General features: G+C 50.3%; 4 protein-coding genes across 11 annotated transcripts; 1 reads left to right on the top strand and 3 right to left on the bottom strand.

Annotated features, from left to right (window-relative positions):
• Positions 1-3652: 3652 nt before the first annotated feature.
• RPS19 (ribosomal protein S19) lies at positions 3653-11693 on the bottom strand. 2 transcript variants are annotated; one of them, XM_030297163.1, is made up of 6 exons: positions 11599-11688; positions 11057-11127; positions 10666-10766; positions 5254-5437; positions 4668-4722; positions 3653-3715 (listed from the first exon to the last, which is right to left on the bottom strand). In XM_030297163.1, exons 2-6 carry the CDS (start codon positions 11125-11127, stop codon positions 3689-3691), a joined length of 438 nt encoding a protein of 145 aa, XP_030153023.1. In that variant the 5' UTR covers positions 11599-11688; the 3' UTR covers positions 3653-3688. The 2 variants fall into 2 exon arrangements, with proteins under 2 accessions (XP_030153023.1, XP_030153021.1); XM_030297161.1 differs by lacking the exons at positions 3653-3715; positions 4668-4722 and adding an exon at positions 5042-5148 and having other exon boundaries at positions 11599-11693.
• Positions 11694-18381: 6688 nt separating this feature from the next.
• DMRTC2 (DMRT like family C2) lies at positions 18382-29149 on the bottom strand. 5 transcript variants are annotated; one of them, XR_003965008.1, is made up of 10 exons: positions 27877-27960; positions 22466-22693; positions 22222-22379; positions 21872-21948; positions 21412-21595; positions 21144-21270; positions 20313-20373; positions 19983-20157; positions 19182-19321; positions 18857-18948 (listed from the first exon to the last, which is right to left on the bottom strand). XR_003965008.1 is itself a non-coding variant. In XM_030297157.1 (10 exons), exons 2-9 carry the CDS (start codon positions 22687-22689, stop codon positions 19275-19277), a joined length of 1053 nt encoding a protein of 350 aa, XP_030153017.1. In that variant the 5' UTR covers positions 22690-22693; positions 27877-27960; the 3' UTR covers positions 18857-18948; positions 19240-19274. The 5 variants fall into 5 exon arrangements, 4 of the variants coding, with proteins under 4 accessions (XP_030153015.1, XP_030153014.1, XP_030153017.1 ...); XM_030297157.1 differs by having other exon boundaries at positions 19240-19321; XM_030297155.1 differs by lacking the exons at positions 19182-19321; positions 27877-27960 and adding an exon at positions 29060-29149 and having other exon boundaries at positions 18382-18948.
• On the top strand, positions 28231-29817 carry LYPD4 (LY6/PLAUR domain containing 4). 2 transcript variants are annotated; one of them, XM_030297158.1, is made up of 4 exons: positions 28231-28315; positions 28513-28662; positions 28989-29315; positions 29553-29817. In XM_030297158.1, exons 1-4 carry the CDS (start codon positions 28249-28251, stop codon positions 29753-29755), a joined length of 747 nt encoding a protein of 248 aa, XP_030153018.1. In that variant the 5' UTR covers positions 28231-28248; the 3' UTR covers positions 29756-29817. The 2 variants fall into 2 exon arrangements, with proteins under 2 accessions (XP_030153018.1, XP_030153019.1); XM_030297159.1 differs by lacking the exon at positions 28513-28662 and having other exon boundaries at positions 28233-28315.
• A 6731-nt stretch (positions 29818-36548) lies between these two features.
• LOC115502241 (carcinoembryonic antigen-related cell adhesion molecule 6-like) lies at positions 36549-48552 on the bottom strand. 2 transcript variants are annotated; one of them, XM_030297417.1, is made up of 10 exons: positions 48387-48552; positions 47178-47537; positions 44885-45163; positions 44394-44648; positions 41338-41616; positions 39512-39632; positions 38482-38534; positions 38155-38186; positions 37686-37727; positions 36549-37427 (listed from the first exon to the last, which is right to left on the bottom strand). In XM_030297417.1, the coding sequence occupies exons 1-10, from the start codon at positions 48448-48450 to the stop codon at positions 37362-37364; spliced, it is 1551 nt and encodes a 516-aa protein (XP_030153277.1). In that variant the 5' UTR covers positions 48451-48552; the 3' UTR covers positions 36549-37361. The 2 variants fall into 2 exon arrangements, with proteins under 2 accessions (XP_030153277.1, XP_030153278.1); XM_030297418.1 differs by lacking the exon at positions 41338-41616.
• Between the last annotated feature and the right edge of the window lie 9723 nt (positions 48553-58275).

Raw genomic sequence — 58275 nt, forward strand, 5'->3', positions numbered from 1 at the left:
GGAGTCAGAGTTTGAGGTGCCTGCTGCGTGCAGGCGGTCTGTCCTGTCGGGGTGGTGGTTCTGAGCCCGGTCTCCGTTCAGTCACTGGCCTTAGGCAAAGCTGAGCCTCTCTCTGAGCCTCCACGTCTTCACCTCTTGAGGTTGGAATCCAGGATTTAAAGGGGCTGTGCATGCACAGCTCCGAACATAGGGCCTAGCCCATAGCAGGTGCTCAGTAGATGTTGGTTGCTCTTAATGTTCATGAAAATAAATGGGGGCAGGCTGATCGGCTCTACGACTAGGTGGTGGCTTTCTAAGCCTTGGCATTAAAAGCAAAAAAAAAATTTTTTAATGGTTATTTATTTTTGAGAGAGAGAGAGAGTCAGAGCTCGAGCAGGGGAGAGGCAGAGAGAGAGGGAGGCACAGAATACGAAGCAGGCTCCAGGCTCTGAGCTGTCAGCACAGAGCCCGATGTGGGGCCCCAACCCACAAACTACAAGATAATGACCTGAGCTGAAGTCGGATGCTTAACCGACTGAGCCAGCCAGGTGCCCCCTGGGCCTTGGCATTTAAAACAATTTTTTTTTTTTAAAGTAATCTCTACATCCAACTTGATGGGGCTCGAACTCACAACCCTGAGATCAAGAGTTGCATGCTCTATTGACAGAGCCAGCCGACAGCCCCAGCCTTGGCGTTTTTAATCTCAGCAATGAGAACAAGAATATCTCCCTGCTGTTGTGAGATGAGCTGATGTCCCCAGCACCCAAGGAGTTAGAGCCATGATGGGCTCTCGACATGAGTCAGCCTCCCCACAAGTAGGTAAGGTAGGTCACCCCCCCCCCCATTTTACAGAGGAGAAAACTGAGGCCCAGAGAGGAGATGCCATCACTTACCCTGTGTAGTACAATTTGGGAGTAGTGGAGCAGAGATTCAAAGTCACTTACGTGGGCCCATGTACCTTTGAGCATCATTTTAGGTCACGTGGAAGGAAAAGGAGGTCTGAGGAGTGGGGGTGGGGAATTACAGGAGGTTGTTGAGATGTTTGTGAGCCGTTAGGGGACAGTCACACATGCACCTAAGGAGACACATAGGGAAAACATTTATTGCAGGGAGATTTTTGGTAGCAGAAGCTGGGAAACAGCCCATTTACAGGAGAACGGGACGCGTACATTGTGGTGTAGGCAGCCGGTAGGGTAATACTCAGCAGGAGAAAAGGCAGAGCTCTGCTTGTCAACACGGCTGCGTCTCAGAAATGACATGAAAATGACAACGTGTAGCATGAAACAGTTGACTTGTTTTCAAAAGCACCCTAACTGGGTGCTGTTAGGGACACGTGCATCTGTAGTCAGTTAGGGAACCCATGCAGGTGAGTGACACCCAGTTCCTGAGAGGGGGTTCCCTTTGGGGCAAGCGAGGAGGGCTGTGACCTCAGAGGGCTGGTACAGAGGCTTGGTCTGTCCCAGTTTTAGGTCTTGTGTTACTTCTTAAGCTGGGTAGGAGGTACGTGGGTCTTTCTTACACTAATAGGTATACTGTTTTGATTGCTTGAAGCATTTCATAACTTATAAATGAAAATGGAATTGTCACCCACACAGAGCATGGGCCTCCGGAGTTCATGTTTGAATCTCAGTTCTGTTTCAATCTCAGCTCTGCCAACTGACTGGTGGTCTGAACCTCAGTTTCTTCTCCTGTAATCACCCCACTTGTCCCCCTTGTGAGGCTACAAGAATACTACAGTGAGCTTATCACAGTTCCTAGGACACAGTTCCGCTTCTCTGGCCTGGGGCCCTCCCCCTTCCCTCCAGGGACCCAGGTGTTCTGCTGTGACCCTCCGTGTGTAGCAGGTCACCAGCCCCTCTCTTTAGCTCCTCCTTATGATCCTCGCCCCCCCCGCCCCCCCTCAAGAAACCTGGACAGACGCTGCAGCCCTGTAATTCACCTCCTGCATCTGCTGAGGCAGTTTCCAGGCCCTCGACTGCCCCCCAGCGGCTGGAGGCGCAGCTGCTGGATTGCAGGCCTTTGAGGCCAAACTGGACTGTTTGGGCACGTCCACACCCCGCTTACCTCGTTGCCCCATTTCCTGTACTTCTGAGGCGGGCAATGCACCGTAGTGGCTGGAGCCCAGCTGCCCGGGTTCAAATTCCGGCTTTGCCACCCCCCTATAGTACATAGGCAAATTACCCACCCTGCGACTCTCACTAGATCTAAAATGTGGGGGCTTTTGGGCACCTTCAGCAGGTTGCCTTGTGTGTTAGGTGATACAAAGTGCCTTTGCATGTGGTAGGCTGTTTATTCAGTACAAGTCTTCCAGCACTTTTTTTTTTAAACGTTTATTATTGAAAGAGACAGAGCGTGAGCAGAGGAGGGACAGAGAGAGAGGGAGACACAGAATCTGAAGCAGGCTCCAGGCCCTGAGCTGTCAGCACAGAGCCCTCGAACTCACAGACCGTGAGATCATGACCTGAGCTGAAATCGGACGCTTAACCGAGCCCTCCAGGCACCCCCAGCACTGACTTCTAAGCTGGGAGGGAGGCCAGCTTCATTTCCCACCCGGTGAGAGACTCTGCTTTGCTGTTCTCTGGTAACTGGTTGCTTGGTGTGATGTTCTGAGCCATGGCACAATCTACCTATATGGTACCTCCCCAGATCCCTCAAGAATAAGAAACTAAGTTGGGGCACCGGGGTGGCTCAGTCTGTTGGGCGTCCGACTTCGACTCAGGTCATGAACTTGTGGCCTTTGAGTTGGAGCCCGCATTGGGCTCTGTGTTGACAGCTTGGAGCCTGCTTCTAATGGTCTCCCTCTCTCTGCCCCTTCCCCATTCGCACTATGTCTCTTCCAAAGCCAGCTCAGGCTCAGCATCTTAGCACTCCCCAGGTAGGAGGTGGGTTTGGTCCCACGGGGGCCACTTTTCCAGGCTGTTTTCTGGGGCCTGGCACATACCCACTTGGTGCCCTTCGTATCCCCTGCCCCTACCAGGGGCCCAATCATAGGCAGGCTCCTGCCCCATTCATGCCTGAGAGCCAATCACCTTGCAGGACTGAAGAGGCAGTGCCCCTCTACCTCTGCTCAGGTGCCTCTCGCACCTCTCCACTAGGAGGATGGTGGGTGTGGGTGGGAAAGGGCACTGGGTCCCAACTCTGGGGCAGGTACGACCAACTCCAGAAGGGCCCAAGGCAATGGATCTCTAGAGAGCAAAGGTTCAGGCAGGGTCAGTGGTCTGTTTGCCAACGAATGGTGCACACCAAGTCACCTTGGTCTGGAGGCACTCAAGGAGTCACCAGGAATGAAGGCCGGCTGCCCCAGCCCTGCTTTGTTGCAGGAAGGGACAGAATGCAGTCTCTGTAGCCCAGGCCCCAGCTGGGGCCACTGCCTGAAAGCCACTCCTTTTCAGTTTCTCATCTTACTGAGAATTGCAAAGGCAGGATGTGGGGGAGGTGCAAGGGCCTCTAGTCCTGGCCCCACCCAACCACCAGTCCAGCTAGGGCACCAGGCCCACCGGGGGTGGAACTGCTTGAACCGGGAAGGCTGGGCCTTAGGCTTTAGTGGCTGTTGGTATCAGTCACTAGGGATCCCTAGTCCCCCTCTTTCACGAGGAAAGGGAAGCTCAATGTGCCTCCCTCATGCCCCCAAAGGGAAGAGCAACAGCAGCCAATCAAGAGACTCGGACCAGGATTACGAATGAGGCAATTTATTCACCCAGCATTTGTTCTAATGCTTCTTGTTGGCAGCTGCCACCTGTGGGAAAAGACAGGAGAGTAATTAAGATCGGCCGTGGGGTCTGTGTTCCGGCGCTTTGGAGCAGCTACCCCCCACCCGAGGGACGCCAGGCACCTGGATTTGTGGTCTGACAGGTGTTCATCCAATCTAATCCTTACAGCCTCGGGCATTTCCCCATTTTACAGAAGTGTCAACGGGGACTAAAAGAAAGGGAGTGGCGGGGCAGGATTCCAACACCTGCCCACTGCTCTGCTATCCACACTGTCTATGCCCTGCCCTGCGCAGAAAAGATCACCGGCTCCTTCCAGAAAACCCCCGGACTCCCAGGGGGCTGACACCTTCTACTCTTTTTTGACACTTGACTAAGTAATTGAGCCCTCCAAGGCTCCTAGGAGACCTGAGTCAATGACACAGAAAGAAAAAACCCAACAATGGGTTCATGCCTGGCCCTGGGGGCTCCCCCTGCTGTAGCCCACTGAGCCCTCACCACTACCCTATGGAGGCTGGCAAGAGTAGACCATTATACAGATGGGAATGGCTCCAGGCGAACAGACTCTGCCCCAAGGTGTCCAGCCAGTCAGGGATCTGGATGGAGACCCTCGTTCTGAGCTGGCTTGCCTCCCCCACTCTCTCCACAGCCATCCCGGCTGATGTCAGTGAGCATGAAGAATGAGGAAACATTGCAGCTAGAGTCCTGAGAAGGCTGACTGGGCAAAGGGGAGTTGTGTGCAGAAACCTGTCCTGCACGAGAAACAATTCCAGCTGCACGCCAGGCCTGGGGTCCTGACACCCACATTTCTAACCAGCTCTAGCAGGAAGTCAGTCAGAAACGTTCTTTCTCCTGCCCCTGACCCCACCAGCCTGGGCTGTGCCCTCTAGGGTAGAAAATTCTGACCTGACAAATCCCAGGCTCTGGAAACGCCCAGGCAGTGACTAAGAGACCCAGTCCCGGCCCACACCCAGACCTCACCTGTCCGGCGATTCTGTCCAGATCTCTCTGTCCCTGAGGTGTCAGTTTGCGTCCCCTGTGGGAGAAGGGTCATGCAGCCCCCCATGAGTGAAGGCTCTCAACCATGTCACTGCCAGGCCCACCCTGGATGTAAGCCAGGCTTCCCAAGAAGGCACCTGGCCATGGGACCACATGACACCAGCCAAGTCCCACTGAGGGCCCCAGTCAGCTGCATTCTAACGAGCTGGGGGCAGGGGTGGGAGCCCCCCTGGGAGCTGCCAGGGTGTCGTTTGTGCAAGCATTAGATCAAAAGCCCCGAAAAAATCAATTGGGAAAAGTTAACGAGCAGGCTAATGAAAGCGGACAGTCGCTAAATTACCTTCCTGGAGCTTGGGGTAGTCAGCCAGAGAGGTCGGGGTGAGGCCCCTCACTGTTCGCTTTTCTGCAGAATCCCCTGCCCGCCTGAGGGGCAGGTGCAGACGGCAGGACAGACCTGGCACCTCTCCACACGGGGGAAGGATGGCTCTAGACAACTTCATTACAGGTGATCTGACCCCAAGTCTCCTCCATCACCCCTGTCCCAGCCATTCCCCCCAACCCCGCTTACCCATCTTGGTCCTTTTCCACCATTTTCAGCCCCTCTAGGGCTTGGAGGACCCTGCGGGCCACGCTCTTGGAGCCTCTGCTAAAGTGGCTGGGCATGACCCCATTTCTCTGACGTCCTCCGTAGATCTTGGTCATGGAGCCGACTCCAGCGCCGCCCCGGAGGTACAGGTGCCGTGCTGTGGAAGCTGGGTGGGGTGTGCGTGAGATGTGAGGATCCTTCTCAAGCAAAGTAGAGTCCTCTCTACAGCGGAAGCAGGCTGAGGGAAGGGCCTCGCTCAAGGTCACACACATGAACTGTGTGCGTAGCAGCTAATTCCTCCCATTGTATAGCCCGGAAAACTGAGAATACACAGACTAAGGACTGGGCCCCCACCCCAGCTATCCCACAGCCAAGCTGCCCTACACCCCGGGCCCAGCTGAGGAGACTGGACGGCCTGCCACAGCTGAGATGCCGTGAGCCTGGGCCTAGGGTCCTATGGGCAGAGCCTGGCAAGTGCTTAAGCCGTGACTTTCCACCTCCAGACCCAGGCCTGAGGGGCAGGAGTACGAGCAGGGATATGTCGCCACCTGAACGCAGCTCCCTAAGCCCCTTGGCCCTGGAGAACTCAGGGTCAGAGCCGACACCCCATGCAGTGACGTTCCCAACCCTGAACGGGCATCACCCCTTCCGCAACCACAGGATTCTTATCCGGCTTGGACAAGTCCCCCATCCCTCACTGTTCTGTTCAACAGGGCCATTTGCCCACCAGGCCCCGTGCCATCTGCTTTTCATGCTCCCCCATGAGGCAGTAAGATGGCCTTACGACCTGGCCTGATGGTGTGTGGCCTCGGTAAGTCACCCACCCTCACCTGAGAGCTGCACGGGTGTCCAGTGCTATTCTCCTTCACAGAAAAGCAAACAGGCTCCAGAAGGTACTCACTGGCCTCATGTCACATAGCACGGAGGGACAGACTGTTCTGGCTTTCTATCTCAGGGGGCCACTGAAATTTGAGGGAACTAGGGCTTGAGATGCAAGGACTCCAGGTCATTCCAGGGCTGCCAGCAATCAGTACATAATGGTTTTGCCCAAGTGACTACTTTTAGTCCCTACAGATCAGAGGGAAAAATCAGGATTCCTTCCTCCAGGAACTACTTACTCCTAACAACCAGGTGCCAGGCCACATCCATGACTTTGTGGGGTTCTGAGCTGGGGGTGGGTGGAACTTACCACCTAAAGTGGGCTACTCCTCCCAAAGAAGTTCTTCCACACCACTTGTCCCCACCCAGACCCCTCCTGCCCTGTAAGATGGTCTTCAGATACAGTCATGGGCTTCTGGGGGCTCCGGCATGGCTGAAACCCTCACCATCTTTATCAGGACCACTGTACAACCTCTCCCTGGTTTCACTGCTTCCAGCTTTTGCTCACTTTAAAACTGTTCTCCTCGGGGGGCGCCTGGGTGACTCAGTCAGTTGAGCATCTGACTTCGGCTCAGGTCATGATCTCACAGCCTGTGAGTTCGAGCCCCGCATCGGGCTCTGTGGTGACAGCTCAGAGCCTGGAGGCTGCTTCGGATTCTGTGCCTCCCTCTCTCTGCCCCTCCCCCACTCATGCTCTCGCATGCTCTCTCAAAAATAAACAAACATTAAAAAAAATTTTTTTTAAACAGTTCTCCTTGGTTCTTCCTACCTCCACACCACCTCCAGGATCAAAACTCCCCTTCCAGTGATATCACCGGAAAAGTCCAGACTTCCAGACCAGCTCACATGCCCAACAGCTACCACCATTCCTCCTGTGCCTGTGCCAAGCCATGCTTTGGCCTGGGTGGAGATGTGCTCTCCCACCTGGGCACTACAGGGCTGAGGAAAGCAGAATAGCCTCAGGAAGGGGTCAGTGGAATACTCCCAAGCACACAGATGCCCAGGAGAAGCCTGGTCAGGCTAGGACCAATGCTCAGCCTAGTCCCAATCCGGGCTCTGTATAAAAAGAGATGGCCAACCCCTGAGCTGTCTGGCAACACAGGGTGTGAATCCCAACACTGCTCCTCTCAGCCGAGTCCACCCCCTATTTGGGCGGTCTGGGCCTGGGCCACGGGACTCAGGGGGAAGCCTACTCAAATCCTGAGGATTGAGTGGCAGAGAATAAGCTCCAGTAAAGTCCAACTATTAGTGTCTTCAAGGAGGAGGTGAAGGGGCTGCTGTAAATTTTTCCTTAAGCTGCAAAAAACTAACTGGTGTGGTGTCAGATAGAAGGTACCCCCCACCCCAGTTCTTGGTAATTATTTTCCTGACCTATTAAAAGGGAAAGAATATTAATGCTACAAGTCGGAAAGCATTACAGTCAAAATAACAGAATTCTACAAAATAATTGGCCTTTTCTCACCCCACCCTGCTGAGACCCAGGCCCCAATCCTTCTGAAGTGGAGCTGTAACATCACCAATCAGGCCATCCTAGGTGCTGCTTAGGAGGTGACAGCAAGCCAGGTGTGGTCACGAATGGCTTCTCAAGTCCCTCTAAGACTTTCTGTTCCTCTTGGAAATCCTGCCCCAAGTGTCCAGGAGTCACTCCCCACCTCAAAGTATAAAGGAGGGACCAGCAGCATCCTCCCACGCCAAGGGGCCACCAGGCGGAGAGGGTCACAATGCTCTTGAACACCTGGTATACCAAAGTTTCACAAATGTCTTTGCAGCGCAGCATCTTTTTTTTTTTTTTAAGTTTATTTATATTGTGGGGGGCAGAGGAGGGAGAGAGGGAGAGGGGGGGAGGGAGGGAGGGAGAGGGGGAGAGAGGGAGAGAGAGGGAGGGAGAGAGAGGGAGAGAGAGAGAGAATCCCAGGCAGGCTCTGCACTGTCAGCATGCAGGGCCTGAACTAACTGTGAGAACATGACCTGAGCTGAAGTTGGATGCTCAACTGAGCCACCCAGGTGCCCCTACAGCTCAGCATCTTAGTTAACTGTTCTTTGCCAAGCTTCTAAGGAAAGAATCCGGATATTGTCACCCCTTAACTTGTTCCTGCAATGTCTCCAAGGCCTTGATCTTTCCAATAACAGCATATGTGACTGCCCAGCCCTATGCACTGATCAGAGAAGACCAGGTCCCATCCACAATGATTTCACTTGACACATTCAGATGTCCCAATTCAGGAGTCACTCACTGCTGGACAAGACACAATGGACTCCCACCTCCCTCCCAAGCAAGACCTTCTGACAATGAAGAAACCAGGGGGCTTGTCCAAGGCCACAAGGCAACACCCCCTCCCCTCACAAAGCCCTACAGTGGTCTTTCCTTGACATCACAATGCAGGGAAGGAGAAAATGCAAATACAGCACAGACTCGGGTCTGCCAAGCTTGGAGTCAGCGTGTCATGCTCTCCTAGGGTCACTTCACCTGTCTGTACCTGTTTCCTCTTTGGTAATTGAGTATCTCCAGTGACTTGCCCAGAGTATGAGCTAACCTCAACTAGGTGGGAGCACTCTAGGCCGGTAAACTTCTCCAGTAAAGGGTCAGAATAAATATTTTTGGCTTTGGAGGCCACCAGTCCGTCACAATTGCAACTCTGCCTCTGGTGTACATGGAAACAAATGGGCGTGGCAGTGTCCCAACAAAAATGTGCACAACAGACCTTGGTCTAGAATCACTATGCTATGCCACTAAGGCAGCTGGGGAAATGAGGTCAAAAAGGGAGTTTTGGAGACCTTGAGTAAGGGAGATCAGGATGGCAGGTAGAGGATGCACACTCCGTGTGAGTTGTCAGAGAAGGGGCCAGGAAACAGTCTAAGGCTCATCTAGGTGTACTGCCCAGGGTGGTCTCGATCTCATTTCACATTAATCTCTCCCCATCTACAAAAATACAACAAGCATAAAACAGAAAACCACCAGTACTATCTGGGAAGTTTTCAACAGGGCAGATTAAACAAAATATGTAGATTTACCTGACCACATAGGAAAAGCCAGTAGACTTTCTCCTCATCTTAGATCCAAAGCTGCCTTGACCAACTGATTCTTGGGGCGTTGCCAAAGAACATTCAGGATCAGGCAGCCTTGCTTCCCAAGATGGGTGGATGGGGTGGTGGCCTCATCCAGGCCCCATCACTAATGTGTGCCTGGGGAAATCAAGCCAGCTTCCCTTCCCCAGCCCTTTTTTCTTCCTAAAAGCACAGTGGGGATCCCCGCTATATGCTACCCACCCTACCCACCTGTGAGTTGACCTTTTAATCCTCAGGGGTCTGAGGCTGTGGCCAAGTCATGTTGGCCTCTGCCCGTCCAGGGCCTGAAACAGAGTGGACCTCATGGACATCTGATGCACAAGGGCAACACCAATCTACAAAATACATCATATTCCAAAGTGCCAAAGGGACTTGGTACCAAGGCCAACTCTTCTCAAAGTCACCCTGAAGCTTTATTTCTAAACTGTGCTTCCCACCTACTTCCCGTCTGGAGACAGTCTTTGGCCAGGATAGAGCCCCTAGGTCAGAGATTGAAGGTTAAAAGATTGCAGAAGCTGAGGGTCCTTAATGAAGGCCTGTGCAGAGGTTGCTGCCTTGAACAACCTAGCACTGACCACCCCTCCATCCCTAAGTTAGGCCTTCATGGAGTGACAGCCGGGAGAAACTTGAAATGTCAAGGACAGGTGAAAATTAGCACTGTGCCATTGGGCACTACACTGAAGTCACTCCTTCCAACTTATCACTGGTAGACTAATAAGAGAGGGGACTGACAAATGGTTACAGGGTGATCATAAGGCTTTGTTTTGGATACTTGGGACTTACCAAGATTTAGAGCAAGGAGTGACCCAGCCAGATCCCAACCACTTAAAAGAAATGGTCTCTCTAGAGAGACAAGGAGAAAACCAGCCTATGGATCTGAACGATAAAAACGGGACACCTGACTTTTCTTGAGGAACTACTCTGCCACAGGGGCATTGTACAGGTTTTAACTGTCATAAGCTCATTTGATTCCCACTACAATCCTGCGTTGTTAACAATCGTTAGCCTCGTTTCAGAGAGGACACAAAGGGGAACAGGCAGATGGAGGCCACACAGTTAAGTGGCAGAGAGAAATCTGAACTGGGGAGAGTCTTGACTCCACGAACATGCAAGAGTCAGTAAACGCTTTCCTCTAAAACAAACTACCTCTAAGTAAACTATGAACATTCACTTGACCCTGGGTTTCCCTAGAGTTTCAGAGGAAGCCACAGGTCCTCACATCAACTGCTTACAAATGAAAACAGACTCAGATAATGAAGTTACTGAGCGTCACACAAGCACATAGCGATAGCCTAGTGCTTCTCTCACACTGTAGGTCAACTATAATTTAAAGAGTTTCTCTCCTCTTGCAATCTTGGGAGGGCTCACAGAGAGAACAGGGAGGTATGGTTTGTGCCAGGGGTCACCCAGCACCCCCCCCCCCATTACCCAGAGGCCCCAGTTCCTCACCAGCTCGTGTGTAGAACCAGTTCTCATCGTAGGGAGCAAGCTCTTTATGCTTGGCCAGCTTGACAGTGTCCACCCATTCAGGGACTTTCAGCTTCCCAGACCTGGGACCAACGTTGACAAAGTGACGATCCAGGAGTCTCCCCAAACTCCAGCCCCCAAATCCCCTCTGCTCAACCCAGGAAGTATAGGTTACCAGGAGCTCCACGTGTCCCAAAATATAAAAAAACCAGAAACGCAGCCACAACCCAAACCCAGGCCTCAGACAGAAAAGCAGACTCCACACGGAGACCTCACACAAGCCTCCCGGTACCCGAGAAGAGAAACAACGTCCGCGGAGGAGTCAGGCAAAGACCACAGCCCCCATCCACCGAGCCCGAGGCCCCACACTCACTTTTTGAGGAAGGCTGCCAGAGCTCTGACGAACTCCTGCTGGTTCACGTCTTTTACAGTAACTCCAGGCATCTACGAGAAAAAGAGCAAGCATGTGAACTTGGCACTGGTGGAGACGGCTGACAGGGGCCAGGGCCTTGCCCCCACGCGACCGCAGCCGCCGCTCTCCCGTTCCTTCCCGAGGCCCTACTTCAGATACGGGCCCTAAAGGCCCCGGCGCCTGTGGGTGCTAGACTTCACCGCCGCTCACGGTCTCTGCGCGTCGCACGAGCACGGCCTGGCGCCGTGGTGGAGACGCTAGATGACCCCAGCCCCTGATTCTGGGGACCCCCTCCTTGCATCCCCGCCGCCCGCCTGGCCCAGTCTCGGTCCCCGGACCTCGCAAACCGGGCATGTCCGGGCCTGCCGCTCGCACGTGGCTGCGGCTCCAGGGGGCGGGGCGGCCCCACACGGTCTCCCCGGGGGCCCCAGGCACGCACTCCCGACTGGGGAGTCCGGCCCCTGACGCCCCGCGCCCAGCCCGAGCAGGAGCGCCCGTCTTACCGTGCGGCCTCCGCGCTGCCAGCCAGGGGAAAGGGAGCAACGGGGTTTCCCGGGCGCACAAGTCGGGCGTCGGGTATCGCGAGAAGTGCGAGCTCTCGCGAGAGCGAGGCCAGAAGAGCCGCCCCGCCTCTCTGAGGGCGAATGCGGCTTCGAGCTGGGAGGGCGTGTGGTTTGGAGGCGGGCACGCAAAGGGGAAAGCCTAGGGGGCGGGGGCGGGGGCGGGGGTGGAGGCCTGGGTCCTGCCCGCCCTTTTCTCTCCCGGAGTGTAATCGAGCGCCGGTCCTGAGCTGTGGGGTGGGACGGCTTCGTTTGCGTCGATCGCGGCGGAAGAAACAGCGGCGGAGGAGACTGTGGCGGCGGAAGTTGGGCATTTGGCTGGGCAGGAAAGGGGGACCCGGCCACGGCCCGTGCCCCCGCGGGACGACCCCCTTTGTGGGTGGAAGTGGCTTTTCGGGCCGGAAGTGGGGGGTAGTAAGGGCGGAACTGTGATGGGGAACCCTGCGGTAGTGCAAAGAGGAAATGTGTTCGATCACCAGTCCTCGCGAGAGCAGAAGGAGCCGCACCACCCTTCTTAGGGCGGAAACTGCTTCATCATGGCCCAGGCGACCGCAGTGGGAAGGAGGAACTACAGGCGGGGAGGAGATCAGGGCAGGGACAATAGGTGGAGGCGGGACCTTCGGAGAAGTTAGTGCAGCTCTGCCTCCTAGTGCTTGAGTCTGTTCGCTCAGCAGTTTAGGTTTCTTTTGCTCACTTGCCTCACTGACCCGTGTGGCTTTAGGCAGTCCACTTGCCCTTTCAAGGCTTCAGACTCTCAGTTAAGAAAAAGAAAATACAGGGGTGCCTGGGTGGCTCAGCCGGTTAAGAGTCTGACTTCAGTTCAGGTCATGATCTCACAGTCCGTGAGTTTGAGCCCCACGCGGGTGCTCTGTGCTGACCGCTCGGAGCCTGGACCCTGCTTCAGATTCTGTGTCTCGGTCACTCTCTGCCCCTCCCCTGCTCATGCTCTCTCTCTCTGTCTCAAAAATAAAAACATTTTTAAAAAAGATTTTAAAAAAGAAAAAGCAAACACAATTTAGATGGAAACACCAAAATCCCGGCGTTTTGCGCCTTTTAAGTGTTCTTGTACATGGTGTTATCACATTAATTCTATCAACAAATATTTTTTGTGTGCCTACTCTGTGCCAGGCACAGGTAAACGTTATGTAGTGTTACATGCGTGATTTGGTTCAATCCTTGAAAGGTCCAACGACCAAGAACAGGAGGGACACACTTGTCTGATAAAATGGTTAACTTGCTGCAAAAGGAAACATTTAAATGCGTGTTGCTATTTTCTTATGTTGAAAAGACAGAGTTTAAAAATCAGAGCGAATAATATTATTTTTTTCACAGTGATATACTGTGTACACAAAATGCCTTAGTTATTAGTAAGCCAATGTGTTACACCAATACCTGTTAAAACAAATAAAAGTTAGGGGCGCCTGGGTGGCGCAGTCGGTTAAGCGTCCGACTTCAGCCAGGTCACGATCTCGCGGTCCGTGAGTTCGAGCCCCGCGTCGGGCTCTGGGCTGATGGCTCGGAGCCTGGAGCCTGCTTCCGATTCTGTGTCTCCCTCTCTCTCTGCCCCTCCCCCGTTCATGCTCTGTCTCTCTCTGTCCCAAAAATAAATAAACGTTGAAAAAAAAAACAAATAAAAGTTAAAACCAAATATCTTAGTTGATTCAGACTGCTATAACAAAATACCATGGATGGTGACTCATAAACAACAGAAATTTATTTCTCATAGTTTTGGAGGCTGGGAAAAGTCCAAAATCAAGGTGCCAGGCGTTCCCGTGTCTGGTGAGGGCCCACTTCCAGGTCCATAGACAATTATTTTTTGCATGCCCTTACTTGAGTGAGGGAGCTCTTTGGGGAATTTTTTATTAGGACACTAATCCCATTCATGAGGGCTCCACCCTCATGATGTGAATCACCTTCCAAAGGCACACCTCCAAATACCATCACAAGTGGAAACTAGGTTTCAAGATAGGAAATTAGGGGGAGGGGCGACATAAGCACTAAGTCTACAACACAAACCCTGTTTCTAGCATGATAACATCTTGTGTTTACGTTAGGAGCTTCACATTCAGGTAGAATGGTGTGGAAACCTATCTTACACTGTCTTGAAAACTTAAGAATAGTTTTAGTATCTCAAATTCCATGCCCCCCACCCCGAATCAAAATATGTATGAATATGTAGTTGTATGTAGGTGTAACTATAAGTGTCCATATACTTAGGTAACTTATGTTCTCCTTTTATACATTTTTGATGTACATTTCTAATATCAGTGCTGAATCATTTAAGGTTAGTCCACTTGAGTCAATTTACTAAAGAGTTCTTTAAAAAAAGCTTTCCAGAAGAACTGTAGGTAAAATTTATATTAAGCAGAGGTTTGAGGGACTCAAGGCAAAGCAGGTCCTATATAATGGAGTCAACATCATACCTTGGCTGAGAAGCAGACACAGGGTCCTGTTTGTTTGGAAATTATAGGGTTAAGATAAATGTGCAATGTTATCTCCAGAAATCCCTCCTCTGAAGCCCTGCACCTGGGTGAAAATCATGGCTACGTCTCTGTGTCAAAGTGATCCCCCAGGCAAGAGTGAGATGTCCCGTTCTCACTATTGCTATGATTTCAAAGAGCAAACTTTCTGACAGTCTATGATTTTAGATAACATGGTTTCTCAGCACTGTGTCCTTGGTGTTAATTTTTACAGGTTCATAACCTTAACAACTCTGTAGGGTGGTTGGTAGGCAACTGGATTTTAGAGCGTCAAGTAGTTTGGCCAAGCTCATGTAAATGTAAAGCCCAAACTGGATTTGAATCCATAACTGGTGACTGCTTAACCTCTTTCAATAACTCTATAGACAGAAAATTTAAAAATGATTCAGAGTTGTGGTGCATTCAGACAATAGAATGCCATTCAGTGCTAAAAAGAAAGGAACTATCAGGCCATGCAAAGGCACGGAGCAAACTTAGATTCATATTACTAAGTGAAAGAAGGCAATCTGAAAAGGCAAACTGTATGATTCCAACTATACAACATTCTGGGGGAAAAAAGCAAAATTATGGAAACAGTAAAAAGATCATTGGTTGCCAGGGGTCGATGGGGATAAGGACGATGGGAATAAGGATAGGTGGAGTACAGAGAAATTTTAGGGCAGTGAAACAATTCTGTTTGATACTATAATGGTGGATACGGGTCATTATACATTTGTCCAAACCCGTAAAGTGTACAATACCAAGAACAAACCATAATGTAAACTATGGGCTTTGGGTGATACTGACATGTCAATGTAGGCTCCTCAGTTTTTAACAAATGTACCACTCTGGTGTGGGATGGTGATAGTGGGGGAGGCTGTGCTTGTACGGGGGCAGGGAGACCACAGGAACACTTACAGTCTGCTCAATTTTACTGTGAACGTAAAACTGCTCTAAAAAAAACTCTGTTAAAAAAAAATTGGTTTGAGGACAGGAAGTTGTTCATATTGTGGTGAGGGGAGAGGCAACATTAGAGTTTATCAACTTTGTAGGAAAAAAAAAATTCCTAAGGAATCAGACAGAATGTATTTAGTTATTTATTCTGAGTTCCCAGAGAGGAACTCCCTGAGAGTTCCTGAGAATAAGTACTGCTCCCTGAGAGTACTAAGAGGGGGAGACATAGAGGCACAAAGCCAGACGCAGCTCAGGGTGATCAGGCCTGTGGTTGTAGGAATGTAGGGAACTTGGCCCGATCTGTTTATAGGAGACGTTAAGTCAGATGAAAAGGAGGAATCTTGCTTTTGGGGAGAGCTCAGGATGTCATTAGGGCCCAGGCAGGGTATGGGTTATAGGACTGTGTTTCTGAGAACATATGTTGGGGGCTGCAGAGCCAGCTACACAAGGGGCTGGGGGAGCAGAATGAGGCCTGCATGGACCAGGTAATGAGGGTCTGAGTAGAAACTGGATGGGGTGGGTGATAAGATGTCGGTTCTACACTGAACAAGGACTGTGGTCACGTGTGGACCAGGTTCACGTAGGGCTGAAGTGAAGGGAGGAGCATCGATTCTCAAAAGGCAGAATGTGAAATGAACTTCTGAAGTAATACGTGGGTGACTGGTGGGATGGGGCAATCTTGTTTGGACAGAGGGATGGCGCCTCAGATTTGGAACCTCATTGGTTATTTCTGCAGAACGTCAGGGTGGTACACAAAAGGCGCTTAGAAGGGGGATGAATTATGCACTACCCTATTGGACCTGGGTGGCACCTTTCCTCGCCTTGCCATGGGAAGTGGGAAAGTGGCAGCACATGGAACAGTGCTCACAGCCCACTGACTCTAATCTCTAAGGGCTGCTCACAGGCCAGGAACCCACTGGCTCCCTACAACCACAGCAGACGAAGACGGCTGCACCCAAAGAGGCAGTGACAGAGAGGAGCAGGAACAATTCTGAAATCTGCCCTTTTCCCCAGGGCTCGCTCCTGCAGAGTCTCCACCCTCTCCCTCAGGCACCAATGGGGAAGCCCTAACAATGTGATAGACAAAGTGGCCTAGCCAATGGTGTGAAAAGCCCTAAGGATCTGGCTGGGAGGGGAGGTGGACTGCAGAGAAATAAGAAGGGCCAGGGAAGAGTGGCCTGCCCCTAGCTCCTTCGCCCAGTCCTCTCTTTCCCCACCTTCTCATGTCATCCCTTAACCCCACATTGTACTTTCCCATTTACTCTTCCCAGCTGTGTGACCTTGGTGTACTGGGACCTTTGGTCAGCCCTGAGTAGCAGGGTCTCAGGCATCTTTCCTGTTGCAACGCTTCCCTTCTCCGCGACTATGTGGGCTTGGTCATCTGTCACTTGAGAGAGCAGGGCCCAGCAAGGCTTAGGCAGGTCTATTAAGGAGCAATCATATATCTAAGTTATAACAAGGGGAGGGAAGGAAAGTGTGAAGCAGGCTTTCCTCCTTTGATTAGCTTGTGTTGAGTCCTGAGAAGTGTTGTAGATTTGTTACCCTGTAATGTTAGGCAGTAGAAGCAGCCCATCTTTTCAAGGCTCCAGACACAAAAGAACAAGCAGTGACTGAATGCCATCACCAGCAATCATCTTGGATAAAAAGAGGAGTGTAAGTGGCCTCAGGAAAAAGAATCAGTGATCAGGCCTGTCCCTTGCGCTTTCTGTCTGCTGCTTCTACGAGTGGAGACGGGGATGGGGATCTCCAGGTGTTCATATCTTTGGAATAGCTCAAGAGGTCTTCATGTGTGGAATGGTTCGAGGAGAAGGACTTGACAGCAGAGGACAAAGAAACATGCAGGTACGACCTGCTTATTATCTAAGGATACCTTGAGTAGAAAAATAAAAGACTTTCTGAAAACCCTTGGGCTCATGCCTGTCTGCTGGAGTCCTGAATCTTTCACTCTGTTTTATAAAAATTACCTAATTGATTTAGGGCTTGGCAAGGAGAAGGAAACTTCCTCCTTTATTTGCCTAGAAAATTTCCCTAAAATAGTTGGGCAAGTTACTTTCTCTCTTTAAACTTGTTCTTGGGGCACCTGGGTAGCTCAGTTGGTTAAGCGTCCAACTCTTGATTTCGGCTCAGGTCATGATCTCATAGTTTGTGAGTTCAAGCCCTGCATCAGACTGTGTGCTGACATCACTGAGCCTGCTTGGGATTCTCTGTCTCCCTCTCTCTCTCTCTGCCTCTCCCCTGCTCATGCTCTATTTCTCTCTCTCAAAATAAACTTTAAAAAAATAAATAAAAAATAAACGTGTTCTTTATTTGTAAAATGGGAGTAATCATGCATGGCTTACAGAGTTGCTGTGAGCATGTATGTGAATCACATACAGTGGGGTACCTAATAAATGGTAATAATGTTCTCTTACCTTTCATAGGTCCTTCAAAATGTAGACACATGAATCTCCCTAGTTCAGATAAAGCCCTTGAAAAAGGCTAACTTGATTCTTCCTATTCTCATTGGCCTCAGTTTCCCCATTTAAAAAATGTTACATTATGTTAGCATTATAGGTATTCCATTTGGCCAAAACTGGCCTGAAGATATGTTTTGTTCAGCTCACCTAGAATTTAAAGAAGAAAACTGAGCCAACACTTGAAAATTAATATGTTTTATATAGAAATTCAGTTTTCCAACTTCTCTTAAGGAATCAGAAATTGTGGCAATAGTCACATTCCTGCCTGGCAACAATCCACTAAGGCCCAAAGGAGGCTGCCCTTTCTGGTATGGCATGTATTCTGTTTTCTAGGGCTCATCTAGCTTTCTGTACTCACTTAAATTTAAAAAAAAAATTTTTTTGAGAGAGAAAAGCAGCATGAGCGGGGGAGGGGCAGGGAGAGGGAGACACAGAATCCGAAGCAGGCTCCAGGCTCTGAGCTGTCAGCCCAGAGCCTGACGCGAGGCTTGAACTCACAAACCATGGATCATGACCTGAGCTGAAGTTGGACACTTAACTTACTGAGCCACCCAAGCACCCCTCTTTACTCATTTAAGTGATGGGCTTGGCCTCGTATGCATTTCAATTTTTAGCCCTCTGGACAGCTGGAAAGTGTCTATGCCCGGCACAGGGCAGACACTTAATTGTTGAGTCACTGAATCTCCCATCTCCCTCTACCAATCTGTCTTATCAAGCTATAATAAGAAATCCAAGTTTGTATTTATTTATGGTAGTTACTGGATAACTATTTTCAATTTGAAAAGTGAACTGAACAAGTCCTTTATGTCAATCAGAATAGACTAGGTTAGGCTTTGGCAACAAACACTCCCTAAGTCTCAGTGGCTTAAAACAACAAAGGTTTATTTTTCGGTTACTCACCCAAACGTAGACACAAAATGAAAATACCCTCCTGTTTTTGCACGCGTGGAGACAGACATAAGTGCACAAGTACGTACAGAATCACATGTCAAATATTCTGGAACATGAACTCATGCAAAAACCTATTTAGATACTTGTTAGCTTAAATTGCATAACTCTCACTTTGTTGGGTATTTAAAAAGGTCCCCGGACCCAAGTGGGTAAGAGGATATCCACTTTCAGTCAAGGAAATACCCACACTACAAAAGGAACCAAAAGCTAACAAAGCACAATAAAGCTTAAAAAAAAAAAAAAAAGCCGGAAGCTTGCACTATATTATATTCCATGCATAAATCCAGAGGCAAAATACCAAATATGCAGTGACTGCAGGCTCTTGCCCCTTGCTCAAGTGAGGTCTCAACCTCTGGGCTTCTAGCTTAGGAGGGAGATGGAGCCCAGATGCCCAATATGCAGAGCTACGGAGGGGGCTGGGCTGGGGCGGAGAGAGGGGCCAACAGGCTGGAATCCTCTTCCTCCAGCAGGAGCTATAAGCAAGAAGGAAGGGGGTGGGACTAAGTCACATCCATTTCCTTTCCCAGCAATCCCCTCTTTCTACCCCACCCAATCCAGGCCTCATCCTTGTTCACCTGGCTCATAGCAAACACTTCCTCCTCCCCGATTTTCCCACCTTGTCTCTCAATCCCTCCATCAAGCCCCCAGACTTGTCTTTCAAAGCTCAGGGTATCTAAATATGTCCCTGCCTAGCTCAGAAACATACCCTGGCTCCCCTTCATGCACAGTGGCTGCTCTAGATGCCTAAGTCTGGCATGCCACACCTCCATGATCAGAAGTCTCTCCAGCTTCATCTCCTTCATTCCAGCAGTTCTTCCATGCAGGTTTCCTCACTCGTACCCATGCCTAATTCAACATTTTGGACAGGAAGATCTTCAGCCTTCCCTCTCTGTCCCCGTAAGTCTCATTCCTCAAGATTTTTCTAGTTCTTTCCAGGTTTGTCACTGATTTTAAGTTTTATTTATTTAAGTGATCTCTATACCCAACATGGGGCTTGAACTCATGACCCCGAGATCAAGAGTCGGACGCTCTACCAACTGAGCCATCTGCTCTGTCACTGAGCTTTGTGAAGGCATCCAGTTTCCCCAAGTAAAACGGAAGCTCCTTGAAGGCAGTTATCGGATCTCCTTCCACGCCAGATCCTTGTTACTTCTTCAGCCCTCTCGAGACAACAGCAGGCAGCATAGGTCTAGAGAGCGAGCCTTGGGCTGAAGTCTGCCACTGTCTTGCCGCATGCCCTTGGGCAAGTCCCTGCCTCTCTCAGGGCCTCATTTTCCTTGACATCAGGGCACTGGACATTTGCTTTTGAGCACGAAACTAAGAAAACTAATCCACTGAACAACTCTCAACTGCAATTCCAGAAGCTAGGTTGAGAAGCTTGGGGCCTGAGTCTGAAGATGTTCAACCTGCTGACCCCCCTGATCTCCTTGGTTAGTTCCTACTTAATTCTGGTACCTCCATTTCCCAATATCTCTATCCCATCGTCTCCTTTCAGGGAACAGGTTACCTGGTGGGCCACAGGGGTGGAGCAGGGAGATCCAGGCAGGGTTGGGAGGAACAGAAGAGGTCAGGCGGGGAGCCTGGGAAGAATCTTTCAGACCCACAAGAGCCTCAGCTGCCTCCCGCTGCAGCTGCCGCTCTGAGGGGGCAGAGGTCCAGGCTAGGCGAGAGGCTGCAGGCGCCTGCAAAAGAAAGGGAGAGAAACAGACTGGGAACCCCCACTTCTGCGCACCCTCCAAGTGCTCTCTCAGCCCCTGGTTACTTCACTAACCCCTATGTTCCCTTCCCCTGGCTCAACTTCCTCCCAGGGTCCTGGATCCCACTTTGGTCCCAGGACCTGTGGCTGCAGCAGAAGAGGGTCTGGGGTGCCACAGGGCTGGAGTATCAGAGTCGAGCATCTAGAAAGAAGAAGAGAAGATGCCAAGGGGATTAAACACATGGACAGACATGTACACATGGGAGAAAGGGCAGGATTTTGCCATATGCTGATCTGAGAGTCTGAGTGCCTGGTGGGTCATTAGGCTTTGTGGACTTGGGCAAGTCCTTTCCCCTGGCTTGGCCTGCTTTGTTTTCTATGAAATGGAAATATCTGCCAGCTTCTTTCCTCCAGCGCTACTGTGCCGATTATGGGAAATCATTGATGTCAGTTTTTAAAAACATACCAAACGTTGGGAGGGACTGGGATGACTGTTCCTGCCCTACCAGAGTCTAGTTTCCCTCCCCAATCCCCATGGAACTTGAGGAACAGGTTGGGACCCCTTGAAGAAGCCTTCCCTAATGGTCTCTGGCCTCTATCTTAGGCCTCTGAGGCTCTCACCATCATGCCCACCCCCATTTCAGCGGGCAATTTGACTCCATCTTATCTGTTTAAGAGGATTTAATAGCCCCTATTTGTCCAAGGCCAGGGCTTGTGCTAGGTACATTCCATACATTATCACTAATGCTCATGACAACCCACAAAGAAAATAATTGTGTCTCCAACTTCCTGATAGAAAACCAGGTTCAGGGAGAGTAAAGATACTTGTACAAAGGTTCATAGTAAGACAATGGCAGAGCTAGGAGAGCTCCTCTTCACAAGGTCTAAGACCTTATCTTCTATATCATCTGCTGTGATGTCAAGAACAGGGTCAGGCATATGATAAACGCGTGTTCTTCCCTCCCTACTCACGTGCGGGGCAAGGCAGAGGGCCCTTGGGATTCTCTGGAAAGAGGAGCCATCAGTATTGGGCAAGATCCTGGGCAGGTTGGGCGGGGTCCATGAGTGGGCAGCCGGAGGGAAGTGCCAGGGTCAAAGTCTAATGAGGGTAAGAGAATGCAGGAGGGTACAGGGGTTAAAGGTCATGGCTTCTATCTTCCTTCCTACCCTGTCCTCTTCTCTTTCTGATACAGTGGTACAATGTCATTTAAACATCTGTTGAATGTTGAATTCGTCTTACCAGAAAAGGGATGCAGAGGGACAGTAGGTTCTTGGTATAGCAAGCGGTACACCACTGGGGGTGGCATGGAAAGGCCTGGAGGAAGCCAGTGTCCAGGAGCCCAAGGGCCTGGGGGCATTGGAGTCCAGGACAAAGGCAAGGCTTCTGGGGGACGGCTGAGCAGCAGAGGCCCCTGGGAGTTATCCTGCAAGGGCAGAGAGCACAGGTTGGATTCAGGTACAAGCCTGGGGAAAGAATGAGTATGTTCTAGGATGGGGGCAGGACCTCAAAACTTTAGACTTGGAAGGCTGTAAAATCCCACTCTCTCATTTTTTGCCCACAGAAGAGAAGTGATTTGCCCGGAGATCATATTACAAGTCAGGGCTAAATCTAGAACCCAAGTGTTGAGGGCACAGAGGAAAGGGCCTGGGCAGGGGCTAGTGTAGGAGTCACTTCCCCCCACGGCCCAGGTTCTCCTTACCTTCCCAGGGGGTGTCAGTGCCAGTGGGACTGCCCCATGGGGCGTCTGAGGCTGGGGTGCTATGTTCTCCTTTCCAGCTATAAAGGACCAGGGGGAGTTTTGATGAGCCCCTTTTTCCTGACCCCCATCCCATTCCAACTGCAAACTGAGTTTTTATCTCCCCATGACCCTCTCTGTGACCCTTTTCTATCCACAGATCTCACTATATACTCCCAATGATCACATTTTAAAGTTGGAGAGACTGAGCCCCAGAGAGTAGAAGCTTTGCCCAAGGTCACACACTAATCCAATGGCAGGTCTGGGACTGTTTTCCACCCCAAACCCTGCCCCATCCCTGGCCAGACACTCACAGGGGACCCCTGGTGGAGTGGCTCCCTTCTTGGCATGGCTAGGAGCTTTGGGAGGGGCCGCCCCTCTCCTCATGAGTCCCTGAGCCAGGTGCCTCTTTAGCTGTGCCTCCTGTTGCCTACGCAAGGCCACCTGGGCAGCCATGACCCTTCGGCGCTCCCTAAAATGGGGGGTGAGAGTCAAAAGTTAGCCTCCCTTTAGATGAGGCCCATCATCTTCCCTTCCCTGGATCTCCTTCATACTTACAAGATGAGGACACATTTGTGACACTCGCAAGTCTGAAAGAGGCACAGGCGCTTGTGGCCCTTGAGGTGCGCAGTGACGCCGTGGTTTCGGCAGCGGGCGCAGGTTGGAGAGCGACTGACAGCTCTCCTGGGGATAAGCTCTGTGCCCGGGAGGGCTCTGGGCTCATCCCCAGTGGCAGAGTCTGCGGCGCAGTGGTGGGCAGCAGGCACTTCCTTGGCTTCCATGGGTCTAGAGGCAGGACTGGAAGGTCAGGGTGGCCACATGGGCCCTCTCCGACCAGCCCTCCTGCCCCTGGGAGGCCACACCTGAAGGGGTTTCCATTGCTACCCGTCTGTGGACTCAGCTTTCACCTTGCTTCCTCCCTGGCTTTCTCCCTTCTTCACCCACTGCCTTCCTCGAGCATCCTCCTTCCCAGAAGGCTCACCGTCTTGCCAGGCGCCCCTCTTCTCACTCCCTTCTTACATATTCCTTCAACGCAAACGGTACTCTATGCTGCTCGCCTGTGCTTTCCCCGCACCCAAGTCCCACGTTCATTCTCATTCACCGCCCCTTCTCTCCCCCCCACCCCCAGGGATTCTATACCCCCTTCCCCCCACTGCCCCGATCCGATGATGTTTCCTGCCATCATCTTCGGCAACTATCATCCTTCCCTCGTGCATTTATCCAGTTCCTGTAAATGTTTGTGCTCCCCGTTCAATTCTCAGCCTCACGTATGTCCTGCGAGGCAACGTTCGCCTTGCCACTCTTTTACATCAGAACACTCTCTTGATCCCACCCCACCCCGTGATTACTTTCTTCTTAGAGATTCCTCCCCCCCCCCCCACCCCGCTTTCAGGAATGATTGTCATCCACTCCACAAACGTTTACTGAGCCCCTTCCAGGTGCCAGGCCCCGATCTCGGTCGCAGGCCCCCTCCTCCCGGCACGGAGTCCCCTCTTGCACCCACAGGCGTCCAAAGTCGGACGCCAACCCTGTGATCGCTGCCCCGGCGCTTGGGGCGCCTTTGCCGGTTCCCAGCAACCGGATCTCATGGACCGCCCCCCCACCCCCCAGCGCACCTCCCCGCATGCACCACCGCCTCGAGCGCCTGCTGCCCGCGTGCACCCCCTTTCAGAAGCTGGGCCTTCGGCCTGTCCTCGCTCCAGGGTCCCAGGGAGAGGGCACGGGAAGCACGCCGAGGGGCCCCGTGAGGTGGGGGAGGGGAGGAGAGGGGAGCGAGGAGCGCGAGGGCGAGGCGGGGGAGGGGGCCCAGCGCCAGAGACAGGGTGGAGAAGGGGCAGGGAGGGGCGGGGTCGTGTTCGCGTCCTCGCCCCGCGGTTACCACAGCCTCGAGCGAGCGAGCAAAGTCGGACTCAGTCAGGAGGACGCGAAAGGACGCGGTGAGGAAGCGGCGTGAGGAACGGCTGCGCTCGCGCCGGTTTTCCTGCCCCTTCTCACAAGGACCAATGAGCGTCAAGCGTCGCCTCACGCCACCGAGGCAAGCGACCAGTGCGCTTCAAGATCCTGCACTGACGGCCCGCCCCTTACCTCCAGGCCTCTTCTCCCCGCGCCAGACTGTGAGGCCAGCCAATAGCGCGTCGAGTTGAGTCTCGGCACACACCCCCCCCCTCCCCCAATTCCCCCGCCCCTTGTGGCTTGCCTTCCCGGATTGTTATTCCCCTTTTCGGAGAGGTGGCCAATGGGGCGTCGAGTACTGCTCCCAGGATGAGGCTGGCCCTGCCCCCCAAGAAACGGCTATCTGGGTCCCACTCCCAGGCGTTGACTGGGACCTGCCTGCGCTTGCGCAGTCTCACCCTCTGGGCTGCACAGTGCAGCCTTCCTTTTGGCGTTCCTGGCTTCGACGGGGCGTTTCCTCTTCGCTGTGTGGACGCTCGTGTTTCTTTCACTTTTCTCCCTGTGCCCCAACTCCCGATCTACCCTTCTCTCTTTTATGTGTTCCCCCTCCTGTCATTTTCCCGCTTCCTTCCCTTATCCCACCCCTTTCTGTGTCTCTCTTACCGTCCGTTTCGGTGTTGATTTTCCTAACTCCTATTTTCCCCATTCTCTTGGAGTTTCTCTCTGCCTGTCTGTCCTGCTGATTTTCGGGCCCCCTTCCTCCACGTTCTTAATTTCCAAATAGCCTGGCCCAGTTCCCCACCCCCACCTCCCCCGCCCATCCTTCGCTTTCTTTCTGAGACGCCCACTGTAGTTTTTCTGTCTTCATAGACATAGACACCCTCTCCACCCCCCCACCCCCCGTGTGCATCTCGCTCCCTGATTTCACCAGAATTCATCAGTTTCATCTGGGCTCCACTCTGTAATCATCGCCTGCCTTCTCGGTGTGTCTCACAATTTCCCTCCCACCCTCTGTTTTGTCCCCTTCTCGCTGCGCATCCCGCCCTGTCTCCTCCCCCCCCCCCCCCCCCCCCCCCCCCCCCCCCCCGCCCCCAGAACCACATCTTTGTGCCCCAGGCCTCATTTTCCTGCCTCTCCTCTTGTGCTTTCTCTGCTGCACTTCTCTGCTGCACCTCTTGACTCCCTTGCACGGTTCCAGTCCATCAGTTTACCCTTCCTCCTCTGCATGGTTTCTCTTTTGTAGGGATAGTATCTCCTCTGGCTACCTCTCTATCCTCTCCGTCCTTTTTCCCTGAGGATTTCATTCCACTCTTTTTTGAGTGTGTCTCCACCTGTGCTCAGATTTTTGGGTCCTGTCGTTTTGCATTCCAGGCTGGTGTGTGCCATCTTTTCTGATTGGCCCAACCCCTGTGTGTGCTCCTTCATCAGCCTTCATTGCCCCTTCCTGTGTCCCATCTTTTCAGTGAGTCTTAGTCCCTTTGTTTGCCACAGACTCCTTTGTTACAGAGCCTGTGTGCCAGGCATTCTGGACAGAAAAGGGTTGCTGATGTGACCTCTAGCTGGACTGCTGTGCAGGGGAGCCGTACTAGACAAAGTTGCAAAGATTGTTTGGGGCCAGTCTGGGGTGGGGAATGTGGGGTGCGGGAGGCTTGAATGCCAGCTAGTGAGGTTGGCCTTGTTCCTTTAGATAGTGGAGAGACAGGGAAAGACCGGGGAATGGACATTTATGGAAAGCTTAGTTCTTGCCTGGCACTTTATGTTAATAATCTTACTAATTTTCAATAGTACCTTATGAGAGGTATTATTAATCCAGTTTATGGATGAGTTCAACAACTTGCGCAAGATTGCACAGCTAGTCAGTGCAGGGGTAAAGATTCTAACCTTGCTCTACCTTTGAGTCCAAAGCCTATGAACTTTGTACCACCTACATTGTTTTCATTAGTTTTTCCAGTAATCATCATTCTCCACTTTCATCCCCTAACCCTCCTGTGGGCTCTCACTTCAGGTGGCTACTGGGTATCTTTTGGTTCATGTGTGTGCTTGCAATATGTGCAGTGTCTTATGTGCACGTGTTTTTTAAAGTGTGTGTGTGTATGTATGTATGTATGTATGTAGTTTCTACACCCATTGTGGGGCTCGAATTCACAACCCCGAGATCGAGTTGCATGCTCTCCTTTTCTAACTGGGCCAGCCAATGCCCCTCTGCATGTGGTTTTAACTTACGCAAGCGATATTGTGTTATTATGTAAGATAATCAGCACTGTGCTTTTTTGATCCATCCACGTGCATATTATGTGTACATCTCATCAGTTTCTTTTAATTGCTGCATGATATTCCACGGTTGGCATCCCCTGCAGGTTGCGTGTTCACTAAGTCTCAGGGAGGGATGCCCACAGTGCTCTCGACTCACCATCTCCCTGATAATGTTGCATCCTTGTATACATTCCTTTGTAGATGAAGGTGGAGCTCTTTATTACGTCATACCTAGGATATAGTCGTAACGGATATTTGTAAACCTAATTTAACTCAGTATTGCCAGACTCCTCCCCACAACACTGCTTTGGGGCTGAAGCATCGATCAGAACTCTCAACTCCTTTATTCCTCACGGTCCAGAAGAAGGTCCTGTCCCCCTCCCAACGACCCCACGAGCAGCAGTACACAAAAGTCCCTGCATCCCCACATTGCTGCCAACACTTAATCTTCTTCCGGCTTTCCGGTTCTTTGCCAGCCTGATAGATGTACAGTTTGATAGACTGCATTTCTCTGGTTATTGTTAAGCTCGGGTGTCTTCACGTATTTTAGCCTCTCTGGTTTGCTCTTCTGAGAATTGTCTCTTCCTATGCTTGGCCCATATTCCTACTGGGGTTACTCTCTTTTTCTTTTCAATTTGCCAGAGATCCTTGGCCATTTTCATTGCTTTAAGGCGTTGCGTATACTCTTCATATGCCAATCTTGACATTTCATATTATTTTAGAAATTAATCCACTTCCTCTGGGTGTTCTAAAGATTTTATTTTTTTTTAAGTCATCTCTCTACCCAGCATGGGGCTCGAACTCACAATCCCAATGACGAGAGTCATGTGATCTACCGACTGAGCCATCCAGGCACTCCGACTTCATCTCGGTTTTCAAATTTATAAATGTAGAGTTCTTAATGATACTTTTATTTTTTAAAAACATCCTGTCTGTTACTTCCTATTTTTCATTTTGTATTTTATTTGCATCGTCTCTTTTTCTCCTAATTAGATTTGCTGGAGAATTATCTTGTGGATCTTGTCAAAGAATGTTAGTTTCCTGCAATAATGTTTATTGTTGCTGCTGTTTTCTAATTCACTGGTTTCTGCCGTTATCTTAATTTCTATCCTTTTTTTTGTGGGGGGGGGGAGCAGGGGATGCTTTGTTGCTCCTTATACAACTTCTTAAGTTAACTCATGATCATATTTTTTAACAATCCTGTTTCCTGATAAAGGTATTGAAACTATAAATTTACTTCTAAATACTGCTTCAGTTGTGTCCCAAATTTTGACTTGTAGTTGAAAAAAAAAAAAAAACCCAGTTGATTTTGAAATGATTATTGGCTCACAAGAAGTTGCAAAAGTTGTAAACCCGTAAATGCTTCCTCTCACTTCCCCACAGGGACATCTTCTAGAACTGTAGGATGCAAACGTGAAATTGACATTGGTATAACACTCTTAACTAGACTGTAGACCTGATTAGGTTTCACCAGGTTTTACATGCACGTGTGTGTGTGTGATATGTACTAGGTTCATTATTACTCACTCCTGAATACTGATAAATATCCTTTTCAGGGGCGCCTGGGTGGCGCAGTCGGTTAAGCGTCCGACTTCAGCCAGGTCACGATCTCGCGGTCCGTGAGTTCGAGCCCCGCGTCAGGCTCTGGGCTGATGGCTCAGAGCGTGGAGCCTGTTTCCGATTCTGTGTCTCCCTCTCTCTCTGCCCCTCCCCCGTTCATGCTCTGTCTCTCTCTGTCCCAAAAATAAATAAACGTTGAAAAAAAAATATCCTTTTCAAACCCAAATCTATTTAGTGGTATTTCAGTGAGCTTTCGCACACACCTTTGCTGTTCTGGTCTCACTGTCTCCGGCTGGAGAGCAGCCTGTGTAACGGTGACTCTGATTAAGTCAGCATCTTTGCTCAGCCTCCAATGGGAGGACCTAAGCAGGGGAGAGTCATAACTTGAGAAGCTAATGTGGTGGGTTCGGGGCAGGTTGGAGGGGAGACTATGGAGATGGGAAGACCTGTGTCCCTGAAGGTCTCAGGGGGCCTATGTCACAAAAACTGACAATCAACTTTCTGCTCTCGAAACAGTGACCCAGAGGCAAGTGAACAGAGGATTCAGAAGCTAACTAGAACTGACCTTGATTGATACCTGGATTGAAATTGGTTCCAGATTGACCTCTAGCATCCGGAGACCCAGACCCAGGACCATGGGACCCCAGCACTTGAGCCCTGTGCATCTGCTCTGCCTCCTAGGGGCCATCTCCACTCTGCCTCGTATGTCCTGCAGGGCTAGATGCTTTGGAGGCCCCCAGAGGGTGGGGGGCTGGATTCACATAACTAGGGGACGGAGGGCAGGATATCTGGGTTCCTCTGGGGGACAGGATCTGTGGAGGCTGAGTTCTTGGTTGGCAGTTTGGGGGCTGAGAAAGCAACGTGCGTGGCACACGACTGGAAGGACATTCTCTCCTTAGGGGCTGGGGCTCTTTTGTGCTACGAAGCAACATCCTCGCTCTTCAGAGCTGTTTCTCTCCATAACTGGAAATGGCTTCTGATGAGGAGCATGGTGTGTAAGCTGAATGAGGGCTGTGAGGAGACGCTGGTATTCATCGAGACAGCTGAAGGGAAGTGGCTCTGGGCTCCAGCGGGGTGTGGTGTGGGCTGGATAAGAGGGCAGGAAGGAGGTGGGCAGATCCCAGGAGGAGAGGGGCAATCTGGGAGAGGAGAAAAGGAAGGGACACAGGGGAGAGAGGAGCAGAGGGGCTCCTGTGGGGAGGGTGGGTTGAGGAGACACAGATGGAGACCCCGGGACCTGAGCCCCGTGCGGCTGAACACCTCAGCACAGCTGGTGATGGGACAGAATGAGCCAGAAGAGCGGGGTGCAGGGTGGGAGGGGGAACTCTGGGTGCGACCAACGACACTGATCAGAGCTCTCTAATCTGCTCCTCAGGGTCCAGAAGGGGAGTTGTGGGTTTTAAGGGCTGCAGCCCAGCCTCCTCTTACCCCCAGCAAGTCTCTTACCTCGTTTCACCGCCTGGGCTGTCCGTTGCCTCCTACAGCCGTGTCTGCCGGTCATATCTCTGCAACAACCTCACCAGCTTGGATCCTTTTGTGAAACTCAAGGCCAACACTCCGAGGTCTACAGCATTTTCTTCCCATGGTTGCCCAACCTGTGTGGGCGAACACTCTAAGGGCTGCCTCCCAAGTTTTGTCACCACTGATTCTTGCCCCTATGACGCCTCTCAGTGCTACAGTTCCACCTTAAAATTTCAGGCAGGTGAGAGAAGGGAAACTTGCGTTAGTGCCTTCTCATCTCTCAGAGGGGCTGGAGGACTGAGAGGGGGTTGGGGCTGTGGGGAGCAGGCACGTGAATTCCAAGAGGGAAGGAATACGGTGCCTGGTACCCAAGTTTTTGGTGGAAGAACGGGTGTTCTGGTTGGTGAGGCGTGTCTGGAAGGAGGGGTGGGACACTTGCATCTTGAAAGTGTCCCTAACTGCTCTGTCTTCCTCACAGGGCTCCTCAATACCACCTTCCTCCTCATGGGCTGTGCTCGTGAACATCACAAACTTTTAGCAGATTTTCACCATATTGGGAGCATCAGAGTGACCGAGGTCCTCAACGTCTTAGAGAAGGCCCAGATTGCTGGCGTAGAGCCCTCCAGTCGGGGTCCTGCTTGGGGCATCCTCTCAGGGCTTCTGCTTGCCTTCAGGGACTGACAGTCTGGCTGGACTGGACAACCCCCTTCCCATAACCCAGTAAAGTCACAGAGTTGCCTTTCTGCTTTGTCCTGTGGTCCATGAGGGTTGTGGAGACATGGGAGGTGTGGGGGGGGAGGGGCACGTGGTGGGCAGTGTGCAGGGGATGGGTGGGGGTGGGGAGCATCACTGCCAAAGTGACCATGTCATGCCCAGCAGCCAGAGAGAGAGAGGACATGAGCGGGGAAGGGGCAGAGAGAGGAAGATACAGAATCCAAAGAAGGCTCCAGGCTCTGAGTGGTCAGCACAGAGCCCGATGCGGGGCTCGAACCCACGAACGGCAGGAACATGACCCGAGCCAAAGTCGGACGCTTAACCGACAGCCGCTCAGGCCCTCCCCAAGTTTACTTTTTTAAGTTTGCCTTTTTTAGTAATCTTTATGTCCAAAGTGGGGCTTGAACTCATAACCCTGAGATCAAGAGTCTCACACTCCAATGACTGAACCAGACAGGCACCCCCATATTTCCAATATTCCAGTGTATGCTTTTGTTCTTCCGTTTTTACTGGTGTATCACCTCCTACTGTATCACCATGCGTTTGTCGTCAATCATCCTTGGGTTCCTGTCTCCCTCCCCTGCGGTGTTTTGATCCAGCAGTGGCTGCTTATGGATATTCTTTTACATGCCCCCTTATGCTTATGCGTAGGGGTTTTTCCTGGGTACACACCCAGGAGCGGTATGGCTGGGCTGTAAGTTCTGTTCAGCTTTAGGGGCCAATGCCAAATTGTTTTCCAAAGTGGTGGTAGCAGTTATACATTACTAGTGACAAAGTAAAGAATTCTTTTTGATCCGCATCCCTCCGACTTTCCTGACTTTTTAATTCTTGCCAGTCTGGCGGCTGTAAAATGGCATCTCCCTGCAGTCTGAATTTGTGTCTCCCCGAATACTCAGCAGGCTGGGCTTCCTTTCATGGGTGTATTGGCTGTGCTGCTTTTGTAAAATGCCTATTTTATGGGGTTTTTTTTTTTTTGGTCTGTTTTTCTATAGGGTTATTTATCTTTTTCTTTTTTTAAAAAATGTTTATTCATTTTTGAGAGACAGACAGAGTGCGAGTGGGGGAGAGGCAGAGAGAGAGAGGGAGACACAGAATCTGAAGCAGGCTCCAGGCTCCGAGCTGTCAGCACAGAGCCCAACGCGTGGCTCGAACTCACGAATTGTGAGATCATGACCTGAGCTGAAGTTGGTTGCCCAACCACTGAGCCACCCAGGTGCCCCTTTATCTCTTTCTTAAATTTCGTTTTTTGAGTCTATTTATTTTGAGAGAGAGAGAGAGAGAGAGCAGGGGAGGGGCAGAGAGACAGGGAGAGTGAGAATCCCAGGCAGGCTCCGTGTTGTCAGCACAGAACACGATGTGGGGCTCGAACTCATGAACCATGAGATCATGACTTGAACCAAAACCAAGAGTCGGACACTTAACTGAGCCACCCAGGTGCCCTTATCTTTTTCTCATTGATATATAGGAGTTCCTTATGTATGCTTATATATTAAGTGCTAATAGTCTGTCAGTTGGATGATTTGTCTTCATTTCTTATGGTATCTTTTCAAGAAGAGAGTTTCAATGTTGAATTTCTCAGTCTTCCAGTTTTACGGTTATATCTTCTCGTGCCTTGCTTAAGAGATACTCTCTTTCTTCAAAAAGTTAAGTTTGGCTTTCCATATTTCAGTTCTTTTTTTTTTTTTTAAGAAGACGGAAATCATACCAACTATATTTGCCAACCACGATGGCACAAAGCTAGAGATCAACAATAAAACAAAGCTGGGGGGGGGGGCGCCTGGGTGGCTCAGCCAGTTAAGTGTCCAACTTCGGCTCAGGCTCATCTCACCGTTTCTGAGTTTGCGTCCTGCATTGGGCTCTCTGCTCCCAGTGCAGAGTCTGCTTCAGATCCTCTGTCTCTCTCTCTCTCTCTCTCTGCCCTTCCCCTGCTCTCAAAAGTAAATAAATATTGAAAAAAAAACATAGCTGAAAAATCTACAATGTAAATATTAAATATTTAATATGTAAATACCAAGCAACACACAACGGCACAGCCAACGGGCCGAACAAGAAATCAAGCGGCAAGTCAAAGCATGTCTCAAAAGGAAAGAAGAAGAAAAGACAATATTCCATTCACATTTAGATTCTTAATCGATTTAGAATTGATTTTTGTGCTCCTTTGAGTAGGAATCTACTTTCATTTTTAAAAATATGGGTAACTAATTGCTCCTCCTCCTTTATGAAATAATTCTACCTTTCCTCATTTATCTGCACCAGCATCTTGGTTGTATATCAGAGTTCCACATCTGCATGGGTCTGTTTCTGGGCTCCCTGTTTTTTCCAGGGATCAATTTATCTACTCCTGTGCCAGCCCTACACTGTCTTAATTTTTATAACTTTTTACTAAATCTTTCCACCTGAGAACGCAAGTCATTTCCCCCTTATGCTTGTTCATCTTCAGGAGAATCTTGTCTTTCCATATAAACTTAGGTTCAGCTTGTAAGTTCCATAAAAACCCTGTTGGGATTTTGGTTTGAACTTCATTGAATAATAGCCAGTTTAGGAGATGCTTTATGTACTTATGAAGCTGACCCTTTCTGTCCATGAACATGTGACGTCTTTCCATTTAAGTCTTCCCTAATATTTTTCAGTAAAGTTTTTTTTTTAATTTTATGCATAAGAGTCTGCACATCTTTTGTTAATTTATTCCAAAATGATCTATAGTGTTTGTTACTATAAATGGTTTCTTTTCATTTTTTATTATTTTTTTAAACTTTATTTTTGAAAGCGAGAAAACAAGAGAGCAGGGGAGGGGCAGAGAGAGGGAGAGAGAGAATCCCAGGCAGGCTCTACACCATTAGCGCCCCCCACTGGGCTCAATCTCAGGAACAGAGAGATAATGACCTGAACTGAGATCAAGAGTCCAACGCTCAACGGACTGAGCCCCCAAGGCACTCCGATGGTGAGCCACCTGTGTGGCTCAGTTGGTTAAGCGTCTGAGTCTTGCTTTTGTCTCAAGTCATGATCTCTCGGTTCCTGAGATGGAGCCCTGCATGGGGCTCTGTGCTGACTGTGAGAGACCTGCTTGGGATTCTCTCTCTCCCTCTCTCTCTCTCTCTCTCTCTCTGCCCCTCCCCTGTTCTCTTGCCCTCTCTGTCTCCCTCTCCAAATAAATAAATAAATAAATAAATAAATAAATATTTTTAAGAAAGGAAAAAAAGGACATTTTCTATTTGTTTCTAATTTTTAGAAATGCAATAAATTTTGTACACTATGTTGATCTTAAAGTCAAACATCTTGCTATACTCTGTTATTATTTCTACCAATATGTTGACAGGCTTTGGGGGCTTCTCTGTATAGACAATAATCACCTATGAGTGATGACAGTTGATCTGTGCTGTCTGGGACATCCCAGGAGGACACTGACAATGCTGGACATCTTTGAGTTGATTTTAAATGTAATTCTGCTATTTCCCTATCAACAATATTTGCTGGGGTGCCTGGGTGGCTTAGTCGGTTAAGCCTCTGGTTCTTGATTACGGCCCAGGTTATGATCTCATGGTTTGTGAGATCGAGCCCCGCCTTCAGCTCTGTGCTGGCAGCGTGGAGCCTGCTTGGGATTCTGCCTCCCTCTCTCTGCACCTTCCCTGCTTGCTCTCTCTCTTAAAAAATAAATAGAAACTTTTTTAAAAGGCAAAAAAAAAAAAAAAACCCACCCCACAATATTTGCTGCTTTTTGTTTGTTTACTTGCTTTTTTTTGGTAGTTCTTTAAAGTTTTTTCCCAGATTTACTGAAATATAATTGACAATTGACATACAACATAAGCTGTACAATGTGATGATTTGATTCATCTATGTATTGCAAAATGATTATTACCACAGCGTTAGCTAACACCTCCATCACATCACATAATTATCATTCTTTGTTGGTGGTGCGATCACTTATGATCTACCCTCTTAACAATTTCAAATATACAATACAGTATCGTTGACTAAAATCACCATGTTGTACATAAGATTCTCAGAACTTATCCAACTTATATAGTAGCCCCCCTTGTCCATGGGGAATATATTCAGGCATCTCCAGTAGATGCCTGAAACCATGATAGTACTGAGCCCTATGTATACTATGTTTTTTCCTATGCATACATACCCAAATTAAGTTTAATTTATAAATTAGGCACAGTAAGATGTATAGATGTAAATATGTGCACACGTGTACCCACACATTTTTATTATATATATATATATATATATACACACACACATATATATGTATATATATACATATATGATTTTTTGATGAATCATTTGAAAGTTATAGATACCATAATACTTCACCCTAACTACCTCAGCCTGTATCTCATCAGAACCAGGACTTCCTCCTATACATACACAGTCCTATTATCAAGCCCCCCAAATCTAATATTAATGCAAAAATGTAAACTGATATGACATCTATATTAGTGCCCTATTACTGTTGTAACAAATTACCAGAAGCACAGTGGCTTAAAACAACACATTTGTTACCTTACAATTCTGGAGGTCGGAAGCCTGGCATGGATCTTGCTGGGCTAAAATAAATATATTGGCAGGGCCACATTCCTTTCACTGGGTTCTAGGGGTGGATCAGTTTTCTTGCCTTTACCACTTTCTGGAGTCTGCTGATAACTGCTTCACTTGTGGCCTCCTTCCATCTTCAAAGTCCAGAACAATTGACCAAGTTTTTCTCACATCAGCTCACTCTGACATTGATCCTTCTGTCTTCTTCTTTCACGTTTAAGGACTCATGACAACGTTAGGCCCATCCCAGATAATCGAGGATAGTGTCCATTTTTTTTTTAAGGGCAGCAGATTAACAACCTTAATTCCATTGGTTACAGTAATTCCCCTTTGCCATGTAACGTAGTATATTTACAGGCCCCAGGAATAAGGATTTGGATATCTTTGGGAGGACATTATTCTGCTCACCATAGACTGCCCATTGAATCCCAGAGATGGATGTAGAGACAGGAAGTAGATTAGTGGTTGCCTAAGACTGTGGGCATCTGGGGAAAGAGGGCATGACTGCTAATGGCTGTAAAGTATAAAAATAGTTCACAATTGATTCTGCTGATAGTTGAACAATTCTGTGAATTATATACTAGAAACCATTGAATTGTACACTTAAAAATTTTTTTAATTTTTTAACGTTTATTTTTGAGACAGAGAGAGACAGAGCATGAACGGGGGAGGGTCAGAGACGGAGGGAGACACAGAATCTGAAGCAGGCTCCAGGTTCTGAGCTGTCAGCACAGAGCCTGACGCGGGGCTTGAACTCTTGGACTGTGAGACCATGACCCGAGCTGAAGTTGGACGCTTAACCGACTGAGCAACCCAGGAGCCTCTATTATTACTTTTTTAAATGTTTGTATTATTTTTGAGAGAGAGAGAGAGAGAGATAGGGAGAGAGCACGGGGTAGGGGGAGAGAGAGAGGGAGACAGAGGATCTAAAGTGGGCTCCGCACTGACAGCAGAGAGCCCACGTGAGCTTGGGCTCACAAACCCTGAGATCATGATCTGAGCCGAGGTCAATCAACAGAGCCATCCAGGCGCCCCTCATTACATCTTTCTTACAGAAAATAGACATGGGCAGCTTCTTCAGCCCCAGGCTGGGACACTGTCCAAGGTGCTGATGTCCCCCAACTATGACCAGGGCTTAGTTTGAGAGAGAGAGAGAGGGAGAGAGGCAGGGAAAGAAAGACACAGAATCCAAAGCAGGCTCCAGGCTCCCTAGCTGTCAGCACAGAGTCTGACACAGGGCTGAAACTTGTGATATCATGACCTGAGCTGAAGTTGAACACATAACTGACTGAGCCACCCAGGCATGAGAGAGGGAGTGACAGAAGGAGGCAGGAGAGGCAGAACCAGAGAGAGGTGATGTGGAAACAGGACACAGAGAGACTTCAAGATGTTGCACTGCTGGTTTTGAAGGTGAAGGAAGGGGCCACATCCATGGAAGGTGGGCAGCCTCCAACGGCACAGCTTGAAAAACAAGGAAACAGACTCTCTCCTAAGCCTCCAGAAGAGACAGCCAGGTGGGCACCTTGATTTGTGTTGACATCCACCACTAAGCTTACAATAATTTGCTAGAGCAGCAAGAGGAAACTAACAAGAGGCGTCACCCTGTCTAATCCAACATAGTGTGCATTGCGATAGGAGCATCACAGAGCTAAAAATGACGTGATACTTTGCAGCTTGTTTTTCTTACCTCTCATCTCATGACTGAGAAACAAGTGGGTGATGGCAAACCCACCTGTGAAACGTGGGTGCGGTGCCTTGGTGCTTGGACCGCTTTTGTGTGAACAGGGCACCTTGACGCGAGCGGATCCACATGGGCACCCAACCGGGGGCCTCAGGGAAGGACTGAGAGCCGCTGGCCCAGGTGTGTGGAGGAGGCTGCAGGTGGGACAGTAGGACGAGGCCTGTGGACCAGGTGGAAGAGACACTTTGTCCCATCACCATGGGAGTCTGGGTGAGAGTTAGGTGGGGGAAGCCCTCTGCCTCTGACCTGCATGCTTATTTATGGGGAGGAGGTGTGTTTCAAGATAAGATACCATTCAGGGAGAAAAGTGGACACTGCTGGGAGGCACTGGGCTAGACGTCATGGGCAGTGTCCGGGAAGGCTATGCTCAGAGCATGAATTCTGGGTCCCAAACCCTGGCGTTCCTCTGACAACCTGCCTTTATGTCACCCCAGCAGGAAGGACATCCCGAAGGCTGGAGAAAGCTTCAGACAGGTCTCAGTGCCCTGGATCCTGGATTTGGGGACAGGGCAAGTTTATTGGTGAAGGCCACCAGTCAGGGCCACCGGGGATGGGTGAGGAGGACCAAAGGGCTCAGGACACCAAAAGGCTATGAAGGGGTCCCACCTGGGATGTGTGCCTGCCCATGGCTGCTCCTTCCAAGCTCCTCCTCGTGTGGTCATCAGAGGCCCCATGTTCTGTGCTCCTGAGAACCCCGTGCACATGTGCAGACACTGGAGATGTCTCCAGCCTTGGTCCCTGAGCAGGGTGAGGACCGCTGAGTGCTGTCATAGTTTGGCCACAGCTCTGGTGATCTCTCCTTTTCGAGTTAACGTGGTCCCAGCATGTCAACACCCCTCGCCCCTCCTCTATCTCAGGGGACTAAGGTGGGGGCTTGGTGAACTCAGAGGGAACATTTCCCTGTGTGACCCAGGAGAGAAGGGCCCCAGAGGTTCAGGTGAATTTCTGCTCAGAGAAATCACCATTCACCAAAAAAGGGCCAAGGAGGGGGAAGAGTCCTCTTTAATCAGATCCCCTCATGCTGTCCCTGGTGGGTCAGGGCCCGGGATACTTTCCCTGGGAAACCCCACTTCCTGGGACATGGGTGCCTTTGTCCTGGCCCATCCGGGGTTCGTGGCAGCCTGTCAGGGCTTCCAGAAATCAGGAAGGCCCGGACCCTGGGTCCATGTCCCTGAATATCCTCTGGGCTTAGAGCTGGTTCTCTGGCTCAGGTGGGGGCACCTGACCCCACCCAGGGTCTGGGGTCTCAGGAAGGCCCCTGGAAGGAGTAGCTCCTAGGGGAAGAGGAAACTAAGAAGACACTTGTCCTTTGTAGTTGATCTGGCAGTAAATGTTCCTGTCAGGGTGTTGTAACTCCTGTAAAACAAAAAGAGGCCTCTGAACCCCGCAGGCTTCTAAGAACATGTCTGGGTGACTTTCAGGTCCTGCGTCCAGTTCTCTGGGAACCTGGCTGGGTGGCAGGTTTCTGCCCCAGGCCCCTCCTTCCTCCCACTAGCCCCTGTGCCCTTTTGCCCTGCTGTGTCCTAAACCTGAAAGCACAGGCAGGGCAGGTTGGGGACAGATCCTCAGCCCCCTTGGGCTTGGCGGACCTGAACATTCATTGCCCACACTCACCTGGTAGATGGGAACGGCTGTCCTCGGGCTGGGTAGGGCGCTCTGAACAGGGGGAGAGAATGGGTGTCAGTGGACAGAGGGACAGTCATTTCTCTGCGGGGGTGACCCGTTCTGCCTCTTGAGCAGCTTTCGCCAAACCTGTTGACCCACACCCCAGACCCAGACCGGTCTCTCCTGAACTCCTTGCCCCACTCCTATTAGCCCAGGACCCCTGGCTGATGTTCCCAGTGCTCTGTCCTTGGCCAGACTCCAGGGTTCCCCTTGGGCCAGCTCAGAGTGGCAGGAGAGACTCAGGTCGGGGTGGGGAGTGGTCCTGTCCCTGAAGACGGTCCCAATCCTGGGCAGAATGGGCCCTGCCTTGTCCTGGCTACTCTGGGGGAAGCAGGGTGTGTGCTGTGCTGCTGAATTCGTTGGTTCTCTGCCTTGCGCCCGCACAACCTAGACCCCAGTGGGGAGGGGGCGGGCTTACCGGGGATGTGGAGCTGCTGACTGGACCATGACCTGGGGACAGAAACAGGAATTAGCACCCAGGGTCCACCTTCCCAGGAGGTACCGGGTCATCGGTTCTCGGAGGACCAGGGAAGGAGCACCTCCCACAGGGAGACCCACTGGTGCTGGTCTGGGAGGTGCTGAGCCGTGACCTAGATCCCATAGGTCAGGGAGTATGGCCAGTTGGGGTCTCCTGTACTGAAGCCCCAGGGACGTGGTCAGAGGCCCCAGGGTGTGACTGGCAGGAGTGGACATTGGGGGCAGGTCGAGGGGCTCCCTGTGCTGCCTGGGCTGAAGGGATACTCACCAGGGGTGAAGGCTGGGCGCCCCATCTCTCTGTGATTACGTTGGCCACTGGCCCTAGGAAAGATCAGGCTTATTTGTGAGGTGGGCAGGGAGAGGTCACAGCTCTGGTGTCAGAACAGGGGACAGGGAGGGTCCTCATTCCAAGCAGGGCTTAGAGACCCCATCTCTCCACCAGTCAATTTAGGAGGGGAAGGGCCCAGGAGAGGGATAAAAAAAGGCCTTCGGAGCACATGTATCCTCGGACCAGAGAGGAAGCCGGGCAGCGGACGGACACCTAGGAGAAAGTATCCTGAAAAGGGATCAAGGGCCCAGGAAAGGAATCACACATGAGGGTCTGAGTGACTGGAAGGGTCAAGGCGGCCAGCTGCATGTGCAGGACGTTTGGGGAGCCCCAGGTATATCAGATCCCTGAATGCGGTGCCCCTGCTGTGGCCAGACCCTCGAGTCCTCAGGCCAGAAGACGCTGAAAACTGACATTGGCTTGTGCTCTATCTCCATCTGCCTGGACGAGGGGCTTCGTCCCAGGACCTCTACCTTGCGGGGCCCAGGGTCTGCGGTGTCACACATCAGGCGCCGTGGTTCCCGCATGTGCCACTTTGGGGGTCGACCCCCCCCGGCCTGTCAGGGTCTTCCACTCTCCCTTGCGTGACCTTGGTCAGGACCACCCTCGGTCCTGAGGCTGCAAATCCCCGTCCCAGGGCATGTGGACTGACAAACCACGGGAGGTACCGGTCTCCGTGCACTTAGTACCGAGCACTGCTGTAGGGTTGCCGAGCGAACCAGGACAACCCTGAGGGGCTGTTCTGTGATTGTCCCTAAATTTGCACAGAGGCAGCTGTGGAGGAAGGGCCCCGTGCAGCAGCTGGTGAGGAAGGAGCCAGGTGTGATCAGAGGAGAAATCCAGGGGGCAGTTGGGAGGTCTAGGACACCCAGCCCAGAATCCTGGGTCAGGACGGCGTCTGCCTGCTGGTGAGTCGCTGGGGTGGGGGAGGGGTGGTGGACAGGATCGTGTGTGGGAAATGCCATCATACCTTCCCGCCTTCACACGGAGCAGGAGATACCCCAGGGCGGCCACGAGTGCCACCCCAACCAGGACCCCAATTGCAATGCCAACACTGGTCCCCACAGGGAGGCCCGTGGGGCTTCTTCCATCTGAAATAAGAGGCAAAAGGGAGGAGGAATGAGTCCCAAGTCATATCTGCTGAAGTCATGATGGGCTTGGGGGCGGGGGGAAGGGCCTGGTTAAGGAGGAAGGAAAGACCTTTGAGGTGTGGGTGGTGTGTGTTATCCCTACAGCATCCCAACCCGCTTGGCTGCTGTGTCATTTAGTTTTTTTATTTATTATTGAGAGACAGAGAGAGAGAGAGAGAGAGCGAGCAAGAAGGGGGAGGGGCATGAGAGAGCAAGAGACAGAATCCCAACCAGGGTGTCCGCTTTCAGTGCAGGCCCCAACGAGGGGCTCTAACCCACGAACCATGGGATCATCACCTGAGCTGAGATCAAGAGTTGGATGCTTGCGGCTCTTGGGTGGCTCAGTTGGTTAAGCATGTGTCTTTGGCTCAGGCCATGACCTCATGGGTCATGGGTTCTGGCCCCGCATTGGATGCTGTGCTGATAGTACAGAGCTTGCTTGGGATTCTTTCTGCCTCTCTGTCTGCATCTCCCTAACTCCATCTCTCTCTCTCTCTCTCAAAATAAATAAATAAGCTTAAAAAAACTTTAAAAAAACCCACAAGAATTGCCAGCTTAACCAACTGAGCCACCCAGGTGTCCCCTGCTGTGTCGTTTCTACTCCTCATAGTGAAACCTTGGACTTGAATCTTCATGTTGCCCTCCTCTGCCCAAAACTGTGGTCAGTGCCAACATCCTGCTTATTTTCCTCCTAAGGCCTCTCTCTCTTCCTCTCACATTATGCCTCTTCCCCCATTTCTTCTTTTCCATCACTATCGATGGTCTTAGAGGGAGGCCCCTACTTGTCCACTCAACATGGATTAGTGAAAATAAAACTAGCTGACTGCTTTCGAGGTCAGCGCTGGGCCAGGCACATGGGAAATACTTTGTGTTTATCTCATCTGCTGCTTCCATGAGGGGGCCAGGTGTCAACCCCACTCTGCAAATTACAGTCTGAGAGTGCAAAGTAGGCTTCAGTAAAGTAGTGAAGGTCACAGAACTGGACCGAGTTGAGACAACACTTAATACCAGCTCGACGGGACGTTACTGCTAATAACAACAAGGTCAATGACAAAAGAACAAGAACTGCTAAATTTTTTTTTTTTTAAATTTTTTTTTTTTTCAACGTTTATTTATTTTTGGGACAGAGAGAGACAGAGCATGAACGGGGGAGGGGCAGAGAGAGAGGGAGACACAGAATCGGAAACAGGCTCCAGGCTCCGAGCCATCAGCCCAGAGCCCGACGCGGGGCTCGAACTCACGGACCGCGAGATCGTGACCTGGCTGAAGTCGGACGCTTAACCGACTGCGCCACCCAGGCGCCCCAAGAACTGCTAAATTTGATTGAGCCTTGAACCTGTGTAGGATGCTGTCTCAGGATTTAAGATCTCATTAACCTCATAGTGACAACCCTCAGAACAGCCCTAAGAGCCAGCCGTTCTTTCCACTTTTACAGATGAGGAAACTTAGGTTCTGGAGGTTGAGTGTCTTGTCTGAGGTCCCACAGCTGGTATAAAGCAGAACCAAGATGTTAACAAGATTAGTCTAATTCCGGGGATCTCATCCACATTGCTGTAGAGGCTGTGAAGGAGGCTCCCACCTCCCCCAGACCGGTATTCTATTTCACACACACCCCCTGCCCATGAAATATACAGGGAGGAAGGGGGAGAGGTCTAGGGTCACTCACAGCTCACAGCCAGCCTGATGGGGTCACTTCTGTTGGAACTGGCCCGGTTGGAGACCTCACACTGATAATCCCCGGCATCTTCCCTCCTGACAGGGTCTACGGTGAGGGTGCTGTTGTCCGGGGACAGCTTCATCCTTTCCAAGAGCTTTAGACTCTGGTTATTGAAAAACCACCAGATGGAGACCCCTGTGTTATTTGTAGAGCAGGTCAGGACCACAGAGTCCTTATGTTCTGTGGCTGTGGTGTTGCTGATGTTGATGGAGGGCCGGGACACTGGCTCTGTGGAGAAACAGAGGAGGTGACAGAATGAGAGGGGGCCTGGGGCCATGCTCCTTCTTCCAAGATCTCAGCCACTCTGAGGGCCCCACTGAGCTCTGTAAAGGTGCCCCAGAGGATGGCCCTGATGTCTGCAGAAGGATGAGTGTCTTTGTTCAGGTGGCGATCTATAAGGAGGGGGCTGTACCTCTCCCTCTGACCCTCAGGTCCCCCTCTGGCCCTCAGTCATCTGCCTGGTCTGCCTGGACATCTCTGTAGTATCAGCACCACACACCTCTTAGCCCATGTCCAGCATCCTCATCAGCAGGTGGAATTTTTCCCATGGACTCCTGTGTGATTCCTTTCTTGAACTTCTATGACTTTAATAGATCAAGCCTCACTCCTTATATACCTTTTCGCGTATGGTGGGGAGGAAGGCTTGCAGGCCTTCTATCTCTGTGTCCCCAGCAGCTTTGTGTAAAGTAGGGAAGGTATTTGCACAGTTATAATTTATTAGGAAATGAGAGCAGCCCACCCAGTCTTCATCACCTTAGGAATTAAAGAGTTTCAATCTACAGGATTTCTCAGGCTGAAGAAGGCTTTTACTTCCACCATTGTGGATTGAATCTCATGGTGAAAAACTTCTGTAAAGAAGCAGTTACTGTATACAGAATACTGGCACTCTTATAAATAGAAGGAAATGATTGCAACAGAATAAAGGCCTTATAGGAAACACCCCCAGCTAGCATCATACTCTATGGTGAAACACGGAAAGTGTTTCCTCTAAGATCAGATAGTACATAAACATGCCTCTTTCACCACCCATGTTCAACAGAGGAAAGGAGTCCAGGCCAAAATAATTAGGAGAAAAACAATAGAATGCAATCAAATTGGAAAGGAATAAGTACAATGAGGTCTGCTTGTAGATGATGGAAATTATATGTACAAAACTCTAAAGATTCTGCAAAAATTGTTGAACTAATAAACAATTTCAACAAACTTGCAGGATACAAAATCAACAGGCAAAAATCAATTGTGCTGCTATACACTAAAAATACCTTCCTCCCAAAATCAAGAAAAAAATTCATTTACAATAATATTAAAAAGAATAAAATAGTTAGGAATGAAAGAATGAGGCAATAGAGTATACATGGAAATCTAGAAAACGTTGCTGAAAGAAATTACAGAAGACACAAATGAAGGGAAAGACATCCCATGTTCATGGATGATGAGACTTAATATTGTTAAGATGACAATACTACCCAAAGAGATCCACAGATTCAATGTAATCCATAACAAATGCTTTTCTTTTAAGATTTTATTTTTAAGGAATCTCTATACCCAACGTGGGACTTGGACATACAACCCCGAGATCAAGAGTCGCATGATCCACTGTACTGAGTCAGTCAGGTGCCCCCCCCCCCCCGTTAAATTCTTAAGGAAATATTTTGCAGAAATAGAAATTTCCAAAAAGTCACATGGAATCTCAGGGGCTTCAAATAGCCAAAATTATTTTGAAAAAGAACAAAGTTGGAGGACTCCTACTTCCTGACTACAAAGCTACAGTCACCAAAATAATGTGGGCCTGCTATATAGATAGACATAGGGACCGATGGGATACAACAGGCACCCCAGATACAAATCCTGATACATATGGTCCAATGATTTTCAGTACGGTTGTCATGACCGTTCAATGGAGAAAAACTTCTATTCAAGAAATGGTCTTGGGAACACTGGATACCCATGCAAATGAATGAAGTTGGATCCTGACCTTACATCATGCACAAAAACTAACTTAAAACAGATCAAACATCTAAACGTAAGAGTCAAAACTGTGAAAGTCTTAGAAGAAAACATAAAGCAAAAGCTTATTGAAACTGGATTTCCCAATGATTTCTTAGATATGACACCCAAAGCAAAGACAACAAAAGAAAAAACAGATGAACTGGATTGCACTGAAATAGGAAACTTCTGTGCACCAAAAGGCACAATCAAGAAAGTGATGGTAGCACTTAAGGAATAAACAGGACTCAGGAAGGAAATAGACAGCATAGGAAATCTAGTCAATGGCATTTTATTATTTTAATGTTTTAAAGATTTTGTTAAGATTAAATAAGCTCTACACCCAATGTGGGGCGTGAACTCACAACCCCGAGATCAAGAGTCACATACTCTACCTACTGAGCCAGCCAGGTGCCCCTAGTCAATGGTATTTTAATAGCATTGCATGGCGACAGATGGTAGCTACACTGTGGTAGGCATAGCATAACACAGAGTTGTCCAATCTCTATGTTGTGCACATGAAACTAGTGTTACATTGTGTGTCAACTAAAGTTCCCTAACCACCACCACCACCACCAACAACAACAACAATAACAAAGTGATGGCAACCCACAGACTGGAAGAAAACATTTGCAAATCATAGCTGGTAAGAGATTAATATCCAGAATATATAAAACACTTCTGCAATTCAACAACAACAAAAAGCAACTTGACCCTGAGGACCCTTCTTTCTTCCCCATCTGCAAAGGCACCTTATATGTGTGAGGGTTTTGGGAGCTGACAGACTCCCCTCCCCACATTGCAGACTGGACTGGGAGATCTCAGATCTCAGACCTCAAGATCTGCCATGAGAAATCAGACAGCACAGGGAGGAAGCATCTGCAGACATGTGATGGGAGAGTTCAAGGACAGATCTGAGTCACAAGCAAATGCAAAATAACTTCTTCTAGGCTCTTTTCTGGAAACCAGGAAGATCTCCACCACCGTGCTTGATGTAAATGCTTCAGGGATCCACTTACCAGAGACTGTGATAGTCTTGACCGTGAACTTATTGAGGCGAGTGCCAGGGTTATAAACGAGGCAGGTATAGGATCCACTATCATTCACAGTGATGTTGGGGATAAAGAGCTCCTGTGAGGATGGCTGGGGGCTCCCATTGATAAGCCAAGAATACTGTGCAGGCGGGTTAGAGGCTGAGTGGCAGGAGAGGCTGAGGTTTGCCCCTGGACGGTAATAGGAGTCTGAGGGGGAAATGGTGGGGGCATCCGGGCCATCTGGAGCAAACAGAATGAAGCCACACGTGATGTAATCCAAGGGAAGGGGAAGAGGAAGATCTGGGTGTGTATAGGGGCCACAGTGTCCATCTAAGTTGGGTCAGAAGCCATGGCCAGCCTGGGTGTCTAGGTGAGAGTCAGGTACTCAGACCCCAGAAGGACAGATGTGGCCTGGCCTCTGGCAGCGTGGATTTGGGGCTGGCAGCCTGGGCCATGTCGGAATACAAGTTACTCACAGAGAACATTCAGGGTGAATGGGTCACTATGACCAGCACTGACTGGGTTCCAGGTTTCACACTCATAAGGTCCTGTGTCATTCCTTGTGACACCATGTAAAGTGAGAGTCCTGTTGTCCAGGGACAGCTCCAGCCTGGCGCTGTCCGGGAGGCTCTTACTGTTTACTGACCACAGGTAGCTTGTGTTCTGAGTCTGAGGTTCACACGTTAATACTACAGAATCCACGTTCTCCACGGGGTCCGAGTTGTTGCTTGTGATGTTGGGTTTGGGTAACTCCGCTGGGTAGACAACAGAGAGAACATTGCCCTGTGTGGTACCTGTGATTCCTCCGAAGGCATCTTCAATCAGAGCTGCCTTCTCTCGTCTGTCTGCCAACACGAGTCCTTAAGAATAAAGCAGATCTGTGTATCTCAAGACAAATGCGAGAGGATCTGAGGACTCACAGAAGGAAAAGCCCCCTGCTCTGTGTGTCTGAGAGCAAGCACAGAGTTTCTCAAATGTCAATCACAGAGCAGAGTTTTGTCGTGGAAGACGCGGGACAGAGTCAGAGACAGCCCCCAATCCCCCAACACGGCACCTCTCCTGGTTCTTCGCAGACCTGATGGCTTGGCCAGGGGATGGGGATCTGAGCAGAAATGACACCCAGGGACACCACAAGCAAGCCCAGAGGTCAGTTCAGTACTTGGGCCCAGGGCCTGAATGGGCTTTGATAAAGACTGCCGTGAGACAGTGATCCCATACATGGCAGAGCAGAGTCCAACATCAAGCAAAGAGTCAGAGAATGAGCAGGAAGGAGGGGTGATGAGCGAATGAACGACCACATCTCTTCAGAAAGACATCCTGGTGCAGGATCCTAGGAGGCCTGGCCCTCCTCCGGCAACAGAGGCACCCACACTGTTCACTCCATCCCTCCTATTTTTTTTTTAATAATTTTTTTAGGGCTCATTTATTGTTGAGAGACAGAGACAGAGAGAGACACAGAGAGAGGGGTGGGAGGGGCATCGAAGGAGAGAGGAAAGAGGATCCAAAAGGTTTGCCCTGACAGGAGGGAGCCCAATGTAGAGCTTGACCTCAGCAGATCTGGACCTGAGCCGAAGTTGGACACTCAACCAACTGATCCACCCAGGCGCCCCTCACGCCTTCCCTCCTAAACAAAAGCAAGCGAGTTGGTTACACGTGGACCCTGTGCTGGTTTCAGGTGCAGAGTCAGAAGGAGAAGGCAATTCCACCCCAGTGGGAGCGACACCAACACACCAGGAAACACTCAGTGATTTCAAGTCCAACACAGGGAGGTGAGGATGGGCCACCTGAGGGGCGGCCGGGGCGTGCTGACTCAGGTTGCTGCTGGGGGTCATTAGTTGGAGGGTGAACACAGAATGAGCCTCTATTTGCTCTCACTGCCCACACCAGCACCCTTCTCGCTGATGGAGGAGAGGACGGGGCTGTGCTGCCCAGCAGCCCAGCAGCCTGTGTGACCCCGATTCAGTGACTATACCTCCCTGGGCCTCAGTTCCCCCCTAATACAACAGGAATAATGGTAAATGATCTCCACCTGCCATGCCTGTGAAGTAACCTTTAACCATCCTTAAATACCTGGCCCTAAAATGGTATATCGCGGCCGGCCAATCAAATGGCCTCTCTTACTCTTGCCTCCACAAGACAAGGCTCCCTCCCTGGGCCTCCTTCTTGGGAGAGGAAGAGCTGTCAAGAGCATCTCTCTGCTCTGTTCCTCCCTGGGGGTGCTGACCCTCCTCTGGAGTCTCCTAAGTCCCCCACAGCAGTTGGCTAATGGACTGGAGCCTTTTTATGTCTGTGCTGCCCATGCCTCTCTCCAGATGTAGATCTGGAGACCGAGCCCTGGCTGGCGACCAGCTCAGAGGCTCAGGACTCGGGCAGCTGGGAAATCATTGCTCCCTGTCAGCCCTGCCCAGGAGCCCTACCCCACCCTGGCACAGAGTCCCCGGGGTCACGAGACTCAGGAGCCCCAAGGCACTGTTCTGGGCAAGGGCCTTCTGGGCTGCGCTCTAGTGAGGATCCCAGGGCCCCTTCGGGCCTGGCCTTGACTGTGACCTGCATGGTCTTTCTCAGATGGTCGTAGAGTCTGGATTCCAGGAAAGGAGTTGCAATCTTAGGAAATTCATCTCTACTGTGTGTGTCCTGCACTAAATGCTCAAACACCATTTGGAACAAAATGCAGAAGGGAAGGGAGGCACAGTCCAGGCCTGTCAATCCTGTGTGTACCAAGTAGAATTCACTCCACCCGACATCAGAGGTTAGAGACGAATTACTCACGATATACACGGAGCTGTCCAGTTACTCTTTCAACTTGAACATTCCTCTTTATGATTTGTAGGGTGTAGTATCCTGTGTCCTTCAGGTTGATGTTCTGGAACAGCAGGGATCCATTGAGATATAATGTCTCTCTGCCACTGTGTGCATACCCTGGGTTAATTTCTTGTGAGTCTGGTGCATATGATACAATTTCCCTATGGGGATCTATAGTTGTCCCTTTGAACCAACCATAGCCTATAAGATTGGCAGGCAGATTGTGGACACGCAGAAGAACGTCCTTCCCTTCGGCAGCATTGGGCGGCACCGATTCAACAGTGACTTGGGCAGTGGTGGGAGGGTTCCAGAAGGTTAGGAGTGAGACTAGGAGGGAAGAGAGAAGACCTGGATCAATATTTGGCCTATGTATTGGGACGGAAAGATGTGGCCCTGGAGACTGAGCAGGTCCTTCCTAATGGCTCAGCCTTGGGGGCAGGGGTGAGCGTGTGTGTGTGTGTGTGTGTGTGTGTGTGTGTGAGAGCGCGCGCGCGTCCTACAGGTCAAGGTCAGGGCACGACCGCCATGGCTTCAGTGCTTCTGAACTTGTGATTTCCTCTGTTTCCAATACTCTCCCTCAGATGTCCGTGGGCTCACTCCCTCACTGCCCTCAGGTACCTGCTCACACTCAGGGGGTCCTTAGGAGAGGCCTGCCCACACCGCCTCCTCTAAAGACCCTCTGTCTTCACATTCTGACCTTTCCCTGCTCTGTTCCCTTCATGGCCTGTCAATGCCCGACCTCCCATTCTGTGTCTTTGCTTGTCTGTCTTTCTCCCCAGAGAAGTGCGCTCAGGGAGGGCAGGGACTCTGATCTGTGTTGTGCCCCAGTGGTGGGGCCGGCTGCAAATACCTGTGGATGAGTGAATGAGTGTTCCCAGGGCCCAGCATTGATGTGTCAATATCTCAGGTTGGTGGGAGGGGCAGCGTTTAGGGTCCCTTCTTGCTCACATCGTTTCCAAAGTTCAACCCTCAGTGATGAGTAACTTGGGACACAGCACGTCGCTCGCTCGCCTCTTCCAGATCATGAGATTTTCCTGTTGCTGAGCCGGGAACTCCCTGCCCTGCCCTGCCCTGCCCTCTTCCCATGTCCCCTCTCGGCGCCCCATCCTCCCCTGGGAGACCGCAGCCAGTCTCTCTCTTCCCTTCACCCTTAACCCAGGGGATCGTCCCTCTCACCTGCCAGCAGGAGCTCCTGCCAGGGAACACGCCCTCCTCGGGGAAGGGCCGAGGGGGGCTCCATGCCGCCTGCTGCCTGCTCTGTCCTTCCCTCTGTGAGGAGAGCTTCGGCTCCAGAAATGCTCAGGAGCACCGCTGTCACGACAAGTTGGCTCTGTGGTCCTTCCTCCCTCTGGGCTGAGCCGCCTCTGGGGGCAGGAGCGCTTGGCCGGGTCACGTGGGCGGGGGCGGGGTCTCTGCCAGGTCCCTCCCCTTCCCCTCCCCTCCCCTCCCCTCCCCTCACTCCTGCCCTCCTGGTCTCCTTCCCCTTTCATTTCGTCTACGTTTGGGTTCCCTGCGAACTGCTGAGGCCTCTCCCTCTTCAGCTGGGATTTCCCACCATATGCGAGTGCGTACACAATGCCCTTGTGTGGACAAGCGCAAGCCTGTGGCATTGGTGTCCTGGGCGCTCCCCGCAGCTCAGGGTCGGGGCGCACAGTCAGCCCCCTGCAGCCCTCTCTCCTCCCCATGTGGCTTTTCTCTTCAGAGCAGGAGCCCGAGGGGCTACCCCAGGAACTCTCATCACAGGGATGTTACCCCCACCGGGCGTCGGAATCACCTGTGGAACTTTCTAAAGATCGCGAATGCCCCGGTGACCCCTAGAAATGCTGCTTCAGCAGATGGCCAGCCAGGCTGAGACCCCAGGATGTGGGAGTGGGGCCACCTCCTTCTTTCCTGCACCCACAGAGGGTCTGCAGAGCCTGTAAAATGCACATTCTGACTCAGCAGTGTGGTGGGGACCTGAGAGTCCTCATCTAACAAGCTCTCAGGTGAGGCTGGTTGTCCTGGGCCAGGCACACTTTGAATAGCCAGGCTGACGGGGACCTGGTTCTCTCAGAGGACGAGCCTCCTCCCTACTCCGAGTTGGCCTCTGCTGAGTCCTGGCCTCCAGTCTGTCAGCACCGCACACACAGCCCCAGGGGCCCCAAACCCAGGGGATTCTTCCCATCTGTATCAGAGAAGCCCAGCGGGGCACCGGGTCCCCCCAGTGTTCTCAAATGCTCTGGGGAAGTTGCATTGACTCCTGGCAGCAAGGTCACAGTAATGTTCTGAGGGTGAGAAGAGGGCAAGCAGGGTGATGACTGGTGAGGGACCCACTCTCCATCCCTGGGTGTCCCCAGCCCGGCCTCTGCTTCCAGGGACCGAGACCCGGGACCAAGTGTCTCAGGAGCTCAGGTTCCAGGTGTGCAGGCGGTTTCCTGTGTGTCCCGGGAAGAGAAGAGGTGGGGGGAGGTCCGGTGGCGGGAGGTTCCCTGATCCTCGAGGGAAGATCGTAAGGAGACCCTTCCTCTACGTGTCTGCTGGCTGCACTGTGGCCGAGAGGCTGACCGTGTGCTCCTGAGTGTCCTGGGCAGCCCGTGTCCTCTGCCAGGGGGACTTTCCTGTGGTCACCCTGCCTCCCCCATGGCTGGTGCCAGGCAAGGAGTGGGGGCTGCACAGGGACCCCTGACAGATCAGGGTGCTCATCGGCCCCTAGAAGGAGTGGGCAGGACAGAACAGCCACATGGGAGGGACTCAGAAGGGTCTCTTGGAGAAAGAGATGGAAATCAGGCTCCTCTACCTCCTTAGGCAAACAAAGCCAGCTTCACATTTTAATTCCCTGTGTGTTGCCCGAGTTTTCCTATGTCGTCCCCTGGAGGCAATGCTGGGTCAGGGATCCTGACCGGGCTCCAAAGGAAGCGTAGGCCCTGAGCCCTGGGCAGCCTGGGTCCTGGTCCCTGTGGGTCCTGGGTTGCCTGACTCCATTTCAGGGTAGGGCGAGCCCAGAGCGGACAGGCACCGCCCAGAAGGTTCCAGATCCTGAGTCAGGAGAATTGTCCACCCAGAGAGATGTGCTCCCTTAGGAGGAACTCTCTGTCCTTGAGGTTTCAAGGAATGACTCAGTAGAGTCTCTTGAGACTTTGGAAGAGGCACCGGCTTGGGGGGAGGGGGCTGGACACCACAATGCCCTGTTTCCTCATCACAGCACAGGGCGGGAGGGGGGGGAATGCATCCGTGTCATCTGTGTCCCTGCTTTTGCTCTAGGCCTCCCCACAGAGCCCACCTGGAGACGCAGCTGAGGGTTCCCAGGGCTTCCTCTGTTACAGGGGAGGAGACCCTCAGCCCCTCTGAGATGGAAACAAATGTAGATCCTGGGTTCTCCTGTCCCATCCTGCACAGGGTCAGGCACGGGGCACGGGGCTGGGTCCTGGGGACTCCAAAGAGAACAGGACAGACACGGATCCTGAAACAGGGCCACAGGCACCCAGAGAAAATCATGGCTTTGAGGACACACTTAAAATGGAGGGAAGGTGGGGAGCCTCGGTCGCTCAGTTGATTTAATGTCCGACTCTTGATTTTGGCTCAGGTCATGATCTCTCTGCGGTGAGATTGAGCCTCTTATCGGCTGCCCGCCGAGTGTGGAGACTGCGTGGATTCTCTCTCTCTCCCTCTGCCTCTCTACCTCTCTCTCTCTCTCTCTCTGTAAAATGGAAAAAGGGGCGCCTGGTTGGCTCAGTTGAGTAAAGTGTTCCACTTTGGCTCAGGTCTTGATCTCATGGTTCGTGGGTTCGAGCCCTGCGTCAGGTTCTGTGCTGACAGCTCAGAGCCCGGAGCCTGCTTTGGAGTCTGTGTCTCCCTGTCTCTCTGCCCCTCCCCTGCTCACGGCTGTCTTTCTCTTAAGTGAACATCAAAAAAAATTTTTTTAATCAGATTTAAAATACAATAAAATGGAGAAAAGAGCCGTGAAGGGAAAGCGTCTAGTGTGACAGGAGCAAGTAACGGGGTCTCAGCTGGCCTGGGGGTCACGTCAGCACGCATGACAAAGTGATCTTTTGGCTGAGACCGGAAGTGTGGGTGGGCCTTTGCCCCTCGAAGGACAGAGGGTGCGGGGGGCTGAGCTGCCTACAGAGGGACCTGTCTCGGCGGGCAGACACCCGACTGGCCGGAGGGGCTGACGGAGGTCAGTGTGGGGAGCCTGGAGAGCGAGGAGGACTGTGACTGGGTGAGGCTGGGAGGGTCAGACCCTGCTGGGGAGTGGGCGCGCCAAGGGGGATCAGCAGCGCCCCCCCCCCGCCCCCACCCTACCCAAGGCTCCGGGCTGCGGAGTTTCTCTGCCGCCCTCTGCTGGACCATGAGGAAAATGTGGAAGAAAACGTCCTGCTCTGTGTTTTTAAAGAGTTCTGTATTTTTTTTTAATTTTTTTTTCAACGTTTTTATTTATTTTTGGGACAGAGAGAGACAGAGCATGAACGGGGGAAGGGCAGAGAGAGAGGGAGACACAGAATCAGAAACAGGCTCCAGGCTCTGAGCCATCAGCCCAGAGCCCGACGCGGGGCTCGAACTCCCGGACCGCGAGATGGTGACCTGGCTGAAGTCGGACGCTTAACCGACTGCGCCACCCAGGCGCCCCATGAGTTCTGTATTTTTAAAGTATACTTTAAGTAATATTTCATGTATGTAGATACAATTTTTAGCGACCTTATTGTGTTATAGTTGACATATAAGAAACTCCACATGTTGAAAGTATAAGAAAAAGGGGGGGGGGCGCCTGGTGTCTCAGTTCTTGTGTGGGGCTTGGGCTGGCCCTGAGTTTGAGCCCCGGGGTAGGGCTGTGTGCTGACAGCTCAGAGCCTGGACCCTGCTTCTGATTCTGTGTTTCCCTGTCTCCCCGCCCCTCCCCCACCCCGTGCGCTCTCTCTTAAAAATAAAAAATAAATAAATAAAGTATGCAACTTCATAAGCTTTGCCATATATGTGCACCAGAGAAATCCTTCTTACATGCAGATAGTGAATGTGTCCCTTACTCTCAAAAATCTCCTCATGCCCTCTTTATTCTCTTCATTCAGCCCCTCTCTCTCCCTCCTTCCCCATGTCCCATGAAACCTTATGTTGGCTTTTGTTGTTATAAATTAGTTGGCATGTTTTAGAACTTTTAAAAGTTGAATCATACAATATGGTTTGGGGCAGGGGTTTGTTTCTTTACTCAGCGTGGGTTTTTTAAAATAGTTTTTCAAAATGTTTATCTAGCCAGTGGAATAAAGACAGTCTCTTCAGCAAATGGCGCTGGGAAAACCGGACAGCGACATGCAGAAGAATGAACCTGGACCACTTTCTTACACCAGACCCAAAAATAAACTCAAAATGAATGAAAGACCTAAACGTAAGATAGGAAGCCATCAAAACCCTTGAGGAGAGAGCAGGCACAAACCTCTTTGACATTGGCCGCAGCAACTTCTTACTCAACACGTCTCCAGAGGCAAGGGAAACAAAAGCAAAAATGAACTATTGGGACCTCATCAAAATAAAAGACGTATGCACAGTGAAGGAAACAATCAGCAAAACTAATAGGCAACGGATGGAATGGGAGAAGATATCTGCAAATGACATATCAGATAAAGGGTTAGTATCCAAAATCTATAAAGAACTTATCAAACTCAACACTCAAAAAATGAATAATCCAGTGAAGAAATGGGCAAAAGACGTGAATAGACACTTCTCCAAAGAAGACATCCAGGCGGCAAATAGACACCTGAAAAAATGCTCCACATCACTCATCGTCAGGGGAATACAAATCAAAACCACACTGAGATACCACCTCACACCAGTCAGAATGGCTAAAATTAACAACTCAGGCAACAACAGATGTTGGTGAGGATGTGGAGAACCAGGAACCCTCTTGCACGGTGGTGCAGCCATTCTGGAAAACAGTGTGGAGGTGCCTCAAAACATTAAAAATAGAACTACCCTGCAAGCCAGCAATTGCTCTGCTAGGTATATATCCAAGGGATACAGGTATGCTGTTTCGAAGGGGCACATGCACCCCAATGTTTATCGCAGCGCTATCAACAATAGCCAAAGTATGGAAAGAGCCCAAATGTCCATTGACAGATGAATGGATAAAGAAGATGTGGTAACTATATATATACAATGGAGTATTTCTCGGCAATCAAAAAGAATGAAATCTTGCCATTTGCAACTACGTGGATGGGACTAGAGGGTATTATGCTAAGCAAAATTAGTCAGTCAGAGAAAGACAAGTATCATATGACTTTACTCATATGTGGAATTTAAGATACAAAACCAATGAACAAAAGGGAAGGAAGCAATAATAATATAAACACAGGGAGGGGGAGGGGGACAAAACGTAAGAGATTCTTAAATACAGAGAACAAACTGAGGGTTGCTGGAGGGCTTATGGGTGGGGGGTGGGCTAAATGGGTGAGGGGCATTAAGGAGGACACTTGTTGGGATGAGCACTGAGGGTCATACATAGGGGATGAATCACTGGAGTCTACTCCTGAAATCATTATTGCACTATATGCTAACTAACTTGGATGTAAATTTAAAAAACAGAGAGAGAGAGAGAGAGAGAGAGAGAGAAGTCACAACTAGCCAATATGAAAACATCAGACATTTAAAGGTAACGACGGAATGTTATAAACAACTATATGCCAAATTTGAAATGGACAAATCACTAGAAAAATACAACTTACAAAACTGAATTCCAAGAGAAAATCTGATAATCCTATAAATCCTTTAGTTCACCATTCTACTGTTTTGCTAACTTTTCTCTTTAAACTTTTTGTAACTGTTTTGCATTTGCAACCATACTTTAAGCAAAATATGTGTGTGTCTATAAATAGTTTATGTAATTCTACACGTAATGAAAAAATAAGGGTAAAGAGTAAACATACATAAATTTAAAAAAATAAGGGGCGCCTGGGTGGCGCAGTCGGTTAAGCGTCTGACTTCAGCCAGGTCACGATCTCGCGGTCCGTGAGTTCGAGCCCCGCGTCGGGCTCTGGGCTGATGGCTCAGAGCCTGGAGCCTGTTTCCGATTCTGTGTCTCCCTCTCTCTCTGCCCCTCCCCCGTTCATGCTCTGTCTCTCTCTGTCCCAAAAATAAATAAACGTTGAAAAAAAAATTAAAAAAATAAAATAAGGGGCGCCTGGGTGGCGCAGTCGGTTAAGCGTCCGACTTCAGCCAGGTCACGATCTCGCGGTCCGTGAGTTCGAGCCCCGCGTCGGGCTCTGGGCTGATGGCTCAGAGCCTGGAGCCTGTTTCCGATTCTGTGTCTCCCTCTCTCTCTGCCCCTCCCCCGTTCATGCTCTGTCTCTCTCTGTCCCAAAAATAAATAAACGTTGAAAAAAAATTAAAAAAAATAAATAAATAAAAAAAATAAAATGTTTATTTTTGAGAGGGAGGGGGGAGGGGCAGGGAGAGAGGGGGAGGGGTGGTCTGAAGTGGGCTCTGTGCTGACAGCAGACAGCCGGACATGGGGCTTGAACTCATGAACCGTGAGATCGTGATCTGAGCCGAAGTATGAGGCTCAAAGCCATCCCGACGTCCTTGAAATGGGCGTGTGCTTCCGTTTCTGTTCTTTAGAGATCCACCTAGGGGTGCGGCGGGTGATCACGTGTTTAATTTTTTAAGGACTGTGGCACACTGTTTTCCAAAGTAGTTGCTTTTACTTTTTAATTTTGCTGTCTTTATTTTTTTTTAATTTTCTTTAATGTTTATTTATTTTTGAGACAGAGGGAGACAGAGCGTCAGTGAGGGAGGGGCAGAGAGAGAGGGAGACAGAGAATCTGAAGCAGGCTCCAGGCTCTGAGCCATCAGCACAGAGCCCGATGCGGGGCTCGAACCCACGAACCGTGAGATCATGACCTAAGCCGAGGTTGGACGCTTAACCGACTGAGCCACCGAGGCGCCCCTGCTGTCTTATTTTTAATTTTTACTTCTTACTTTTCATTTTACTTCAATTTTACTTTCTCACTTAGCAGTGAATGAGAGGTCCAGGTGCCCCATATCCTCAGCAACACTTGGCGTGGACAGTCTAATTTTCTTAGCCCGTCTAACGTATGTGAAGTGGCATCTCGGTGTGGTGTTAGTTTTGGTTTTGACCGTGAAAACGTTTTTCATTTTCTTTTATCTTTATTCTCTTTTTTTTTACACTCCCTATGAGCTCTAGCCTCTTAGTAGCGTTCCATTATATGTATGCGCTACATTTTCCTCAACCATTTGTCTGTTGATGGACACCCAGGTTGTTTCCACGGCTTGGCTATTGTGAAGAGGGCTGCAAGGAGCCCAGGTGTGCTAATAGCTTCTCGAGATCTCGATTTCAGTTCTTTTGGAGAAAATACCCAGAAGTGGGATTGCTGGATCGTATGATAGTTCTATGCTTAATTTTCTGAGGACCCTTCATAGGGGTTTCCATAGTGGCCGCACCATTCTGCATTCCCACGAACAGTGTGCAAGGGTTCCAATTTCTCAACAGTCCTCACCAACGCTTGTCTTTTTTTAAACAGAGATTTCTCACGTTTATTTATTTGAGAGAGAGAGAGAGACAGAGCTGGGGAGAGGGGCAGAGGGGGAGAGAGAGAGAGAGGGAGAGAGAGAGAATCCTAAACAGGCTTCACATCTAGCACAGAACCCAAGGGGCTCGATCTCACAACCCTGAAATCATGACCTGAGCTGAAATCAAGAGTTGGACGCTCAACTGACTGAGTCACCCAGGTGCCCCGTCTTTTTTTTTTTTTTTTAATAATAGCCATTCTAACAAGTGTGTAGTAACATCTTATTGTGGTTTTGATTTGCATTTCACTTTTTTCTTATACCCTCTCGCCATTGGAGAAAGGTCTATTCAAGTCTTCAGCCCATTTAAAATCAAGTTATTTGGGGGCGCCTGGGTGGCGCAGTCGGTTAAGCGGCCAACTTCAGCCAGGTCACGATCTTGCGGTCCGTGAGTTCGAGCCCCGCGTCAGGCTCTGGGCTGATGGCTCGGAGCCTGGAGCCTGTTTCCGATTCTGTGTCTCCCTCTCTCTCTGCCCCTCCCCCATTCATGCTCTGTCTCTCTCTGTCCCAAAAATAAATAAAAAAAACGTTGAAAAAAAAAATTTAAAAAAAAAAAAATAAAAAAAATAAAATCAAGTTATTTGTTTGTTTGCTTGTTTGTTTGTTTGTCTTTACCATCTGGTTGTAGGAGTTCCTTATGTATGTTGCATATTAACCCCTTATCTGATACGTGGTTTGAAAGTATTGTCTCCCATTGGGTAGGTTGCCTTTCCATTGTGTTGACGGTTTCCTTTGCTGGGCAGAAGCTTCTTAGTTTGATGTAGTCCCACTCGTTGATTTTCATTTCCGTTGCCTGTGCTTTTGGTGTCACATTCATGAAGTCATTGCCGAGACCAATGTCATCAAGTTTTCCCCTATGTTTTCTTTAGGAACTGTGTGGTTTTGGGTCTTGCGTTTAAGTCGCTCATCCATTTTGAGTTGATTTGTGTGTGTGTGTGTGTGTGTGTGTGTAAAGTAAGTGTGCAATCTCATTCTTTTGCATGTGGATATCCACTTTTCCCAACATCATTTGAAGAGACGATCCTTTCCCACTGTGTATTTTTTTAAATGTTTTCTTTTTGAGAGAGAGGATCCAAAGTGGGATCTGTGCTGATGGCAGAGAGCCTGGTGCAGTGCTCAAACTCACCAACTGTGAGCTGAAGTCAGACCCTCAGCCGACTGAGCCACTCAGTGCCCCAAGGCTATAATTTTTAAAAGGCGCAAATAGGGGTGCCTGGGTGGCTCAGTCAGTGAAGCACCTGACTTCAGCTAGGTTATGATCTCATGGTTCATGGGTTCGGGCCCCCGTGGGGGTCTGTGCTGACAGCTCAGAGCCTGGAGCCTGCTTTGTTTTGGATTCTGGGTCTCCCCCTCTCTCTGCCCCTCCCCCGCTCGTGCTCTGTCTCTCTCAAAAATAAATAAACATTAAAAATAATAATAATAAAAAAGAACTCTTAAAAAAATCAGTTGACTGACAGAAAATGCATGGATTTATTTCAGGATCCTCTGTTCCGTTCCATCGTTCTGTCTTTCTGTCAATACTATGACTGGAATGATTACCGGTTCCGAACTCACATTTGGCTGCTTCCCCCTCAACAATCGACACTTGCGAGACAAGCGATGATGGGTAAAGAAAGGTTGCTTTATTCGGGAAGCTGGCAACCTGGGAAGACGGCGGACGAATGTCCCAAAGACCATCCCCCCCTTCCAGGGGGAGTGGGGTGCAGGGCGGTCGAAAAGAGAAGGCGCGGAAAAGAGGGGAGGGCTGTGTGCAGAAGAAGCAGGTGCCCAGGCGGTGAGTCGTAGGTCGACGTGACCCTGAACGGACTTGCTAGCATCACGGGCACCTGTTTCAGCTGTAGGCAGGTCTTGTCTCCTGGGAGGGTCTGGTCCTTCCCTCCTCAAGGTTCTCACAGAGAGTAGGTTAGTTCTGCTAAAGGTCAAGTTAATAACGTATTGTACCCCTTCAGTTTACCCAGGGTTACAGGGCCAATGTATTCAATAAAAAAGGGTGGGGGGGGAGAAGAAACACAAAGTCTCTTCTCAATCCAGAAAACCTCTCCACACAGGTGGAAGAGAAAAAAAATAAATAAAAGCTTTAAAACGTTTATTTATTTTGAGAGGGAGAGAGAGAGAGAGAGAGAGAGAGGGAGAATCTCAAGTAAGCCCCACACTCACCATAGAGCCTGTGACAGGACTTGATCCCATGAACTGTGAGGTTATGACCGGAGCTGAAATCAGAGTCGGACGCTTAACCGACTGAGTCACCCAGGCGCCCTCAAAATAACCGTTTTACGATGGAATAGGCATTAAACCGGAATGTGATGTGCACCCCAGGCAACCCGCCAGGCAACTGTACGGACAGAAGGCAAGCTCCCCCCCTTGTACAGCCGGGAAGACACGACTCATTACACGATGTTCTCTGTCTGAACAGTAGCCCTCAAATAAGAGGCCTGGATGGCACCATTTATCATACAGAGTTCGTCCTAAGTTAACCTGGTAATCGGGGGTGACCATCTGTGTTAGTTAACTGGCT

Source organism: Lynx canadensis, chromosome E2, assembly GCF_007474595.2.
Source record: "Lynx canadensis isolate LIC74 chromosome E2, mLynCan4.pri.v2, whole genome shotgun sequence".
Taxonomy (NCBI): Eukaryota; Metazoa; Chordata; class Mammalia; order Carnivora; family Felidae; genus Lynx; species Lynx canadensis.

Excerpts from the sequence above, each read along its gene's own strand:
- RPS19 (XM_030297161.1), bottom strand. The coding sequence starts at position 11,127 with ATGCCTGGAGTTACTGTAAAAGACGTGAACCAGCAGGAGTTCGTCAGA. Across the intron at positions 5,438-10,665 it reads CTGGTTCTACACACGAGCTG|CTTCCACAGCACGGCACCTG; the intron begins GTGAGGAACTGG and ends CACCCCACCCAG. Across the intron at positions 5,149-5,253 it reads GTGGAAAAGGACCAAGATGG|AGGTGCCAGGTCTGTCCTGC; the intron begins GTAAGCGGGGTT and ends CCCCGTGTGGAG.
- DMRTC2 (XM_030297155.1), bottom strand. The coding sequence starts at position 22,689 with ATGGAAGCCAAGGAAGTGCCTGCTGCCCACCACTGCGCCGCAGACTCT. Across the intron at positions 22,380-22,465 it reads CACAAATGTGTCCTCATCTT|GGAGCGCCGAAGGGTCATGG; the intron begins GTAAGTATGAAG and ends CCCCCATTTTAG. Across the intron at positions 18,949-19,982 it reads CCACCCCTGTGGCCCACCAG|CTCCTGCTGGAGGAAGAGGA; the intron begins GTAACCTGTTCC and ends TCTTGCTTATAG.
- LYPD4 (XM_030297158.1), top strand. The coding sequence starts at position 28,249 with ATGGGACCCCAGCACTTGAGCCCTGTGCATCTGCTCTGCCTCCTAGGG. Across the intron at positions 28,663-28,988 it reads ATTCATCGAGACAGCTGAAG|GGTCCAGAAGGGGAGTTGTG; the intron begins GGAAGTGGCTCT and ends TCTGCTCCTCAG. Across the intron at positions 29,316-29,552 it reads CACCTTAAAATTTCAGGCAG|GGCTCCTCAATACCACCTTC; the intron begins GTGAGAGAAGGG and ends TCTTCCTCACAG.
- LOC115502241 (XM_030297417.1), bottom strand. The coding sequence starts at position 48,450 with ATGGAGCCCCCCTCGGCCCTTCCCCGAGGAGGGCGTGTTCCCTGGCAG. Across the intron at positions 37,728-38,154 it reads TCAGCAGCTCCACATCCCCG|AGCGCCCTACCCAGCCCGAG; the intron begins GTAAGCCCGCCC and ends CCCCCTGTTCAG. Across the intron at positions 37,428-37,685 it reads CAGCCGTTCCCATCTACCAG|GAGTTACAACACCCTGACAG; the intron begins GTGAGTGTGGGC and ends TTTGTTTTACAG.